Source organism: Chanodichthys erythropterus, chromosome 12 (genome assembly GCF_024489055.1).
Source record: "Chanodichthys erythropterus isolate Z2021 chromosome 12, ASM2448905v1, whole genome shotgun sequence".
NCBI classification, from domain to species: domain Eukaryota; kingdom Metazoa; phylum Chordata; class Actinopteri; order Cypriniformes; family Xenocyprididae; genus Chanodichthys; species Chanodichthys erythropterus.
Window position 1 is genome coordinate 53,678,956 of NC_090232.1, and position 52,474 is coordinate 53,731,429.

At 35.8% G+C, this 52,474-nt stretch overlaps 1 protein-coding gene across 1 annotated transcript; it reads right to left on the reverse strand.

Moving 5' to 3' along the window:
• Positions 1 to 3,052: 3,052 nt before the first annotated feature.
• Positions 3,053 to 24,297, reverse strand: LOC137032471 (deoxynucleoside triphosphate triphosphohydrolase SAMHD1-like). The gene is made up of 15 exons (XM_067404234.1): positions 24,210 to 24,297; positions 18,709 to 18,803; positions 18,128 to 18,288; positions 17,839 to 17,954; positions 17,587 to 17,658; positions 17,357 to 17,388; positions 10,881 to 11,030; positions 10,689 to 10,789; positions 10,360 to 10,468; positions 10,071 to 10,162; positions 5,175 to 5,287; positions 4,743 to 4,879; positions 4,524 to 4,616; positions 3,436 to 3,540; positions 3,053 to 3,223 (listed from the first exon to the last, which is right to left on the reverse strand). The coding sequence occupies exons 1-15, from the start codon at positions 24,295 to 24,297 to the stop codon at positions 3,053 to 3,055; spliced, it is 1,635 nt and encodes a 544-aa protein (XP_067260335.1).
• Positions 24,298 to 52,474: the final 28,177 nt, after the last annotated feature.

Genomic DNA, 52,474 nt, shown 5'->3' on the forward strand with positions numbered 1-52,474 from the left:
TCTACTATATTAGTACAAGCCTGTTGTACCGTCCGAATGATGGCCAAACTATACAGATGAGATTTATGACGTTTATTGTACTTCACACAGAAGATGAAACGTCTGTTTTCACTCTAGAAAATCACTGTAAGAGCTTAATAAAACACTGCAAGTGTGCATTAAAATATTATCCATAAACTCTCTCTTATCCTTGTATTATCACCAACAAACATAGCGAATAACACAGAAACACTCGTCGTTACAACTAACAGTAAACGAATATATAAAGACCTTATGCCTTTCGGGTGGTGCTTAATAAACTTTATACCCGTAAATAAACTCCGATGAACTGTAATAAAGTGCTCTCACTTTCATTACTGCCGTATTTAGTGTCACTCTGGAGTCTTTAAACTAGATCACGAACAGTTTTTACTTGTATATCCTTGAGTAACACATTTTTAACACAGTTTCTGTTTTGTATTGTCCCTTTGTATTGATATTCATTCTCAAAGCAATCCGGTGTGAAATGATTCGCACAGACATACACGAATATCGGCAGAACTGAGGGAGCATTTTCCTGGAAAACCAAGTTAATCCACCTCGTTTTCAGCGGCTCAGATTTAGGGAGTAAATGAAGAGAGTTATGTGGATTAATCCATCCTGTATGGAGTCAAATTAATGCCTTAAAGTTTTGCACAAAAATAAAGTTTTGCAAAACACAAAAAAGAATTGAGCAATAAAAAAATGTTTTGCAAACAAAAATAAAGAATTGCAAAGGAAAATTCAAGTATTGAGCGGAAAAAAAATAAGTTTTGCAAACAAAAGTAATAAATTCCAAAATAAAATAAAGTAGTGCAAAAATAAAAATATAATCAATTACAAAAATCAATGGCAGCTGTAATCCTATTTTATCTTTGCCACATATTTTTCATGCTCAAACCTACTAAATCATTTGCAACGCTCATTTTATTCTGCGTTTCAGTCAAGCGTGCGCTCACGATACCGGTTTTCCTTTGCGCTGCACTTTTCTGTGCGGTTCTCTTTATGGCACTGGTTTGACGTGGGGGTGGAGTCAAGAAACGGGGACACGCCCCCGCGAAATGCATTGGAGGGGAACGTAATCGGCGACAGGTGAAATAATTCTTTGACATGGTTAAAAATAATGAATGGTTTGTTTTTGTTGGTTTGTTTAGCATATGTTGTCGCCGATTACGACCCCCTCCAATGCTTTTCTTATAGTAATATGACCCGTTGCGCTCTGTCTCACTACCTGAATCCACTTTTGTGTCCTTAAACATTTGTTTTTTGGGGTCGACAGCTTATAAAAACTTATTTCTGGGTTTTTTAGCTTGTTAGCTGTACACCTTGTCACACAGCAGCTTTTAGGCATTGTTCTGTTTATTGTAATGAGTCAGAAAAGACAAGGAGGCAGCCTCACGCAATACAAAGTCAATGGAGACGGTTGGATTGTTTTTCCCCCCGGTGGGCGTGGTTTTCAGATTATAATAAATGCGCTCTGTCTCTATGCTTGATCTGTTCTGTTGCGATCTGCGTCTCCTGCCAATGACGTGTTCGCGGGGGCGTGCCCCCGTTTCTTGACTCCACCCCCACGTCAAACCAGTGCCATAAAGAGATCCGCACAGAACAGTGCAGCGCAAAGGAAAACCGGTATCGTGAGCGCACGCTTGACTGAAACGCAGAATAAAATGAGCGTTGCAAATGATTTAGTAGGTTTGAGCATGAAAAATATGTGGCAAAGATAAAATAGGATTACAGCTGTCATTGGTTTTTGTAATTGCTTATATTTTTATTTTTGCACTACGTTATTTTATTTTGCAATTTATTATTTTTGCTTGCAAAAATGTTTTTCTGCTCAATACTTTATTTTTCCTTTGCAATTCTTTATTTTTGTTTGCAAAACATTTTTTTATTGCTCAATTCTTTTTTTTGTTTTGCAAAACTTTATTTTTGTGCAAAACTTTAAGGCATTAATTTGACTCCATAATCCAGCTACAGAACACCCAAAACGCTTGAGAGACATTCTCGTCAGTGCAGCAATGGCGGACTCGCTGTGAACGCGCTCAGGGCGGTTCTATGTTCAAACCACTTCAGTGTCAGTTAACACTGTGGGCGGGGCCTGTGGCTTTTGTGATGTCACACTGCCAGGGATCTGGAAACAGCTTGTTCTGAGACACTGCTTATGATTTATGGGGATTAAAAAAAAGGAGTGGGTGGATTTTTATCACTACCCAGACAGCAACATAATGTGGCCCAGATCCAGCCCACATCTGATACATGTTGATTACACACAGACCAGATATGGGCCAGATCTGGGCCCACTTTATGTTGCTGTCAGGGTATAGGGTGGTTGTGTACACACACTGCCAACACACATTTATGTCCAAACACCAGGCAAAAGTAAATTTTGCATAATAGGTCCCCTTTAAAAATAATTATAAGTAATGAATAAACTTAGTTTGGTTAATATGCAGATTAATTGTTCACATTGTCACTTAATGAGACTTTTTGTCTTTGTTTCCCAGATTATTCTTGAGAAAAAAATAACAATGACAAATGTTGTTTCTGCATCCAAAAGTGTGTTAAACACTTATTTTTGCTTTTAATTCACCGGGCTAAATATATTTTTGGTTGCTTTTTTTTTTTTTTTAAACAAGTTTCTACATCAGAAAAACCAACAAGATAAAAGAATTACATTCATTAAATAATTTTTCAACTCTTGCTATGGATTGATTTGTGTTGAAACACTGAAACCAGCCTAAATAAGAAATTGAAAAGCACATTTGTTTTCATAATTCACACTCATTTCCCTAATATTACCCACAATTACCAGATATGGCCTTTATTAAACTGGCCCTATATTTTTATAAAAGCAGTGATCTGCTCTGCTGAATTACAATGAAAAGTTCTTCTACTGACTGAATTAAAACACAATTCACATTCTATAATTAACACTCTGTGATTTTAAAATCTTTTCCTCTATATTTTCATAATCCGTATGTTTCTTCAGTAGCACAGACATGATTGATCAGTCATATACTTTGGATATTATAAATCATTCACTCAGTGGTTGTAAAATATCTTCACGCCATCTCTGAAAGCACTTCTCTGCCTCTTCCACCTTCTTCTTCTCCTCCTCCTTATCTTCAGCTGTCTGATCATCAGTTCTTCTGTAATAAACTCTGACAAGCTCTTCATTGAACCTCTTCGGCAGGAAACTGGACAGCTGTCAATTCAAGACAAAAATCACACCATGAGTTTTCTAAAGATGCTTGATCATGAAGTAAATGAACTACAATATAAACTTCACTGAGCCCAACGAGACAAAGCTCAAGCTCCAGTCCAATGGGATTACTAAAGGTACCATTGTTAAGGAATGAATGTCTCCCATTTGTAAAAATTCTTCAGTGAATAAAACAGTTTGAGTGTCATGATTGCCTGATAATCTTTAATGGTAGAAGCTTCATTGGGTTTCCTCTTGCTGTAGAAATAGACAGAATCAATGGGGTTTTTGTCCTTCATGCCGTGATCCAGATCAACCACCTGAATAAGAGATGAAATAGTTTGTGAAGATGTGAAGGCAGAGGTGAAGGGATGGATTCACTTAACAGTTGTATGTTTTATTTCAAAGCAAAAACTGCATCTTAATCACTTTCAATCTAGTTTAAGCACTGAATCACTATTAAAAATTTAGTGTGAAATTACAGTATATTCCAGCTTAATAATTGCATTAGTTTCACAGTAATTTCACAGTAGGACTTCCCTTGTATCTAATGCTCTTGGACATTTCTTGTAAATTCTACAGTACTTTACTGCCAATTTCAGTCAAGCCTGGCTTTACTGTGAGTTTACAATATTGGAGAACTAAACAAAGAAATAAATAAAATTACTGTAAACAAACAGCATCATACTGTATTTCTACAGTGCTAAGAAGGTACCCAGCATGCATTGCGGCATGAATGATGCTGTGGAGTTTCTTGATTCTTGTCGGTTTTATCTGTGCTGCTCAATTTATATTTGTTTCACTTTTAGTAGTTTCTGTTGTTTGTTTATTTCGTAATGTGCGGAATTTCAAAGATAAATCTCAGCAGCTGCTTCATTGTTGTGAAATATCCATCTACAAACAATTATGAATTTGAAATAAGACACTGGTAAATCTTTAAGCTGAAATAATGTTAATAATATGCAGTCTGACTAACTTAAAATCAGCTTATTTTATATTCTAGCTTATTGTTTTAAATGACCCCAGCATGCCTTAATTAAATGCCTTGTTTCTTAAATGTGTTTTAATGTATGTTTCTATTTTTTATTTCAATGTTTTTTTTTTGTTTTTTTTTGTATGTTCTTGTAAAGCACTTTGAGACGCAACTTCTAAAGGCGCTATATAAAATAAAGTGTATTATTAATTTATTATTACTAATTTCACTGTAAATTGCTGACTACAGTATTTTTTTCTAAAATAATACTCTTTAATCCTGTAAATTCCTGACTTTTTTTTTTTTTTTTTTACAGTGTACATAACTTACATAAACTGGTAAATCTTCAGCATTCAGAGAAACAGTTGGGTCAGTAGGATTGTAATTCTTCACTGCGGCTTCCCATGTCTTCTTCAGCTCTTCCTGAATTTTCAGATTTGAAAGTATTTGTCAGGTATACTGTACAGTAAATACTGTCTTAATAAAGTCATGTGTCTATTAAATATGGCCATTATCAGTCATTAAACCAATGCATTTTTTGTTTCTAACCTTTTCCATTTCTTTCTCAGTCAGTCGAGCTTCTCCCACAAACTTTGGCAGTTTTCTTCTGACGATCTTCTTCAGGATGTCTCTGGATTTCTTTAGATTATCAGCAGTGGAGGATGAGATCTGTTCAAAGATCTCATCTGACAGAAGGTTCAACATTTTAGTTAAATAGTATAAATTATTAACATATGATTTTCTTTAGACCATTACATTATTATATTATTTACAACAGATAAAAATGGAGAATGATGGAAAAATTATGGCTCATTTATTTGAAGTGCAGCCTTATTTATCTGAAATGATTTGTCCTTTTGAGTATACATTCCCAAAACCAGACGTGTCACTCACTTTTTAGCAGACTCGTTCAGAGAAAGGTGGGTACATTTTTAAGGTTTTTTTTGTTGTTTTTTTTGTTTTTTTCTGCTTTCAGCTGACCTGTGAGTTTGCTGTATTCCTCTGCCGTCTTTATGGCTTCAGAAATCTTCAGCATATCTTCAGGTTTTCCTTCATGAAGGTCACGATCAGCTAGCACGAGTGCTTCAGCAAACCTGACACATAGAAAAACAAATGAGTTAGTGTGTTGTACCATGTATGCTGTGGAAACTTAAGTGTAGAGCCCCATGATTTCCATGATGCAGAACACGCAGACAGACTTGCAATGTTTTCAACGTCTGCCGTCTCACTGTATTATGACATGAACACATGAACTTAATCTCCAGAGCTGCTCTGAGAATTAAATCATGAGCATTTTATGGTTTCATATGAGAAAATTTTAGAAAAAGGAAAACAAACGCACTACCAGGTGCCAGTCAGGAGAGATGAATTCAAATGTGTATAAAAAATATATGATCGCACACTCAACTTGTGAATAGTTTATTAACCAACGTTTCGGCAAAAGCCTTTGTCAAGGTATGAGAAAATGTCTCGGGTTACGACTGTAACCCTTGTTCCCTGAGAAAGGGAACGAGACACTGTGTCGGTAACGACACTTTGGGGATTCCCCCCCAACATAGCACGTCTGAAGTATGAATGAAACTATTCCAATCCTGATTGTTGTTGCGTCATGACGTAACATGTGACGGCATACACGGAAGCTACAAAGGGACACCGGCACACAACAGAGTTAGCTTTGCGATGAAGCAAGCCACTCCCAGGCATAAGAGGTGTGGCAAAGAGACGCAGTGTCTCATTCCCTTTCTCAGGGAACAAGGGTTACAGACGTAACCCGAGACGTTCCCTTTCGAGGGAACTCGCACTACGCTGGTAACGACACTTTGGGGAACGGATACCCACTATGCCACACCGAAACATGCCTGTCCTAGTGTGAAGCTGAACCAGGCACAACTTAGGACGAGAGCACTTGTGCACCCGGTGTGGAGGGAACATGCAGGATATAAAACCTGAAGAAAGTATGCGGGGTGGACCACCCAGCGCACCTGATATTCCGAGGCAATAGCCTGAATAATCCAATTACTAATCGTCTCCTTGGAAGCAGGAAGTCCATTCTTGGGTGATCCAAAGCACACCAACAACTGTTCTGACCTCCTCCAGTGAGAGGACTTTTCAATAAAAATGTTCAACTCGGATGAAGCCTCTCCTCTTCCGCCGACACATGAGGTGGAGGATGAAAGGCCTGAAGAACCACTGGCCATGCCACATTAGATGGCACCTTGGGCACATAGCCAGGCCAAGGGTGTAAAATGGCCTTAACTCTCCCAGGGGCAAACTCCAGGCAAGTCGGCAAGATAGACAAGGCCTGGAGATCCCCCACTCTCTTGAGCGAAGTAAAAAGGAGAAAGGAGGAGAATGGTCTTTCTCGCTAGGAGAAAGACCATCTTCAATGTCAGGTTCTTTGCCGTAGCCGACTCAAGAGGTTCGAAGGGGGTAAGAGACAGCCCTTCAAGAACTACTGCCAGATCCCAAGTTGGGACACTGGAACGAGTTGCAGGCCTCATAATTAAAGTACCACGGAGGAAACGTACGACCAGCTGGTGCCCCCCCAGAGGCCCATCACTTAAAGGAGCGTGGAAAGCCTCAATAGCAGCCACGTACACCTTTAGTGTGGACTGGGTAAGACCAGCAGAGAAGCGATCTTGGAGGAACTCCAGTACTGAAGCCACCGGGTAGTTAACTGGGTCCAATCGATGCTCTCTACACCAAGTGGAAAACACATTCCACTTTAGGCTATAGAATTTCCTCGTAGAAGGAGCCCTGGAACTTAGTATGGTCTCGACCACTCCAGCCGACAGGCCAGCCTCTAGGTACTGAGCCCCCTCAGGGGCCAGACTCACAGTTTCCACAGCTCTGGCCGAGGGTGAAATATCGTGCCCCCTGCCTGAGACAGCAGATCCCTCCTCAGAGGAATCTGCCACGGCTGGCCTGCCAGGAGTGACATGATGTCTGAGAACCAGACCAGACCAGAATGGGGCTACCAGCAATAGACTGACCCCTTCTATGCCTGAAAAGCGTACAGGCGTAGCCTCGGCCATGTCTGTGCCATGGCATCCAACCCCAAGGGAGTGGACAGTGGGTCGTCTCTCGAGACGCAAACAAATCCACCTCCATTGGGCCGTACCTCTCGCATATCGACTTCACCACCTCGGGGTGAAGTCTCCATTCCCCGGGCCTCAACCCCTGCCTCGACAGGATGTCTGCTCCCTGGTTCTGGTCCCCGGGGAAATACATTGCTCTGAGAGATGACAGTTTCCCCTGGGACCACAGGAGGATCTAATGCGCCAGTCTGCACAGAGGGCGCAACCTCAGACCCCCCTGATGGTTCAAATACGAGACCACCAACATATTGTCTGCTAGTATCAGGACATGGTGACCGCTGAGATCTGGGAGAAAGCTCCTCAGAGCCTCGTAGACCACCAGCAATTCCAGGCAATTTATGTGCCATCTGGAATGCTGGGCCTGCCACAGACCTCTCGCAAAGCGGCCGTCCATGACCGCGCCCCAACCTGTAAGGGATGCGTCTGTTGAAACGACTTTTCGGCGACATGACACTCCCAATACTGGGCCTTGGGACAGAAACCAAGGTTTCTTCCATATGGAGAGGGCATGAAGGCAACAGCGCGTGACCCTGATCATACGGAATGGATTCCCTCTCGAGGAAAACCCCTTGGTTCTGTAGGGGTCTCATGTGCAGAAGACCAAAAGGTATTATGTTGGACGCAGCTGCCATGAGCCCCAGCAGTCTTTGGAAATGTTTTACAGTGATAGCGTGGCCTAGCTTTATCCTGAAGACCATTGCCAGGATGGACTCGACACGAGCAGGAGATAATTATGCCCGCATCGTTGTCAAGTCCCATACCACCCCCAGGAACGTGGTCCTCTGGGCGGGTGACAACACGCTCTTTTTCGTGTTGAGTCTCAACCCCAAGCTCTGAATGTGGCCAAGGACGACATCTCGATGCCAAACTGCCATCTCTCGAGACTGGGCCAGAATAAGCCAGTCGTCGATATAATTTAGCACACGGATGCCCTGAAGCCTCAGTGGCGCTAGAGTTGCGTCCATGCACTTGGTGAATGTGCGAGGGGAGAGAGCTAGGCCAAACGGAAGAACCCGATATTGGTACGCTTCGCCCCCGAAAGCGAACCTCAGGAACTTCCTGTGACATGGAAGGATGGAAACATGGAAGTATGCGTCCTTCAGATCTATCGTGACAAACCAGTCCTCGGACTGGATCTGACTCACGATGGCTGGAATTGTGAGCATCTTGAACCTGAATCTCCTCAGAGAACGATTCAAGTGCCTGAGATCTAAAATTGGACGCAACCCCCCATCCTTCTTGGGAACTATGAAGTACCGGCTGTAGAACCCGGACTCCCTGTCTGGCAGAGGAACACGTTCTATGGCCTCCTTTGCCAACAGGGAGTGAACTTCCTGTTCCATCACCTTACCCTGCTCTGAGTCCACCACTGTCCAGACCACCCCACTGAACTTTGAGGGGCGGCAACCGAACTGCAGTCTGTACCCCTTTACTACTGTACGCAGGACCCATGGAGATACATTCGGAAGGCATTGCCATGCCCCGATATAATCTACTAAGGGAATCAGCCTCTCGAGGCTGACCTCGGGTGTTCTTCAAGTGTCATTCATGATCCCCTGAAGAGGAATACCGGCAGGAAAAGATCGAAAACGATTTTCTGTGTGCGGACGCTGTCGCTGCCAGGCCACAAGCCTTTGGGGTGGACACTGCAGCATCCGTTCACCAGAAATCGATGTGGTCGAAGCTTACTGGACGGCGGGAATCCAACATCGATTTCCTGAGGGTTCCGAGGTGGAAATGACCTCGATCGTTCCACCCCGGGGGGGACAACCCTCAGAGGCCCTGCAACGACTAGGACCTTTTTCCTGAAGTCTTTTCCGCCTGAAGGACATTTCTCAAATCGACCTGAGGGAGATACTCATTGTGTAAGTCAGGAAAAAATGGTAAACCCTGACGTTGTGACTGAGATCTGTGTTGCAGGAAGCGCTCATCTAATTTACTTTTGACTTGCACTTCCTGGCTTTCTTGTGGCCAGTCAACATTAAGATGGCCACAGCACGTGTTAACACATCAACAAGCTCCTCACATGCAGGTGAATGTAGTGGCGAGCTCTCTACCATTTCACCTGCCTCGATGCCAAGCACATCTAATTCCTCAGAATCAGAAGGCTCAAACATTGGGTTCTCCTCCCATGCAGAAGAAGCCGCCAGGGGGCAGGCTTCCGCACGGCGAGCGGGAACATCGGAACTATCAGACGAGGGCTGAGAAGGTGCCGCAGCAGTCTCACGCCCTCCTGCCAGTTCCATCTGCGAGCCCCACGATCTAAGCCAGGACCCGAACCGTGGGGCTCGCGAGCCTGGCCGGCCTCATCAAACACAGCCAAGCGGGAGCGCAGCACTCTAATCGGCAGAGCTTCACAGTGCGCACAAGCAGCTCCCTTGAGAGCTACCCGGGCGTGCTGCACTCCCAATGACAGCACTCCATGCACTCCATGTTTTCATTACTAAACCTCTGTTGTGCAGCACTATGTTTGCTAAAAGAATAAAAGGGTTTGTTTAATTTCCATTTGATTACAAGATGAATATATGTTTTATGCCTTCATTTGATTATCAAAAAAATAAAAACACAACACAGATTTTCTGATGAAAAAAAAATCATGATTTCAGTTAATTAGATATAATTTAATTTAAAATTTAATTTAACCAGAAAAATTTGGGGGAATTTGTGCAGTCAATGGTCTAATGCAGAATTTGTGTAAGGTCATGTAAAGAATAATAAGCAATGAGCAAAGGATGTTAAAGTGTGTACAGTGGGACGTTCACTGCAAACAGAGACTCACATTTCTTCAATGATGTTGCAGATCTTGTGCTGGTAGGCCTGGCGATGGAGAGTGTATCGGGTGCGAAACATGTCATAAACATTATCTGCCTCCTGTTAGACACACAAACACCAGTGTCACAGATCCCATGATACAATGACAAATTCATCAACTTGAAATCTGTTAATTTTGTCGCTTTTTTAGATTTAAAAAAAATAAATAATAATAAACAAGATAGCTGAACAAAAGGAAAAAAAATGATATTATGAAATTTGTATAAATCATGTAATGTCAGTTTTGTATCAGGCACCTTGTCCCTGAAGCAGATGTGATTTCTCCCGTTCACTTCACAGACTCGAGCAAACTTCAACAACCGCTGGTGGTCGAAACTGTTATGAATGCCGAGGTGATGACAGTCTCTGAGAAATGAGTATCAAATACAAAAATAAAATACAATGCATAGATAATATATAAATATCAGCTTGGCTCTGTTTGCATTAGTTCACAGGTAACTTTATTTTAAACGGACCTACAAGAGATTAAAACAAGGCTGAATTCAAGCTGTGAATATGGTCTTATATTTGCTACTATGTGTTCTTGTGTTGTCATCAGCCAATCAAAATGTCTAATAATGATTACCGTGCAAAATAGTCCCATTTGTCCACATCAATGCCGTTCTGTTTGTTTGCCACAATCTCATACAGGAAGGATTTGTCTTCATCTCTGCCCTTGTATGTCCACTGAAATGAAAAGCATGTCTGTTTCACTTCAACATTTTCCACTAAAGGTATCATTCAGTTTTATTAACACATCTGGAGTATCAGTATGAACCTCAGCAGCTGAAGCTTTTGCCCCTTCGATTAACTCTTTAATGAAGATGACGTCTCTATCATCCAGTCCGTGCTCTTTCAACACATCTTCATTCTCAGCCTTCAGACTCTTCACAATGTCATCAAACATCTGCACTGACATCTGCTCATGCTGCAGTAAAGACACAAAGACAGATGAGATCTTAAATACATCAAATACAGAGTCCACACAGCAAAAACTCCAGTGTTAAATGAACTCTCCTGGGAGTATATGAGTCCATACTCAAGAGTGTTAAATGAACACTGCAGTAGGGTTAAAATTAATGAGATAATTAAGTAATTAATTGAGTGATGATTGACCATTACTGGAGATACCTGATGTTAACCAGTTAAAAAGTCAAGGGTCAAGAGCTCAACTAAAACACACACTGATCTCAATTATGGTGACTTTAGTGTGATTTTCTCCTTTGGTGATTCTGCTTGTTAACATCAGTATCTTCAATAATGGTCAATCATCACTCGGTTAATCATTTAATTATCTCATTAACTTTAACACTGCCTCAGTTAATTTAACACTCTTATTCAAACACTTTAACACTCTTGAGTGTGGACACACATATACTCCCAGGAGAGTTTATTTAACACTGGAGTTGTTGCTGTGCAATTGCATCCCAGCTAACAGAATTGTGTTATAAGAACGTTCTCTAAATATTCAGTGTTGGTTGTGGGAACATTAAAAACATCCAATTTTCTTGATGTTACAGGAACGTTTTTATAAGGTATAACGTTCCTCAAACGTTCTTTCAACTTAATTTTGATCTAAAATTCAACATTGTAGGAACGTTGATTTGTAACATTCCAAGAAAATGAAAATGTCCAGTTTCCTTAATGTTAGTAGAATGTTATTTAAAGGTTAGTATGATGTTCCTGAAACATTCTTTCAATCATTCAAACACCTGCTGTGAACAAACACTGAAAGAAAGAGAAATAAGAACACAAACTACAACTTTCTTCAGCCACAGCCTTAGATGAACTGAAGATAAAAGACATTAAATCTCTGAAGATCTGATTCAACAACTCCACAAACAGCATTACCAGCTTCACTTATTACTAACCAGACTGACTTTATTTCTGTCACACATCTACAGAAGATCTTACTGAGAACTAACAGAGGTTTAACACACACAGTTTCTGCCAATCTCATGTTAAGCTTGAGTACATATAGAGTAACAATGCATCCTTCATATCTCAGAAAAGTCTTTAGTTTTATCATATTTATAAAATATAGATACGCTTAACATAGCGACATCATTATAAATAAAAAGGGAACAAAAACGTTTGTGTTGTTTACATTATATGCACTTGCGCTGACTGCCAACAAAACACAGACATCTGAAGCAGCTTTACTCAATGCCACTGATCTGCAAATCCAGCTCTGAACTGGGACTTGTTTACAAAGTATTCATCACAGAATTGCCAGGAACAAACAAACATACGTGCACAACTCCATTGCTGCCCCAGAAAAACAAACTTCATCCACTGTTCCCTTAACACTGGGTTCTTTGGGAAGCTGAAAAAGGTCATCTTTCCCTCACAACCAAAAACATTCTCCTTCGGTGACAGGAGCTGCGTCACATTTCGGAGGCTGTGTCCTCCGGAGATCGCATTTGAAGGCTGAATACTTCATCAAGGATGTCATATTTAAGAAAAGTAACTGTAATAAAATTGACTGATATTCACTGTGAAGTGTAAAATACTGTAATGTCTTTCTTACTTTGCAATCTAACGGTTATTTTTCTTAAATGAGACCGATGATGCAGCCTTCAAAGGGCCATACTCGAGAAAATTCGGCAAAATGTCCACAAGTGGAAGTTGTATATTTGGCACAGAAATACTCTGTCATATGTCCAACTCATGTTTTGAAACTTTGGCCATGTTTATCATGACGATCTGATGTCTAAGTGTGTCTTATTCAACTTTCAAATAGTTTTGGATGATCTAACCCAGCGGGCACCTTGATGTCAAATAGATATCAAATTGAAGTCAAACAGTCATCAAAGAATTGGTCAAAAATGCAAATCAAATTGATGTCAAAACTTGACATTCATTTGATTTGCATTTTTTTTAAACATTTTTTAACACATTGATGTCCTATTCTAGACCACAAGAATAATGACAAAACAGTATTAAATGCAAGACATGTTTTATTAAATCCACTGGTTTATATCAGAATTTTATATATAAATTTTAATCTGATATAAATCATAATAATGTTGCGTTTTGTCTAATCGCATCGGAAAAGAGATTCAAACGTTAGGGCATTTTTATTAGTAAGAACAAAAATTGTAAAACTAACAGTACTCGTGACATTTCAAAATAGACATTTAAAAAAAAACAATAGTTACCTGCGTAATGGATCTAACTCTGTTAAATTACGTTACCTCAGAATCCTTCACTGTAACAAATGGCGGGAAATTTCAATTCACCAAAAAGAACAAAATACTCATTGCAACGTCAAATATTTAATCAAAACACAATCTTCTAAGTTTTCAAAGTTACCCAATTATTTAATGAGATGTTTATTACTCACCTGATAAAAGCACCAACCTTGTCGAGCTGCTTCGACCTGACGTCTTCACCGCACAGCGCGCACTGCCACTAGCCTCTATGTTGTACGCAAGACGTGATGACGTGCATTTCAACGGTCATCAACGTCGTAAATCCTCCAAATAATTTTTCTTTTCTTTTTTTTCCCGTGTATACATGTATAACATTGTCATATAGGTTTGCATTAAATTACACACAAAAATACATTTATTAATTGTAGTCCATTCTTCAGCTGCAAAACAACCCGAGAATGTGAAAAAGGCGCCATCTATAGGTGGTATTAGGAATAGAGAATATGAATGGGCATTGTAGGCCCTACATTTTTCAGAATAAAAAAGAAAATAGAATTTCTGAAAAATAAATATGATTTTTTTAAGAACCCTAGCATTGCATCTATCAGTTGAAGACAAGAAAATCGAAATAATTTTAAAATATGTAGCCTGTTCACTATGAAAAATGTAATGAAAAATGTAAATTTTACTGTACACTCTCAGAAAAAAAAGTACAAAATTGTACCTTTAGGAGTACAATGGTACAAAGGTACAAATTTGTACCCTTGTGATTTGTACTTTAACAGACCAGTTTTGTACCTTTGGTGACAATTTTGTACCTTTATTTAAAAGTACAAAAATTGACCCTTCAAAAAGGGTACATTTGGTTTTGACAGCGTACAATCATTGACAATATAATGAGATATATATATATATTTTACACACACACATGCTGAATTAAAATCAGAATTTATTAAAACCTTTTCATTTTCACATTTTACAACATTTCATTTTAAACACATTTTTAAACATTCCATATGAGTCCATCTTGCCGGGTGTTAAAAAGTAACACTGAAGCAGTGTTAAAGTTAATGAGATAATTGATTGATGATTGAGTGATGATTGACAATTAGTGGAGACACCTGATGTTAATAAGCAGAATCACTGAAGGAAAGAGAGAAAAAAGGTGTTAATTAATGTTTTATGAATGTTTCATTTCAAGTCACCATGAAAGAGGTCAGCGTTTGCTTTAGTTGGGCTCTTGACTCTTTACCTTTTATTATTAATTTTACTCTGGCTGCTCCAACTTTGTGTCTGTAAAGCACATTTGTTATGGTCAGAGAAAAAATGATCTGGTCAAAATATAATTTGTTGATGATTTTATCATCATGCAGTGGCCTGATGTCGTTTAGAGTCTAAATCTCTGACCGTTTGCTTGATGTGTAGCTTTAGTATTAATGATTGTAGTCCTGTGAATTTACAGCTTGAGATCCAACAATAGTATGAATTTTTTTTCTTTTAAGAATAATACATTACCCACTGAAGCTTCAGTGTTTAAACACACACAGACATCAAGAATCAGCATCTGATTCTCAAGAACGGTGACAATAAATAAATACAAAATACTGACAAACAGATCAACTCTGAACATCACAAAACAAGCTACTGTCACAACAAAACAACAGAAAAATAAAGCAAACATGAACAATCTACGAAAATTACAGGACAATTCAGCTGCATCATTTATTCATGCAGCAATGCATGATGGGAGCCATGGATGAGTTTTGATTGGTGGCTCCCATCATGCACTGCAACATGAAGCACTTTGTTTGATTGTCACCATTGTTGAGGGTCATATGCTGATTCTTGATGTCTGTGTGTTTAAAAAAAAAAAAAACCCTTCAGATTATAAAAGCTCTGCTGGATCTCAAGCGGTAACAGAGATTTACTATAAAGAAATAATATAACATCTATATCACCAGTTAATACTGGATGTCACCAATGAATCTGACCATTTCACAATGAGAAAACACAACCATTATAACTGTGCTTCCCAAAGCATTGTAAACCTAAATTGATCAACTTTGGCTCACAGCACTTTTGGGAAACACAGCTCAGGTCTTAATTTCTCTAGCCATGACAAATGTACTCTACAAACACAAAGTTGGAGCAGCCAGAGATAAATTAATGTAAATAAATAGAGTCAAGAGCCCAACTAAAGGAAATGCTTTTCACCATCATGGTGACTCCAAACTAAACTTTAATTCAAACATTAACATCTAAACATCTGTTCATTCTCAATAAGAACTTTTGTTGATGTGTGACAGAAATCAAATCAAACTGGTTAATAATAAGTGTAATAATGTTTAATGGCTGGAAGTCAGTTGTAGTTGTTGTGTCTCTCTCTTTTTCTCTTGTTGTTTCTTCAGTGATTCTGCTTATTAACATCAGGTGTCTCCACTAATTGTCAATCATCACTCAATCATCAATCAATTATCTCATTAACTTTAACACTGCTTCAGTGTTACTTTTTAACACCTGGCAAGATGGACTCATATGGAATGTTTAAAAATGTGTTTAAAATGAAATGTTGTAAAATGTGAAAATGAAAAGGTTTTAATAAATTCTGATTTTAATTCAGCATGTGTGTGTGTAATATATATATATATATGTCATTATAGTCAACGATTGTACGCTGTCAAAGCCAATTTTGTACCCTTTTTGAAGGGTCATTTTTTGTACTTTTAAATAAAGGTACAAAATTGTCACCAAAGGTACAAAACTGGTCTCTTAAGGTACAAATCCCAATTTTGTACTTTTTTTCTGAGAGTGTACAGTAAAATGTACATTTTTCATTCAATTTTTCATAGTGAACAGGCTACATATTTTAAAATTATTTCGATTTTCTTGTCTTCAATTGATAGATGCAATGCTAGGGTTCTTAAAAAAATCATATTTATTTTTCAGAAATTCTATTTTCTTTTTTATTCTGAAAAATGTAGGGCCTACAATGCCCATTCATATTCTCTATTCCTAATACCACCTATAGATGGCGCCTTTTTCAAATTCTCGGGTTGTTTTGCAGCTGAAGAATGGACTACAATTAATACATTTATTTTTGTGTGTAATTTAATGCAAACCTATATGACAATGTTATACATGTATACACGGAAAAAAATAATTTGAAAAAATTATTTGGAGGATTTACGACGTTGATGACCGTTGAAATGCACGTCATCACGTCTTGCGTACAACATAGAGGCTAGTGGCAGTGCGCGCTGTGCGGTGAAGACGTCGAGTCGAAGCAGCTCGACAAGGTTGGTGCTTTTATCAGGTGAGTAATAAACATCTCATTAAATAATTGGGTAACTTTGAAAACTTAGAAGATTGTGTTTTGATTAAATATTTGACGTTGCAATGAGTATTTTGTTCTTTTTGGTGAATTGAAATTTCCCGCCATTTGTTACAGTGAAGGATTCTGAGGTAACGTAATTTAACAGAGTTAGATCCATTACGCAGGTAACTATTGTTTTTTTTTAAATGTCTATTTTGAAATGTCACGAGTACTGTTAGTTTTACAATTTTTGTTCTTACTAATAAAAATGCCCTAACGTTTGAATCTCTTTTCCGATGCGATTAGACAAAACGCAACATTATTATGATTTATATCAGATTAAAATTTATATATAAAATTCTGATATAAACCAGTGGATTTAATAAAACATGTCTTGCATTTAATACTGTTTTGTCATTATTCTTGTGGTCTAGAATAGGACATCAATGTGTTAAAAAATGTTTAAAAAAAATGCAAATCAAATGAATGTCAAGTTTTGACATCAATTTGATTTGCATTTTTGACCAATTCTTTGATGACCGTTTGACTTCAATTTGATGTCTATTTGACATCAATTGCCCGCTGGGAACACAAATGACTCAAACATTGTTTGAGTTTATTACTTTCTTTTCATAAAACCTCTAATGTCAAGAAAACTGGATCGGAAATGGTCAAGAATTTTTTTTTTTTTACATTCCCAAAATCAACACTGCATATTTGGAGAATGTTCTTATAACAAAATACTGTTAGCTGAGTTGGCTGCATGAGCAATGTGTTCATTCTCACCTTCCACTTCTCAGGGATTTCATCAGGCAAGCCTAAGAATAAGAAGCAGGTCTCAGATGATTTGTAAGTCATATTTTTCACATTACTGAACACTTTCAGGTTCACTTATTAGACATGCACACACAAATTAGACATTTCTTTTTTTCTTTTTCCAAACATAACAATGACATGACAAGAAATTTGCATGTCCACAGATCCTTCTGATTAGAATTAATTTCACACTGACACACCTCTTATTTGTTTAATCTTTTTGGCTTTAGGAATAACCAGACCATCAAATACATGGGAAAATGGACCATGACCTAAAAATAGATAGATAGATAGATAGATAGATAGATAGATAGATAGATAGATAGATAGATAGATAGATAGATAGATACTTTAGTACAGTACTTTAAAAACAAAAACTCAAACATCCGTTGATGATTTTAGTAATAAAGTTGCAGAAGTTTTATATATCCATAAGCATCAGTGTTACTCACCCAAGTCATGACACAATCCAGCGATCTGAACACTCAGGAAATCCTGTTTGGTGATTTTGAGCTCCGGCTGATTGTCATGAAGAATCTTGACCAGACAACCTGCTAAATACGCCACACTAACACACACAAACAACACCACTTCATGACCAAAAACTCTAAATTACTTAGCACTAAATAACACTTAACCTAATTCACCCTACAATGAAAATTTATTATATATATTCATTGTAGGGTGCATTATTATTTTAAATGACCCAAAATTTCAGCTGTGAATATAATAATATCTCACCCAAGAGAGTGTTCGAAGCGATTGTGAGAAGCTCCTGGATACACCAGATATGTTCCTCCAAGCTGTTTAATGTGACGGAGTCTCTGAAACTGAGGTGTATCTGTGATCTTCACCAGCAGGGGGTGCAGCTCAATGTGACCATGAATGGGGTCGTTGAAAATCTACAGTACGCAAAACACACCAGATTATCACACTAACATACAAGAGATTTTTCAACTCAGCATGTAGGCCATTGACCAAAATGATTTTTATGCTCCACAAAACTCCTTTTGTGGAAGACCACTTCACATGAAAAATGCATCCTGACCAACAGGGCAACACTTGAGTAATTGATTCATTTACACAACTGATCTGAGTTAGTTTTGTCACAAGAATAAATAAGTAAAGCACAGATTTTAGCAATTTCTTTCCATGAAAGGTGCTTTCTGTTATCCACAAAATATAAAGTACATTCATGCTTATGTCATGCTTATTTTAAACACATACATCATGTGCGATGTTAAATTTCAATTTGATGGTAGAGAATTACAATCCACATTTAATACATATCGGCTGTGAAAAAAGAAATAATATTTACATACCTTCATTTGTTTTTTTGAGAAGAATAAGGAGTATTTCTTCAAGATGTCTTGCAATTCATCATTAATGATCTCCCATAACTGTTGTTTCTCAGGCTCTGGAAAAAATGTGACATTTTATATCCTCATTGTATATTTTCAATAGTTTTGTTTCCTTAGCTTGTCAATGAAAGAAAACATTTCAGCAATGCAGTTACACATTCCACATATTATGTGTAGCACTCTATTTTACACATTTTGTATCACTATTAATAAAACTGTGTTGGAAGAACTAATTTATTTTACACATAGTTATGTATAGTTTCAACACAACTTGTTAATCTCAGAGGTGTAGCGAAGACCAGTCCTCCAAGACCAAAATTATTCAAGACCAGAGGTGTGGTCAAGACCTGAACCTCAAAGACCAAAAAAGACCATTCAAGAATGAAGTTAATGAGATAATTAATTAATCAATCGAGTGATGATTGCGCATTAGTGATGAACACCTGCTGTTAACAAGCAGAATCACTGAAGGAAAGAGAAAAAACAAGAACAGAAAAAAAGAGAAGAGACAATGCAGCAGAAAAACAAGACCTACAACTGACTTCCAGCCACAGCCTTAGATGAAATCAACAAGATAAAACACATCAAGTATGGAATGCCAAACCTGACAAAATTACAAATAAATAAAATAAATAGATACATATGCAAAGAAATGTGTTAAAAAAAAGTAAAGCATAAAAATAAATAAATATATAAATAAAGATACAAAAAAATATATATATATATTAAAAAAATCTTTATTTATTTTTTATTTATACCATTTTTTAAAGGACCGAGTACTCGTACTGACTGACACATATCCTGTTTTCACCCAAATGTTCACTTAAGCCATGACCGACTGTGTTTACATGAGATAATCCACACGATGGACATTTTGACAACTATGTGTACATTTGACCATTCAGGCGCAAGGAGAACTGATCGCGCGCTGTCTGAGAGAACTGGGATTGCGCGCAAGAAAGAGAGAGAGAGCGCGTGCGAGAGAGAGAGGCTTCTGGTCTGTGTCATTCAGCGCGATTCCACCTATCCCACCTTCACTAATCGATAACGAATTGTGATTGAAAGCATGCAGTTTGCAATGTGTGGGTTTTCATCATTAATTTTGAAGTAGTTCCATACCTCTGAGGCTGACATTGTTTCTGCTGCTGCCGTCGGTGTATCTGTGCAAGGAAAATTCTGTCAGTTACGTCACGTGAATGAATTGTCTTAGTAATTTCCTTTATTCTCACTATTTTATTTTTTGTTGTTATGTGACTTTTTAGTAGCTTGCTTTCTAATTCCGCCTACTGAAGCTGTGTTAAAGTTAATGAGATATTTAAGCAATTAATTGAGTGATGATTGACCATTATTGAAGACACCTGATGATAACAAGCAGAATCACCAAAGGAGAAAATCACAATTTTTAAGCCACCATCATGGAGATGAGTGTTTGCTTTAGTTGAGCTCTTGACCCTTGACTTTTTAATGTTTGATTTTGCTTGGTTGCTGTAACCAAGTTATAACAGTCAGACAAGCAAAGAGCAAAGAGAAAAGATGATCAGGTGGTGTTGGTTATGTTTTCACATAATCATTATTTGATCTAAATCACTGAACTCATTTAATCTTTGAGTTAGATTTACATTATCGAATGTGATTCTACAGCAAATGATTTTCAATATAATCTAAACGATTTCTTAAAAGTTGTTCTAAAAAATATCTCATTTAGACACAGGCATCAAGAATCAGCCTGTGAATCTCAACAGTGGTGACCATCAAAAAGCATGTTGCAGTGCATTCTGGGAGCCACCAATCAAAATTCATCCATGGCTCCCATCATGCATTGCTGCATGAATAAATTATGAGCTGACTTCTCTTAGTAATTTCCTTTATTCTCACTATTTTTATTTTTCTGTTGTTATGTGACTTTTTAGCAGCTTGTTTTCTAATGTTCAGAGTTGATCTGTTGATCAGAATATGTTGCTTGTCACCGTCATTGAGATTCACAGGCTGATTCTTGATGTCTGTGTGTGCCTAAAAAGATTTAAACGTCAGGACAACTATAATCCTTTGGTTTATATTGAAAAAGCTTTTACTGTAAAGCTGTTGTAGATTCACATAGTTGCTGTAATGAGCAATGTAAAAGTAACTCAGAGATCAACTAAAGCAAACACTGATCTCCTCAGTGGTGACATCAAACCAAACATTTTCAATTAAACATCAACATCTTCTTAGTTATCAATAAGATCATTAACTTCTGTTAGTTCTCAATAAGATATTCTGTAGGAATAAAGTTAAACTGATAAGAGTAATAATGTATAATGTGTAAGTTCCTGTGTTTTTGCTTTTTTTCTTGTTCTTGTTTCTTGTTTCTCTTTTCAGTGGTTCTGCTTGTTAACAGCAGGTGTTCATCATTAATGCTCAATCATCACTTAAATATTCATTTAGTTATCTCACTGCAACACAGCATCAATGTTACTTTTACTCTTTGTAGTGTGGACACTAGATGATGTTCTTGTGGGGTTGAAAGGGTTAAAGGTGTAAGATAAAAAGGCACACCCACAAAATATATTTTATCAGTAACGAACTGTAAGTTTAAAAAAAAAAAAAAAAAGTCATATTCCGGCAACACTGTTGCCAGTAGTTTACCGTAAATGTGAGTTTTGTGGGTCACCATTGTGCTGAAGAGTAGAGCTTGTGCTTAAGTTCAGGAGAAGATCAAGAGACACTGATGATATTTTGCATGTTGTTTTATTTAACAGATGGTGGTTGTGTAGTTGCTTATGCAGTGAAAATCTCTTTTTATATCCACAAAAAAATTTAGTGGACAGTAATATATAAGTTATGTCCAACTGTAAATAAGATCACAGTAATATGTGCTCACATTATTAGCATATTATAAATATTAGTTTATGTCAGAAATTAGTTGACTCGAGATTTAATTGAGTGCATGGTATTTTTACAGCAACATACTGTAACATACTGTAGATTATGGTAAAGAACTGTAAAATTAACAGTAAATTATTGGCAACTTTTTTTGCCAGTAATTTACTGTAAATTCACAGGATTTTTTTTTTTTTTTTATGTATGAATGAATAATTATTTATTTATTTATTTTTGCTTTATTTTTTATTTTTTTTATTTTTTTTAACGTTTCTTTGTATATTTATTTATGTATTTATTTATTTTTAATTTTGGCAGGTTTGGCATTCCATAATCAAGGGTCAGATTTAATAACAGCTTGCGCCAGCACAAACCCTGTTTTGGCATTACAAAACTACTGTCAGGATTTACAGCAGTGAGAAATTGGTTCACAGTTGTTTTTTGTGGCTGAGATTATTGCATATCCATTTTGAAGGAGTTTCACATTCAGACTGAAATTTTTTGGGAGGAGAGTATTTAAATTAATCACTCAAAGTGATTTACTAAGGTTTACACTAGTCAATTTACTGGTATTTGTCTCAATATTTACTGCCCCAAAAAAGCATGTCTTAAACCAGACACTAATTTGATTTTAGTAGATTGTGTTTGTCATTATTGAAATGATGTCTGTGTTCTTTCATTTAAGCATCGTCAGTAGATCGGAGGATTAAACAACTCCACAAAAAGCATTACTAATAAGTTTGACTTTATTTCTGTCAGACATTTTCACAAATTCTTATTGAAAATTAACAGTGTCTTAGATATTGATGTTTAATTGAAATTGTTTGGTTTATATCAGCGTTTGTTTAAGTTGGGCTCCTGGAATCCTTGGTTTTTTTTTACTATTGGTGTTTTTACCACTTACTGTTTGTCGAACATGTTTGTTATGTTGTTTACCTGTTGATTGTGTCATTAATTATCATGTCTGATTAACTGTTCTCACCCAGTATTTAATGAGTAATTCTATAGATTGTGTTTTATTAATTTTGCATTATTCATTATAGTACATTCTACAGCTTGAGATCTAGTAGTGTTGTGATCATCTAGATGACTTCAAAAACACATTGTACAGAGATCATTTAGAACTATAGAGATTTAATGTCTTTTATCTTCACTTGATTTCATCGAAGGCTGTGGCTGGAAGTCTGTTGAAGTTCTTGTTTTTTCTGTTTTGTTGTTCATCTTTCCTTCAGTGATTCTGCTTTTTAACAACAGGTGTTTTCTTCAGTAATGCTCAATCATCACTTCATTATTCATTAATGAGTAATCAAATCTCATTAACTTCCCTCTTGAATGGTCTTTGTCTCAGTCTTGGAGGGTTTGGTCTTGACTACACCTCTGGTTAACCTTCCTGACAAAATTGACACAAAAAGTGTTGTCCCAAAACTCACACAATGATGTGTAAGAATTTAACCCAATTTGAGTCAGTTTTAACACATTCTTTCTCAGAGTGTATAGTGGATGTGAATGGGGCAAGACTTTACAGAAATGTGCAGCTTAATTAATTTATTTATGTTAATTTTAACATTAGTATAAATGTTTCCATACCAAACATGTACTGTTAAGTTTTCTAATTTAATATTTTAGCAGTGGGACTAGTTTTAGGAAGTAGTTCAAGCGGATAAAGTTCTGGTTATCCCTGATAGCATCAATGATTGAAATAATGTTAAATCAATGTTAATGTGTCAGCGTTAACCGCATTGAATCAAAATCACTTTTGCACCCACAATTAATGTTGAAAAAATGTTGAAATTTCAAAAAAAAAAAAAAAAAAAAAACAATGGAAATGTCATGTCATTTTTGAGAAAATAGCAGACATGTTGGTTCATCATTCTTGCACTCTCAGAAAATGAAACACAACTACAACTGACTTAAAGCCACACAGCCTGAAATCAACTGAAGATAAAAGAAGACAATAAATCTCTCAAGATCTCAGCAGAAGTTCTTTTGAGAAATAACAGGTTTAGATGTTGATGTTTTATTGAAAATGTTTGGTCACCATTTTGGTGGTCAGTGTTTCCTTTAGTTGGGCAGTTTGACTCTTAGCTTTTCATTAAAATTATTATTGTTGAAATTTGAACCTTTTTTCAACGTTAATTGCGGGTGCAAAAGTAATATTGATTCAGTGCGGTTAAGGTTGATACATTAACATTGATTTAACATTATTTCAATCATTGTTTGCTATCTGGGTATGCCCTTCTGACGTAATTCCTGTGGGCGTTTCTTTTGTAAACAGCTTCCTTTCTATCTTTGTCAAATCTATTGCAGTCGCTGGATTTTGTGTCATCTCAAGTCAAGTTGTGGTCCAATGAAACAAATAACTTTATTTGTATGTATTAACTAACTGCCTTAGACATGAACAATAATCTTGTGATTGACTTTTTTTCTTGGTTTGTAAATCACAAGTAACAGATGGATATTACTCTAAACACAAATAAGGAAGTAGGAGATAGATGTATCACATGACCTTCAGTTTATTTTATATCTATATACACATTACCATATGAAAATGGGTTGTGTCATGAACTCCAAATTTAAATCAAATCACATATGTCGTCCCTTACCTTTACTTTCTTCATAGGACTTTTTTAGATGCTGAAGACTTTTCCTGTGATCAGAGAGCGTTTTTTTGGTTTGTTCAGAATGAAGCATCTTCTCTTTTGTCTTCTTTTGGTGGATTGTTAAAAACTCAGATGAGGAGGCAATAAAGATCTGTACAACTGTGTACAGATTTCATATATTCAGCAACTCAACTCACTGGATTACATGATAAGGAAAGTCTTGTCATGAAACTATGAGGGTGTGTCTCAGACAAACGTTGAGCTTTAGTGACGGGGAATGAGTCGAGTCAGAGTGACTGCTGCTGGAAACACATTCAGCAGGTGCCGATCACACAATATTTACTGTATAGTTCTTGTGTATGTGTTTGTCTTACATCTGTCTTTGGTAGGGCAGCCTGTTTTGCAAATATATGCAAATGTAATGCAAATATTGCATAATAAAATATGAAAGTTAAAGGGATAGTTCATGCAAAAAATAACATTCAGTCATCCTTTACATGTCGTTCCACATCTGTATCAACTGATTTCTTCTGTGGAAAAGATATTTTGAGAAATGTCTTTTTTTTCTCTTTCTTTTTTTTTTTTTAATGGGGTCCAGTTTTGCTCTTACACCAACATTACTCAAAATATCTTCTTCTGAGCCAAAAGAAAAGACATGACAGCAGTGATATAACTGATAACTGTACATGTGTGTAACAAGTTTGCTGGGTTGGTAGATTATTTTTTTCTTTTTTCACATTTAAAATCTTTTGCCATCTTGTTCCTCATTCATGTTATGCCTTTGCATGATTTTCTTAGGTTTGTTAATAGATGTGACAGGTAATGATATGAAAAACAGACACACCAACACCCTTCTGAAACACACACCGAAGCATGTTCAAACTGTAAGGTGTGGAAAGTTTTGTGTGAATGATCACATAAATAAAAACATTCTGTGGTTGACTTTAATGAAGTGTCTGTAGTGGAACAGGTTCTGTTTGAAGAACAGGTGGAGCAGCTCTAGTAGATGAACAGCTGGTCTTTGTGTTGCATTGTGTACACATTTACTAATAGATGTAAAATAATTTCAAAATGAAGAAAGCTTCTGTGTCATGACATTCTAAAAGCAATCACATCTCCGGCCTCGCTCCGTTCCCACGGCTCTCGGCTTCACCCTGCTTACCAAATGACTTTTCTTTCTCTTGAAATTCTTGAATAATTTTATCATTCATGCATTCATTTATATTGAAACAAATACAATGTGATTGATTTATCTTTGTGGAGAATCCACTCAAAACAACAACCATTTCTTTCATTCAGATGCCTGAACTTTGGCATTAATGTGGTGAACAGTTGAGGTGGAGTTTAACTGCTCCCAACCGAGTCTCTTTCTTCAATGGAAGAATAGTCTGACAGATTTTTTTTTTTTTTTTTGTATGCAGTGACTGTCAATGGAAACTGAACCTAAAAGTGCTAAAAACATATCCTGAGTGTATTTTTATCATCTAACTTTAAATATTAAAAAGTAGGCATTTTAACATGACAAAAATGGAGCAAGGGTGTATAAGTACACAAAAGGAAGGAAAAAGCTAGCAGTTTATCAGAAATTTAAAATAATACACCAATGAGCCAAAACATTATGACCACCTGCCAAATATACTCTTGGTCGTCTGTGTGCTGACTAAAGAGCACAGACACATCGATGAATGGAATCTACCTGAAGGTCCTGTAGGATCTGGCACTAAGACATAAGCAGATCCTTCAAGTTCTGTAGGAAGTGCTTCAAATGTTTAAGATCCTTAGGATGATTTGCTGCAGTTTGTATTTGTCCAGATTAAATGCTTATTAAGTTACTGCTGCTGGAGCACAATCTATAACTTCTACTTTGACTGTATTTCAATAACAGTTGTGTTAACCCTCTGGAGTCTGAGGCTGTTTTGCAGTTCTGGAGAAGTTTTGACATGCCCCTGTATTCAGCACAAACTAGGCTACCATAATAGGTGAAGAACATGTATGTACATCTTTGTATTTTTGAAGGAATAATGTTTATGCGTGGTTATTAAAAAAAAAAAAAAAAAAACTTAAGTCACTGAAATACGGCCAACATCCCGCATAATGATCCATGATCTTGACAGAAAACATGATTTTTGTGATCATGTATAATTGCACTTCATGTGAAGAAAATTTTGTATAGGCCTAAATTACAGTACCAGTACCAGTCAAAAGATTAGATGCATTATTATTATAATGTTTTTAAAAGAAGTCTCATGCTCATCTTGCTGTATATCAAAAATACAGAAAAACAGAAATACTTTGAAATATTATTAATATTTTAAAATAATGGTTTTCTGTTTCAATATAATATAATGCATTTCTGTGATGCAATGCGTCTGAACATTCATGTTACCTCTATGGCATTTTATATAGCTTAAAAGCATGCACATTTGGATAAATATTGATGGATTCTCATATATGTATGTCAATTTTTGTATGTATGTGTTTTCAATTCATACTTGCACCTGGAGGGCGCTCTATACACCTTCAGGCCACAAATTCATATAAAGAAGAACAGGCACACCATGTGACATTCCAGGAATTAACAGAGGCTTCCAGAGATCGTTAACCATGGTAATAACATGCAGAAAAAACACGTTTGAAGATAATAAATACACGATTGAGATGATGTATACATGTATTGCCTCAGAATTTGTTTCTGAATAGCGCTCGCTCTGTAAGCGTGGCCGCATTAGCGGATAATGAGCTGAATCACGGGCGTCTGACATCTGTCTCTTTTCATTCAGATTACATAAACAGAGATTTTTTGTTTTCGATTTGACTTACACACTTTAAAGCCTGACATTTCAATGTTTCTTTAGACATAAGTATCATTTTTTGTGTCATTAGTAGGGGTGTGACGAGATCTCGTGTCACGAGATCTCGCGAGACTAAAGTGTGATGAGATTTCTCGTCGAGGCGAAAAGTAGTCTCGTGATGTTGCCATGACAGAGTGTTAGGATGATTAGGAAAGAATATGCCACCGCTACGTTTACATTACGCCTCCACTGTCCTTTTGCTTTGTGTTTAAATAAAAAACATTTAATTCAGTTGGATAACGGTAGCCGCCGCTCCATATTTAAAGAGTACGCGCGATCGCTGAAAGTGAAAGTAAACGCGCGCGCGCATTCAAACGTGATTTCAATACTCCGCATTTTGAAAGCGGCTCCCTGATGAATACAGATATCTCTCAATATGAAAGCTATTTTAGGCTGGGCAGTGTAGTTGTAACCATCTCTTAGCTCTGTATCAAAGAAAAATTTGGTCTTATTTGCACTTTGAATATTGAGAGAGTACGATTATGGTTGCACTTATTGTAAAGTGTTACTATAAAAATTAATAACCGTTTCTCTTAATCTTATTCAGCACAAACAGTAAGGTTTCATTTGTTAACATTAGTTAATGCACTGTGAACTATCATGAACTAACAATGAATGACTATTTTTATTAACTAACATAAACAAAGATTAATAAATACTGTAGCAAATATATTGCTCATTGTTAGTTGATGTTGGAGTAATATGTAATATGTTGATGTATGTGTAATATGTTAATGTTAATAAATGAGACCTTATGAGACTTATTGTAAAGTGTTACCATTTTTATTTATACTGTTTTATTTCTATGATCAGTTTGTGGAAAGGAGTTCAGTTAGGAGGTCTAAAGTTGTAGAAGCTCATAAATCATGTACAGTAAGGCCTGAAGGGACTGAAATCATACAGAAGAGAAGTCAGTCAGTTGAGTTAGTGGCAAAACCTTTTACAGTACTTGAGTATTGTTGTCTTTTACTGCATATGATAATTCAGAACTGAAATGACATTCATTATAAGATGATTAGTTAAAACATTTCAAATACACCTGCAGAATATTTTTTCTAGTCATGTATTTCGCCATTGAGGATTTCTTAAAAATAGTGTGTAAAAATCTTGTCTCGTCTCGTGAACTCAATCTCGAGTCTCGTTTCGTCTCGTGAGATACCCGTCTCGTCACACCCCTAGTCATTAGTATTCATAAGTTACAGTTCATTTTCTGAGAACTATCAGATTGGACTTCGTTCAGAGGGAGACGAGAGATCATGCATCATGTTAGTTTTCTTTATTTTACAAAAAGCACAACATTTTGTTTTTACTCTGAGTGTACACAAATAAAAGAAGACATTCTATAGTTTCAATTTTTATATTACTTATGTCTTTATGACAAAAAATTACGAAGTAGTTTAAGTCTGTTTTGCTGCAATGTGAAAAAAAATCCTGCAAAACGCACCAGGGCGTTTCCCGACTCCAGAGGGTTAAACTCTCTGAGACGGTTGGCTATCAAATGCAGCACAGAATAGTTTGTTCTGTCATCATTTACTCACTGTCCTGGCAATCATGTATGACTATCTTTCTTTCTTCTGTGAAACTCAAAAAAAAAAAAAAAACATTCGGAAAAAAAATCTTCAATTGCTTTATTCTGTGAAAATCAATGGAATCTTTAACTTTCACGCTCCAGAAAGGATTTTTTTAATACATCTCAACTTGTATATTCTTCTGAAGTCCAAAAACAGAGCAATATTGAAGCCATTATTTGTTCTAAAATCAAATCAAAACATTGATCAACACACGCATATGCTACATCCAATACAGTGACACAAACCTCAAACGTAAATTAAAAGATACCGCCTGAATAATAAAAGCAACCACCCTGTAAACAAGCCTGGTAGCCCTAAGGGGGCCCATAAATGTTGGCCCCTTTGCACTGGCCCTGCATGGGCCTTCAAACTTGAAAATAAACAAGTTTGAAGTCAGCGTTATAGTAGTCTCAGCCTCAGTTCTACAACAAGTCGGGAGACGTGTGTCGCGTTCTGTAATGGTCCACCAGGAAACTAATGCTGTGAAGCAAAACCCCCTCATGGAAGAAGAACACTGTCATGTTTACAGCTGTGATAATGAGCGCTTACCAGGATCAACTAAACACTGGATTTTAAAAACTATGTGAAGTTTACGGCTCCATTGTTGCAGTAAACTTGAACAACATTCTTGAATGAATAATTTATTAGATGCATGCCGGTCTGAAATTGTAGAGACATCATCTTTTCATTTTCATGCCCCTAAACATGATGTGGAACAAATAAAAAGCTGCGATAAAAAGAGTACAGTACAAATTATGATATCTCAATGGGATCCTCACTCTAAGAGGAAATGTGTAGAAAAATGACATATTATGTGTAACACGCTAGTTTACACATTTTGTGTCAATATTGCATAAAAATGTGTTGGAAGAATTCAGTTGTTTTACACATATTATGTGTAGTTTTAAAATGAACACAACCTGTGTATTTGTTCACAGCATGAACATAATCTGTGCAGCCAAGAACACCTAGCCTGACTTCGTCATACTCATATTCTGGGCAGAATGTGAGTCTGATACTGCTCCATTGCACTTGAATTATGGGGCGTGTCTTAACCGAACAAGTAAAAAAAAAAACTCTGCACTCAATTGGATAGACCTACAACCAATCAGAGCAACGCAGTAAGTGACGTATGCCGAATCCCGTTGGAAGGACGGCAAACACATCTTTCCCATCGACAAATGCCTTGATTGCGGTTCTTTGTTCGTCTTTTAAAATGAATGCGCTGTCGATTTCTTTTATTACAGATGTGATAGCGGAATCTAAACATCTTACTTCTCCAGCTGCAGTCATCGTTGGTGAAAACCAATTCAACCCAAGCGCTCTTTGATGACGTGGGTGGTTACGTAACCGCAGATAGCCTGTCCATCATCGATTAAAGCCCGCCCTGGCAATTTGATTGGCTCAGCCTTCTGGGAGCCGAGCATAATTACTCCACAATGGATCGAGTCCAGACCGAACTTCCCGTCCAAAAAATGTTGTGGGCGGGGTTCGGGCTGGCACCCAGGCTAAAGATCACCTGTAATGTGTTAATATTACACATTTACACAACTTTGTGTTCATTTCAAAGGTGAAGATCAGACCTCCAAAACCAAGACCATTCAAGACCAGAGGTGTGGACGAGACCAGACCTTCCAGACCAAAACAAGACCATTCAATCAAGATAATTCATTAATCGTGTGACTATTGAACATTAGTGATGAACACCCGATGTTAACAAGCAGAATCACTGGAAGAACAGAAAAAAGATGAGCAGAAACCCAAGAACTACAACTGAATTCAGCCACAGTCTTAAATGAAATGAACTGAAGATAAAATACATTAAAATCTCTCAAGATCCGATTAAACTCCACAAGCAGATGTGTAAAGTTAACGTTAAGAAAATTAAGTGATTAATTGAGTGATGATTGATCATTATTGAATATGCCTGATGTTATCAAGTAGAATAACCGAATGAGAAAATCCTTAAAATTTTAAACTCACCATCATGGAGATCAAGGGTTGCTTTAGAGCAAACCCAGATCTTTCCTTAAAATTGTGATTTTCTCCTTTGATTCTGCTTGTTAACAGCAGTTCACCTTCCTGACACATTTACTGTGTTAAAATCATTGACTCAGTGAATGTGTCAGAATTAACACACAAGTGTCGTCCCTAAACTCACCCATTGATGTGTAAGAATTGAACACATTTTGAGTCAGTTTTAACACCTTTCTAAGAGTGTGTATTGCATTCATTTTAACTGGTCAAAAATAGCACATCTATGACACAAATTGTGTGATTTATGACACATTAGTGTGTTAAATATTTTAACACATTGACCGTGTTAAGAAGAATAACACTCTGGTTGAGTTAAAAGTAACACAAAATGTGTTGTCCTTTAATAGACACATGGGTGTGTTAATATATAACACACCCATGTGTCTAGTTAAGGACAACACATTTTGCTATAGCACAGGTGTTTTGTTTGTTGTTGTTGTTGTTGTTGTTTTCCTCTTTCCTTCAATGATTCTGCTTGTTAACAGCAGGTGTTCATGACTACTGTTTGATTAATGACTTAATTATCTCATTAACTTCCCTCTTGAATGGTCTTGGTCTCGGTCTTGGAGGGTCTGGTCTTGGCCTCTGGTTAACCTTCCTGACACATTTACTGTGTTAAAATCATTGACTCAATGAATGTGTCAGAATTAACACATCAAGCGTCGTCCCTAAACTCACACACTGATGTGTAAGAATTTAACACATTTTGAGTCAGTTTTAACACATCCTTTCTAAGAGTGTTCCTGGTTAAATAAAGGATAAACAGACAAACAAATAAATAAATAAATAAATATGTGAAGATAATGTCCTAAAAAAAAAAAAAACAAAAGAAAAAAACAAAAGGACACACCAACACAAAATACGCCCTGAGCAGGTTCAAACTGTAAGGAATGTTTTGTGTAAATGATCACATAAACAAAATACTGTGTTTGTGTTTGAATTTAATGTAGTATCTGTAGTGAAACAGGTTCTGTGTAAAGAACAGGTGAAGCAGCTTTACATGAACAGCTGATCTTTGTTTGTTTCCACTGTGAACTTTCACTGTTTTACATGTCACTTTCAATAGTCTTTGCAAAAAAACAAACAAACAAAAAACAATTAAATTAATATTTCTGTCTTTAAATAAACAGAGCTACATATATAGCAAACATGCAGTAAGGAAGTAAGGATTTACAGTATAAAAAGTACAGAAAGGAAAGAAAAGGCTGTTGTTATATTCTTTTTATTAGTTTGATCCAATTACAACGTCCTACAAGAGGACAAGCTTTACCACCATATAATATTTATTTATTTATTCATTGAATCTGGTGATAAAACTGGCTTTTATTTAATAAAATCAATCAATGAAATGTAATAACTCACTTTTTTTAACTAACTGAACATATTTAATAATTTCTAGGGCCAAAATATATAGTTCTGTTTTTGATTATAATACATATAATAAATTTAATACATGATACAGATTAAATGTCATATAAAACAACATTAAACGAATCACATAAAGCTCAGATTAAATTATATTTATTTAGATTAACCAAAAATGTTGTGTTTTATTTCAATGGCACAAACACTATAGCCTCATACAGAGTTTATGTGTGCACACTGTTAGATCCTGCCAGGCTTTTTTACAGTATAATACTGACAACACTGTTACCTCATTTCATTTGCAGAAACCAACTGCCTCAAATTGTCAGAGTGCCATTTAAACTTACAAACTAATTTGTATTATATGCTAATAATATGAGCATATTATTACTATGAACTAATTTCTTTAGAGTTCTCTAAAAACATTTTAAATAAAGAGATTTCCACTGTATCAGCAACTACACAGTCACCATCTGTTAAATAAAACAACATGCAGCATATCACCAACATCTCTTGATCTTCTCCTGAACTTAAGCACAGGCTCTACTCTTCAGCATGATGGTGACCCACAAAACTCAATTTACAGTAAACTACTGGCAACAGTGTTGCCAGTATATAACTGTTTTTTTAACTTACAGTTTGTAACTGTTAAAATACATTTTGTGGGTGTGTCTTTTTATCTTACACCTTTAACCCTTTTAACCCCACAGGAGCATCCTCTAGTGTCCACACTACAGAGAAAAAGTAACATTGACGCTGTTGCAGTGAGATAATTAAGTTAATATTTAAGTGATGATTGAGCATTAATGATGAACACCTGCTGTTAACAAGCAGAACCACTGAAAAGATGAACAAGAACAGAATAAATACGAGCAGAAACTACAACTGTCTTCCAGCCATTACACATTATTACACTTATTACTGACCAGATTAACTTTATTTCTACAGAAGATCTTATTGAGAATTAACAAAAGTTTAGATGTTGTTTTATTAAAAATGTTTGGTTTGATGTTACCATTGAGGAGATCAGTGTTTGCTTTAGTTGAGCTCTTTTCACATGACTTGTTTTTGTTTTTCCTCTGGCTGCTTAAACTACTTTTGCAAGCCACATTTATTATGGCAGAAACAAATGTGGAGAAAAAAAATCATTGAGTGCTGATAGTTATGTGTTGGTGTAGACCTAACCATCACATAATCTCTTAAATCACTGAATTCATACCATGTTTTATCCATTGTGTCATTATTAACAGACTAATATTTTACATTATTTCCACTGTGAAACTACAGCAAGAGTTCCAACAACAATCAGCTAAAAAGAGTTTATTTTATAAACACCATGAACAAACAGCAGCATTATTTAGACACACACAGATATCAAAAATCAGCACATCAATCTCAACAATGGTGGCAATAAAGCTGCATAATTTATTCATGCTGCAGTGCATGCTGAGAGTTTTGTACAATGCTGACACCCAGCATGCATTGCAACATTAAACTTTTGGATGTCACCATTGTTGAGATTCATATTCTGATTGTTGATGTCTGTGCTGTCCGAGTTATGCAGAAGCTCAAAATATTTTATGCATTATAAGACTTATATATTCTCCTAAGTAACTGAAGTGTTGCTGGTTCTTAGCTGTTGAATCACAGATATAGTATAATCAATAAAGATAAAATACCCATTAAATCACAGATTAAACACAGATAGAGATCTGTGAAATAGACAAGAGTAAGATGATTACAGGATTATCACAACAGCCAAAAAAAAACTGATCAGCTTTATGTTGGCTTTTTCCTGCCATATCATGAACGAAATAATGTCAAACTGGTTTGTGAACTGGTTTGACACTCAGTGTGGCTGAAGTCAGTTGTAGTTCTTGTGTTTCTGCTCGTCTCTTCTCTTTTTTCTGGTCTTGTTTCTCTGTCCTTCAGTGATTCTGTTATCAGGTGTTCATCAGTGTCTGAATTCACTCTCTTCTTTTCATTCACTCTGTCAAGTGGACTATATTAGTGAACTAATGTAGGGAATAGTGAATGAGGGTATAGGGTGTGATTTAGAACACAACCTCTGAGTGTCGACTTTGAGCAATGTTAACTCACAGTATATTCCTGTAGGCTATTTTCTCAAAAATGACAAATATTACCCAGAATGCATTGTTTTCTACAGTATATTACTGTTTTAATGGAAAATGGTTTGTTAGTGTCAGAATTTGGCCGTTTTTCTACAGCAAGGTTTAACAGTGCAATTAAAAGTCATTACTGATTAAAGGCATTCAGATTCATCTGAGGCAGATTAAACAGGTCTAAGCAGGTTTCTTATGTGTAAGTTTTCACAGGAACAATGAAACACATTCCTCCAGTTTCACAGACTAGGCTTAAGCAAGTCCTAGACTAAAATGCATGTTTGAGCTGTTTTAACTGAAAGAAACTTGCACTGATATATCTTAAAGTATGTCAGTGTCATTGATGTTGTCTCAAGATACACACCAGTAATGTTTTTTTTTTTTTTTCCCCTAGTGAACATTTATAAAAGCTACTTAAATATCCTAATTGAACTAAGATCTAATCCTGGCTTATAGGCTAAGCCCTCTCTGTGAAACGTGTTTCAATCCAAGTGAATCTAATTCATTTTGTTCTTTTCAAAGAGATGAAGACATTTCTTTTTTTTAAACAAGTAAATGTTTTTGTCTCTTTTATTTCATGAATAGTAAATTGTTCTTTGGGTTTTATTAAACAAGCTATTGCTAACATTGAATTGGACATATCTGCATTACATCTAATCACTGAAATATCACATGCCTTTATATAATATATTTGAAAGAAAGCAACTAAATATCACATTATTTCCAATTCAGATGTACACTGTAAAAAATTGCCAGGAATTTACAGGATTAAAGAGTACTATTTTACAACAAATTACAGAAAATTTACAGTGCAATAAATGCATTGCTGGGTCATTTTCTCATGATTTACTGCTAATCTTCTAATCAACATCAGAATTATACTGACATCACTGCTCTTGTTTTACTGTGAGTGCAATAAATTATATTGTTTATTACTGTAATTGTTTTAGAGTCACCACAATGGTGATCAGTGTTCATTATCTTGGGGTCTTGGACCTTCTAATTTCATGTTCAAATTTCTGATCCAGTCAGAAGTGTGACAAATGAATACATTTGTTAATACAATGACAAGCTAGAAAATAAATAAACTAATTGGTTGATTTTAAATCAGTGAAACTATCTCATGATAGTAAAGCAGATGCTGAGATTTGAAAGGTGTGACATCATCTTACAACATTTATTTAGATTTATTTCTACCATCACATAACAGACATCAATACTTGACATACAAAACACAATGATGACACTTGATGAATGACAATAATAAAGCAGATCAATTCTGAACATTACAAAATAAACTACACAAACTTCTAAAAGTGAACCAAAAGTAAGTTGAGCAGCACAGATAAAACCAACAAGAATCAAGAAACTCCACAGATTCATATCTTCATGCCACACTGCATGCTGGGTATCTTCATATTACATATGAACTGTAGAAAACAATATTGTTTGTTTACAGCATTTTTTTCAATACTGTAAGCTCACTTTTACAGTACAATATTAAAAACTTGACTGAAATTGGCAGTAAAGTACTGTAATTTTTTTTACAAGAAATGTCCAAGAGCACAGTTAGATACAAGAGAAGTCCTACTGTGAAATTACTGTGAATGTAATGCAATTGTTAACTTGGAGTATACTGTAATTTCACACTAAATGTTCATTGATTGCTTTTCAAAGCCTTTGTGTTCAGAACTGAAAGTGAGAGAAAGAACAAGAGGAGAGATGGAGATAAACATCCACACATCAGGACAAATGTGCATGAATTCAAATATATCTTTTCCTTGGGGCAGTTTCCTCACAGGATCTTTGTATCTGATCTAAACCTAATGTCCAGTGTTTGCATGTGATTTCCTCACACAGTAATACAGTTCCATACATTGACCTGCTGAGCAGCCACAACTTTGACAGTCAAACTTCTGAGAGCATGCAATGCAAATATTTAATTTATTAATCAAATGTTAATTCTCCTGAGGATGAATGACTGCTGTTTGAATTGGTGTGTGTTAAAGGAAATGCATGTTTATACATGTAAATATAAAAATGAGCTGCTGGACACATCTGACCTCCATAATTCTCTCATGTCACGCATCTGCTCCAGTCTCTGCTCTGAAACAATCCAGTGATGGCCTTAGAAACATGTCTTACATGTTGTTTCACATTATTATTATTATTATTATTATTAATAATAATAATAATTATTATTAGATATACTTTATAGCTCAATTTGTGATACAATTTGCATAAAAATTGTGCACTTTCTTCTTTAAAAAAAAACATTTTATATGGATTTCCTGGAGCCAAAGATTCCACAAGACCTCTAAATGTGTGTGCCTGTGGTTTAGAGGAGCATGTGTGAATATTTTATATGCTGTTTGTGTCTGCTGAGAAACATTTGTAATGTGGAAGATAAAATGACTATCTTTGTGGAAAGTGAGTATCTTTAAAGAAGCTGAATGATGCAGGTTTTTCCTCTTGAACTTGTGCTACAGAGACCTCAGGTTCACACAGCTCAACTCTTTATGGATAACTAGCGCTTTATGTTGCTGAGATAAATCATTACATCAATCATAATTTCAGTAGAGGCTAATTTTACACAGAAGAACCAGTTTCTTTCCAGATTTGAATGTATTTGTCATGCATGTGTGTGGACTCGGCTGCTGTGTAACTTTCTTCATTTTCACGAAACATCACATATTATTTTATTTATTTTTTCATACCATATTTACAGGATATACAGCTCAATCTGCATTTGAATATGTCATTCACATACATGGAAATTAAATTTATAAAGTGATGATCAATCATAATATTTAAAATAATCGTTTAAAAACACACATTTAAAACACCAATATGTGCGGGCATCAGTGAAATTTGAGATGTATTTAGGGACAAATAGGGCAAATAGATTGTATTTTTACTCTTTTTAACTTTGGCTGCATTTTTTTACTCTATTAAATCATAAGTAAGCACTGGAATAAAATCATGGGTTTGCAGTAATGCAGAGAAGATCACACATATGCACACAAGTTAAAATTAAAATATAAAAGACAAATTACTCATTCACTTGGTTTGTAATAAAACGAAGTGGAAAGTAAGCATGTTGACACTAATATTGCAACATAAATTATACTGTACATGACAAGTGTTAATTTAACACTGTACAGTAGAACAGTTGTGTGGCCTAATGGATAGAGAGTCGGATTTGTAACCCAAAGGTCATGGGTTTGAGTCTCAGGTCCGGCAGGGATTGTCGGTGAGGGGAGTGAATGTCCAGCGCTCTTTCCACCCTCAATACCACGACTGAGGTGAGACCCTTGAGCAAGGCACCGTACCCCCAACTTCCCATTGCTCCGGGTGTGTGTTCACTGCTGTGTGTGTGCACTTGGATGGGTTAAAGGCATAAATGCAGAGCACAAATTCCATGTATGGGTCACCATACTTGGCCACATATTACTTCACATGAATATATTAAACATTTATGCTAAAGGATTAATTATTGAAGCCCATTTCTGCCACATCAACGCATGCAAAACCCTGCTTTGGTAAAGCATAATAAGGATATAACAAATCATACATTTAATGAGATAAAAGTCAAAATTATGATATAAAATGAAAATATATATGGTTAGTGCTAGCCCTCCCAGAACCCATAGAGATTGCATTGCAGTGCCTGCAGTTTGAAAAAAAGATCTTTGAAGGGAAGTCTATGAGAACTCTCTGAGCGATTCTCGGCCAGACTGAAATAGCCTAAAAAGAGGCGGTACTCCATAGAACATGACTCAACGCTGATTGGAATATATACAGTAGACTGAGAAAGTAAAAACAGTCTAGGGGGCCATTTACATTTCGCGTCTTTTGCACACTCAAATTCGTTATTTCAAATGCTCATAAAATAAGCGCTCATCGTGGAACTGAGGCAGTCGTGATGCGCATGCGGTACATTTTCCAGGAGCATTGAGATGAAAAATTCAACTTTTCTAAATGCTGCAAGCACACCGCAGGTCATGTGACAAGAACCAAGCGATCAGCTTTGGCCTTTCCATAGCAAAACATCGAAAGCTCAGCCAAACAGCTGATCATAGCTGTTCAGGGTCGGTTTTTATTTCTCATCTTCATAAATATGTCTAGTAGTAAAGCTAATAATGCAAGGGATAGAAATGAATTTATACTCTGCTGAAACATCCTCGTTATCATGGAGAGCACAGGTCATGGTTGCATGGCAATGACAGATGCCCACGGGAGCGCAAGTGCTTTGGAAAGAGTATGAGGTCTCTGTGGAACAAAAGTGGGTGTTTCTGTATTTGTGGGTGTTTTCAAACTGGTGGGTGTTTATATATCATGCAATGAAAATGATCCCCTTCCCCCAACCCTGAGATGACCCGCTTGAGCTGAGGTGCTACAGCGATCTGTCACGACACTTTAAAGAGCCACAAAACGGTATTTATTGTTTACATCTCTTTAAAAATTACAATTTGAAATTTGAGAGTTGTTTCATATCGAAAGTAGCCTTCTCTGTCTTGTCTGTTGACGTGTTGTGAGTGTCCATTGCTCCGCATGTGTGGCGTGAGAGCGGCATGGCTTGTCGGACATAGCAACAGTAACTAAAGGGTTTTGTTGAATATTGTTGAATCACATTTTACTTGGTGAGTCAGCATAATACAATCAATGGTAAAAAGAATGTATAAAAACCTCATAATAAAATGAAAAATGGTCACTTAGTTGCATTAAACTGCATTTATTCCTTTTTTCATGTGTTTCGATCTAAGTAGTTATAAATGTCATAGTGAATCATGTGATTATTCCTTATTGCAGTTCATTGACGCCATTGTTGGTCACACACCTGTGTAAGAGAAAAAAATTGATACAGAGGTAAATGAGTGTAATGTATAATTTCTTGTAAAAATTGTGTTTAATTGTTTAATTTGATTGTTTTTATCTTTGATGTGAAATTATTCTTGAATGCACTAAATAAATGTTCTGGTCTCTGATCAGACCAGTTTTTTTTTTTTTTTCTTCTTTCTTTCTTGACTCTATGGATTGTAATAGTTTTACATGTAATACTTACAGTGATCTTTTGGGACATCCTGTGAAACTCATTTGATGGCGAGCCAACCAAATCTGCTACAGAGGAAAAAGGATGACACATCATAAAGAAGAGGACAATATCCTTTAATCATCAGTCTTTAATCATCAAACAATCATCACTTAATAGATAGAGATGAATAGAGAGCGTTTTTTTCGGGCTACATTAAAATTATTTCATGTTTTGTTCTATATATTGTGATGACCTCTGCTGGCTGGAGCTCAGTTTATTAATTCTACCTGGATTCACCTGTGAGACGATGATGAAGGTTTAAAAATCCAATGCATTAGGTCTTTCTGCCTGATCCAGAATTGCTATCTCTAGCCCTAACTAAATCAATGTCATCTGAAAAAAATAAAAGCACTCATTCTGCTTTCAGATCGGTCACATAGGCTTTATGGAATTTTTATGATTGTTTTTTTCTCTCCTTTTTGACACAATTTGTATTGTGTTGTTCAAACTGAAATGCAACAGCAGATATGGACACACACACACACACACACACACACACACACACACACACACACACACACACACACACACACACACACACACACACCTGCTGACACACAATATCTTCTTTTAAATCAGAAGAAAAGACATTAAAATGACAGCAGTGATATAACTGATGGCAGTGTCTTCATCGTGAAACTGACACGTCACAATAAGCATTTATTGATCCAAATACTTGTGATAAAACACTGTGTGTGCTGGAACAGGTTTGGTGGATTCATAATTGTGGTGTTTTTCATGTTTAATATCTGTCCTTTTAAACTTTTGTTCTCAGCCCATGTCAGGTGTGTCCTGTTAATTAATGTAACAGGTAATGTCCTGAAAAACATCAGAAACACCCCAGTGAAATACGCACCTGAGCAGGTTCAAACTGTAAGGTGTGGAAAGCTTTGTGTAAATGATCACATCCATGAAATAATTCTGTGGTTTACATTGTTTGGTTCTGTGTGAAGAACAGGTGGAGCAGCTTCAGATGAACAGCTGATCTTTGTTTGTTTCCATTGTGAACTTTCACTTTCTTTGAACATCACTTTTAGCTGCAACAGACTTTATTAATGAAGAATGACATTAAAGCTTCTGTCATGTCAGAATTGTAGTTAAAAAGGGTTAGGCTTATCTTTAAATAATAGATAGACACACAAATATGACAACAATGCAATAAGGCAGCGGGGTATGTGAAGTAAACATGAACAAAATGCTGAATGTTGCCGTTCATTAATCCTTCCCCACCTTAAAATAACATTAAAACTGACCATATATTTTCTAACAGGCACAATGTCGTAAATACATGACTACATGAATACATAAATAAATCTAATCAAAATATCTTTTGTGGTCAAATCTGACAGCGTCCATTTCCACATAAGCAGTGTGCATACGGGTGTATATAGGTCTGCTGCCGATTTAAGATTCAAACTCCTGATACAAAACAAAGCTTTTTTTTATAAGCAAGAATGCAAATCTGAATATACACGCAATTGCAAATGTATATTGATTTTATATTGAGCAGTGTTCTGTGAACGAATCTGTGGCTTTGAACGAATTGTTCGTGATTCAATGATTCATACATAAATTCAGCCACTTGCTTCGTTGAATGAACGACTCGATGATTCATGCATTAAGACAGTGACTTATCGCCATCTACTGGTGGTTTAATATTTAAAATCACTTTTCAAGTCACTTTTCAAGTTTTATCATTGCATATTTCTCTATTGAACATTTTTAAATTTAAAACATTATTGATGTTGTAAAGGTATTTATAAAGAAAAAAAAAAAGAAAAGAAAATGTAAAGAAAGTCAATTTAGGGGGCAAATATTGTCACTTAATGGAAAAGGTGCAGTCTAAGTGGAAGAGAGAATGATGGTAAATGCCTCACTCTAAATAGATTGTGAACCACTGCAATAAGGATTTATAAAAAGTGAAGAAAGAAAGAAAAAGGCTTTTTCTTCAGTTCTCTTCTCTTGATAACAAAGTTGATCCAATCACAACATTCTCCTCGAAACAAGAGGAAACTCTTCACCGCAACATAATTAATACTGCATTATCTGGTGTTCTTCAATAAAACCACCTACATATATTACACCTCAATGATGCAAAACATTAATTTAATACAACATATTACTTTTCTTTTTGGCTAAATGGAAATATCTAATAGTCAAAATAAGATGCTCTGTTTGTAATTCTAATACATGTAATACATTTTTGTCAAGTTGACTTCCTATTGAGCTCAAAACACATTTAAATCTCGTATAAAACAGCATTAAATTAATTAATAGAGCTTAGGACACATACTTTCAGATTAAGCAAAAATGATGCATGTTTATTTCTATTCATAATTTACACTTGCATTAAAAAGTGTAATGGCCTTGTAACACAGATGGGCTCAAATGACACATGCAGCTTATAAACTCAGTTATGTGTGCAGTTAAAGAAGTCAGATTAAACAGGTCAAACAAAGGTGTGTGTTTGTGTGCATGTGTGTGTGCATGTGTGTGTGTGTGCCAATTCACAAGAACAATGAAAACATTCATGTGTTTTAATGCAAGTTAATCCAGTGAATCTGGTTTTTCGGCTTAATGCAGGAACAGATGTGCCAAATCTGTGCTTGCTTCTATATTGAAACAAAGTTGTAAAGTTGAGGGGTCAGAACATAAAAGTCCTGCCATATGTTAATTTCACCCACACAGCAAAAACTCCAGTGTTAAATAAACTCTCCTAGGAATAAATGTTAGACCACAGTCAAGAGTGTTAAAGTTAATGAGATAATGAAATGATTAATTGAGTGATGATTGACCATTATTGAAGATACCTGATGATAACAAGCAGAATCACCAAAGGAGAAAATCAAATTTTTAAGTCACCATTGTGGAGATCAGGGTTTGCTTTAGTTGAGCTCTTGACCCTTGATTTTTTTTTTAATATTAGATCTTGTTTGGTTGTTGCAACTGAGCTGTAACAACCAGACAAGCAAAGAGAAAAGATGGTCAGGTGATGTTGGTAATGTTTTCACGTTTTTTAATATTCTAATGTGAGGTGCTGATCTTCAATTACTTAAACCACATTAATGCTGTGAATAAATGAAAAAAATATAAATGTTGATCTGCCTTATAAGTGCAGACATGTTTTCTGTAAACAGCTGCAATTGCTGATAAAGAAGCAAATTTACAGTAATCAGGGCTCAAGAGCTCTACTAAAGCAAACACTGATCTACATGGCGGTGACCTCAAACGAAACATCTAAACTTCTGTTAATTCTCAGTAAGAGCTTCTGTAGACGTGTGACAGAAATAAAGTCAGTCTGGTTAGTAATAAGTGAAGCTGGTAATGCTATTTGTGGAGTTGTTGAATCAGATCTTCAGAGATTTAATGTCTTTTATCTTCAGTTCATCTAAGGCTGTGGCTGAAGAAAGTTGTAGTTTGTGTTCTTATTTCTCTTTCTTTCAGTGTTTGTTCACAGCAGGTGTTTTAATGATTGAAATAATGTTTCAGGAACATCATACTAACCTTTAAATAACATTCTACTAACATTAAGAAAACTGAACATTTTCATGTTCTTGGAATGTTACAAATCAACGTTCCTACAATGTTGAATTTTAAATCAAAATTAAGTTGAAAGAACGTTTGAGGAACATTATACCTTATAAAAACGTTCCTCTAACGTCAAGAAAACTGGACGTTTTTACATTCCCCGAACCAACACTGAATATTCAGAGAACGTTCTGTTAGCTGGGTCTGAAGGAAAGACATTCTGGCTCAGCTGAGACTCGAACCAGAGACTTTCTTGTTGTGTGGAGACAGTGTTTCCCACTGAGACACTTGTGCTGCCCTTAAACACAAATGTAAAATACACATACTTGTAGAATAATTAGTAATAAGCACAAGAAAAGGTCCCTGTTTAGGTTCAGCTCTTCTACATCTGAATGCCGGCTCAGTATTGGCCAAATCTGTTCCCGAGAGCAGAATTACTGATCAACACACACATATGCAGAATACATCAAATATAGTGACGCAAACCTTGACTAATTAAACTGAATCAATGTCATTTCAAAAATAAAAGCAATCATTCTGCTTCGTGATCGTTCACTAGGCTTTGTGGAATTTTTATGATTGTTTTTTTTTCTCTCCTTTTTGACGCAATTTGTGTTGTGTTGTTCAAATCGAAATGCAAAAGCAGACATGGACACACACACACACACACACACACACACACACACACACACACACACACACACACTAATAATCATTGCTGTTTCAATCAACATTCCTAACAATATCTTCTTTTGAGTCAGAAGAAAGACTAAAATGACAGCAGTGATATAACTGATGGCAGTGTCTTCATCATGAAACTGACACGTCACAATAAACATTTATAGATCCAAATACTTGTGATAAATAACTGTGTGTGCTGGAACAGGTTTGGTGGATTCATAGTTGTTGTGTTTTTCATGTTTAATATCTGTCCTTTTAAACTTTTGTTCTCAGCCCATGTCAGGTGTGTCCTGTTAATTAATATAACAGGTAATGTCCTAAAAACATCAGAAACACCCCTGTGAAATACGCACCTGAGCAGGTTCAAACTGTAAGCTGTGGAAAGCTTTGTGTAAATGATCACATCCATGAAATAATTCTGTGGTTTACTTTGTTTGGTTCTGTGTGAAGAACAGGTGGAGCAGCTTCAGATGAACAGATGATCTTTGTTTGTTTCCATTGTGAACTTTCACTTTCTTTGAACATCACTGTTAGCTGCAACAGACTTTATGAAGAATGACATTACAACTTCTGTCTTGTCAGAATTGTAGTTAAAATGGTTCAAAGGGTTTATCGTTTAACTTTAAATAAAATATAGTCATGCAAATATGACAACAATGCAATAATGATTTATGAAAAAAAAAGTGCAGGAAAAAATGGGCTTTTTCTTCAGTTCTCTGATCTTGATTACAAGGTCGATCAAATCACAACATCCTCCTCGAAACAAGAGGACAATCTTCATTGCTGGGCATTAATTAATTGCCTATTTTGGGGCATAATTATAAATGTGCCTATGCAAATATTGGGGGCGTACATATTAATGATCTTGACTGTTACGTAACAGTCGGTGTTATGTTGAGATTCGCCTGTTCTTCAGGTCTTTTGCACAAATAAAATTTACATAAGAAGGAGGAAACAATGGAGTTTGAGACTCACTGTATGTCATTTCCATGTACTGAACTCTAATTATTTAATTATGTTGGGGTACATTCAATTTTCAATTCTAGGGCACCTTTAATAAATTGATGTTTAAATTGATGTTTAAATAAATTGAGTTTCCTAAAATGTTGTTGTTTGAACTCATGGTGATCAGTGTCCCCCTTTTTGGGTACTTGATCTTCATTTAAATGACTGTAATTCTCTTTCTGTTGATGCAGCAATGCATCAACAACATTTCAAAGGAAGGGAAGTAAGCAATGTATATATATAAGATATATTATATATATATAATCTATATAACCTATATATATTATATATATATATATATATATATATATATATATATATATATATATATATATATATATATAGGTTATAGGTTATTTAAACTGAAATTTTATGTTAGAGCAGTAATTTAATCATCAGCAAAATTTAGAAGATAGGTACTTTTTTGAACATAAAAAAAAACTAGTGTGTTTTCTTTTTGACTTTGTATAGGACTCCTTTTTAGTCGCTATTTTACACACTCAGCTCCAGACATGATGCAAATTCAAAGTGTCTAGTCCAGGCGCATCAACGGCACTCGTGCTCTTAAACTCGTAATAAATCAGAAAATGATGCCGATCGACAGAACAAGTTTATTTTTTAGAGTGCATCACTCCAAAACAGATGATGACAACTCACACCTGGAGCTGTACTTATTTGCATGCCTGTTTAGCATTTTGCTTCGCAACACTCAAAGGATGTGTTCGTTTTGGTGAATAGATCGGACCCACTCTGACATGGCAACTATATCCAATGAACGAAGAGGCTAGTATTTTGCTCTCGTCTAGGCTTAGGGGATGTGGCAGTTATGGAGGCCCCTCCTCAAACCCGAGGCCCAAGGCAATTGCCTGCTCAGCCTATAGGTAGCACAGGCCCTGGTTTTATGTTTAATAATGGTCTTTCAAAATTTTGTTAACACTTATGTCATAAACACCTTGTGATTTTTTTAATTTGGCTGATATAATTCCTCTACATTTGTGACAACATCTTGCACAAATGCTTGAGTCACACACAGACTTCAACATTCAGCATGCAAAACACAACTATGGTAACAATTAAATTTCAATTAAAGTAAATTAAAGGTGCCCTAGATTGTTTTTTTACAAGATGTAATATAAGTCCTAGGTGTCCCCTGAATGTGTCTGTGAAGTTTCAGCTCAAAATACCCCATAGATTTTTTTTAATTAATTTTTTTAACTGCCTATTTTGGGGCATCATTAACTATGCACTGATTTTTTCAGCACGGCCCCTTTAAGAGATGCGATCCCTCTGCCCCACGAGCTGTCGACTATATATACATCAAATAAACAAAGTTCACACAGCTAATATAACCCTCAAATGGATCTTTACAAGATGTTCGTCATGCATGCTGTATGCATGCTTCGAATTATGTGAGTATAGTATTTATTTAGATGGTTACGTTTGATTCTGTGTGAGTTTGAGGCTATGCTCTGTGGCTAAAGCTAACATTACACACTGTTGGAGAGATTTATAAAGAATGAAGTTGTGTTTATGAATTATACAGACTGCAAGTGTTTAAAAATGAAAATAGCGACGGCTCTTGTCTCCGTGAATACAGTAAGAAACGATGGTAACTTTAACCACATTTAACAGTACATTAGCAACATGCTAATGAAACATTTAGAAAGACAATTTACAAATATCACTAAAAATATCATGATATCATGGATCATGTCAGTTATTACTGCTCCATCTGCCATTTTTCGCTGTTGTTCTTGCTTGCTTACCTTGTCTGTGCACAGATCCAGCCGTTAATACTGCCTTTCCTTGTCTAATGCGTCAAATGGGCTGGCATTATGCAAATATTGGGGTCATACATATTAATGATCCCGACTGTTACGTAACAGTTGGTGTTATGTTGAGATCCGAGTGTTTTCCGGAAGTCTTTTAAACAAATGAGATTTACATAAGAAGGAGGAAACAATGGGGTTTGAAACTCAATGTATGTCTTTTCCATGTACTGAACTCTTGTTATTCAACTATGCCGAGGTAAATTCAAATTCTGATTCGAGGGCACCTTTAAAGTTAATGATCAAGTACACTCTACAGTTCTGTTTTAGTTACTAGAACTACTGTGTAAGTGAACTATATTAACTAAGCATTTGTCAGTACAACATACTATTCCTATTTCACTTTACTTTTTTTTTTTTTTGTTTTTTTTTAAGGCAGTCAGTTTCAGATTTCACAGTGCACTAACAGATCTCCCCCTATATTAATATTGAGCAAAACACATGAAATAACATTTCCCTGAAATGTTCTCTTGAACATTATCTCTCCTTTACCCCAGTGTTTCTCAAAGTGTGTATGTGCAATATATGTACACAATAAAGGATCAATCTAATGCTAGTTTATTCCTGGAGTATATTCCCATATATTTGTGTTCTGTAAGGGCTCCTGTCTTTGTGCCTCCATTGTCTTTTCATGGGAGAGGTACGTTTCTAATAAACTTTAAATAATCTAACTTCATTATATTTATAACATTATTTTCCATATATGTTTTATTATTTTCATGTTTTTACTTTAATTAGGGTTATCATTAGTTTTATGCATCATCTGTGAACTTGAAGCATGTGGTAATTGCATTGCACTTGAAATGTACTTTTACAGAAATGTTGAGGGTGAAGGCAAACATCATAAAATACTTTCGTCTCTTTGTCAGGTATGTTTTTTTTTGTCATTTTTGTCAGTCATGTTCTTTATTTTATTGATTTATTCCTCTGTTCATCTTTTACATTGTCTTTGCATGAGAGAGAAATGTTGAGGGCGAAGGCAAACATCATGAAAGACGTTTGTCTCTTTGTCAGAGTAAATGAAGAGTCGACCAGTTACTGTCAGTCTATTTATTCAATCAAAAGAAAACACACAAGCATCGTGCAAAAGTAAATTGCAGCACTTCAAATGGTTTATTCTTCTTTCAGTGAATCACTGTGTTTGTATTTGACCTCAATTATAAGTTACTTTGGTTAACAAATCTGTTAAACGAATAAACAAACACATTTGTTTATATATGTGACCAGTCACGGAAAGTAGGGACACAAGTCGGTAAGTCAAGCTGGGGAATTTTGAGTTATTCACAGATTCTGACAGTGCAGTCTCCAAGCTTTCCAACGATGTGTGACACATGGAAATCTGATAATGTTTGGAGAAGTTGTGGCCATTTGAAGGTAGGCACTCAAGAAAGCTCTATAGGGAGAAAAACGCCTATAAAGTTGCAGTTCTCGCTTGTTCTCACCTGCTGGGAGTGACAATAGGGCTCATTTACATCTCATTTAGATAAGCCATACCCCCTGCAAAGCTGCATGGACCACATACTATTAATAATAAAGGTTAATGTGCATTGTAAATGTCAGTAATTTATCCTTTTTGACTTTTATAAAAATGATTTAGAGGCTGAAATATGTGACTTTTGTCAAAACGTTATTTGAACTTGTGCATTGTAGATAACATGTTGCAAGACACTCCTTTAAAATCTGCCCATCATTTTTAATGTTATTATTTTAATGTTTATGTAAAGAAAAAGTACATATTGATGCTAATTTTATTTTTTATTTGCTGGTTTTCCACATAAAACTTGGTGAATTGACTTTTTGAACAGGATTCTGTGATAACCGTGATCATTTTGGTCACTATAATCATGAAATGAAATGTTCTCACCTGAGAAGCCTGTTAAAGAAGATGACATTTTTCATGGCAGCTAACTTTTTCTGCAGCAGTTTGTTTCTGATATAAAGAAGTGATATCGCCATCTAAGGTCATTGAAGGTACTATATCTTGTTACTCACTCAACATGTCATCAAGGCTACTTTACATGAATGTAAGTGCTGAATCACAGGTGTTTGATTTATGAGATGAGATCATGACAGCAGCTGGTGTTGAGGCTCAAACCAGCACATCCAGTGCAAGTAGACTTTGACTATTTCATTTTACTTAACATTGTTTTATTTATCCGCTATATTGACAAGACCGTTTTGAAGGATATTGATTTACTCATGGCTATTTTGTGCACTTGAGCTCAACTGAGAGTTTGTAGACGTTTAAGAGGTTGTTGTGTCGACCTTGATTTATTGCAGTATTGAGGTGTTCAGTTTCATTTTGATTTTAGAAAATAAACATAATTTCTCATCTTACAAATCAATTGATTATTATTTTCACTGCCATGTCTCTCAGGTGTTGAGGACTAGAGCTTCTTTGATTCTACATTCAGCACGAGTAAAATACTTAAGTACTGTTAAAATCAGATACTCGTTTATTCAAGTCGTATTGGAATTGGTGAATTGTAACTTGTAACTCCACTTAATGGAGTCATTTTCACTGTAAGGTATCTGTACTTTTACTCAAGTATAGTTTTCAGGTAATCTTTACACCTCTGAAGAAAACTGAATAAGGGGGAAAATGAAAACACAAATATTATTCCATACTCCAGTTTTTTCCCATACTTCAAAAACTTAAATGCAATGAAAAGGTGACCATTTACGAACAATTTATAACTGATATTAAAATGCATTTAGAAACTATATCAGAAAAGTAAAAACTTGAAAGCCATACAAACTATACAGCTGTTTAACCTCTTAACTGTCTTTCTGAGCTGATGGATCTGAACTTAAACAGATTTAGTTCATGAATGATTGAAATGCAGATCTAAAGTTGAACACAGGAAACACAGAGGAAACACTTTGAAAAATTAAAGTGTATAAAATTATAGGAGTTTAAGTTAACTGTAATGCAAGAGTACTGAACTAAACATTTTTATTTCATACAGTATATATATTTCACAAAATAATTTAGAATCTGAAATTGCTAGAAAATCAAAGCCATACAGTAATTGAGTTTGAAGCTGATATCACTAAAGGTTTTAAAACACCGTTTTAAATTCAGTGTCCAATTTCAGAATAATTTTGAATGTTTCGGCTTTTGAATGACACCAAATTATATCACATATGAAAATATGTGAGCAGAAACAAGCACACCTGACAGATAATTTTTTTTTTTTTTTTTTTTCCTTATTTCTTTATTTGCCTGACATGTTTGGTTATACTTGTGATTCTCAATAAAAACAATCTTAATGGTGACTCCAAACCAAACTTAAATTTGATCAAATATCAACATTAACTAAAGCTAATATTCTGTTAACAGTATTTTTATACATGTATGGAAGAAATAAACCCAAACTCACATTTATGCTGAGCACAATATATTCAAATAAACACACAAACTCAAAGAGACAGACTGTGTTCAAGGCTCAGTGAAGGGATTTAAAGGATCTATTGTAGCTTCAGCCTTCATTCATCGAGACACAGAACTCCAGTGCCTTAAACCAACAAATGCAAACTGAACTGAAAACTGAAACAATGAATCAGGGAAATGAAAGCACAGAGTAGTGGAGCCCTCTGCTGGTCACTGCAGGAAATCACACAATAATTCATCTGATCATCTGGGGTCATATTCACAAAACATCTAAAGGCTAAAAGTAGCTCCTAACTTGCCGATTTAGGAGAAACTCTTAAAAATAATGGGCGTGTCAGTCCTAATTTTAGGACTCCTAAATGTTTGCTCTAAGAATATTTCACAAAGCATTTTAGCGCTAAAACTAGCTCCTAAATCTGTGAGACGTTAGGAGTAGTCAAGAGGACTCCTGAGTCACTAAGATCAAATCACAAACACTCCTAATGGCCGTTAATGTCAATCTGCCTCAGCAATCCGCCTAAATGCAATACATATTTTGATTTATAGATTTGAATCTACAATAAAGGCAAAATAAATAAAAATAAATCTTAAATTAATAAATATTGTCCGATTACATGTGGAAGTTATTTTCTCTAGTTCACACTTACAAATGATCGAATATAGTATAAATAATAATAATAATAATAATAATTATTATTATTATTATTGGAATTTAGCCAAAAAAGAATTTAGCCCACCCCAAGAACGGGGTGGCGGAGGGATGCAGAAAACTGTCGAGATAGTCGGCTCTTGTCTGTATACCTCCTCTTGAGCTGATTAGATAGACAGTTTAAATGTGCTCGCAAACTTTGTTAATAAAACATCATTTGTCGCCTGAATTCTTCAATCTCTCGAGATGCAGACATGTACATATAGCCCAGCAAACACAAACGTTCCCCTAACGCTCCCATATGGTCCCGTTTGGTTATTTTTTTGGGGAACCAAATAAGATGGGTTCATCTCTTTTTGTTCTTTTTTTGCAACCTAAAGAGAACGTTTCCAGACCGTTCCCTGCAGGTTATTTTTGGGTTTTATTTTTATAACCTAAAGAGAACATTCCTACAACGTTCCCTGCAGGTTATTTTTGGTTCTTTTTTGACAACCTAAAGAGAATGTTCCCAGAACGTTCCCTGCAGGTTCCTTTTTGGTTCTTTTTTTGTAACCTAAAGAGAACTTTTCCAGTTTCATTAGTGACAACCAGTGGCGTAACTTTGTTTTAAAAAGTGGGTGGGACAGGAATGTGTATGTGGGGGGTGTGTTGTATTATTATTACAATAATAATAATAATATGATATTAAAATTAATATGATAGTTTCTTCCTTACATCTGCTATAATACAATATGTCGTTAGTCCCGAGGGCCGAGAGTGTGTAAATAAATACGTGGATCCGCTCTTAATAATAAGATTGTCTTGATGGACCAGTGGCAGTATTTTTGTTTAGCATACAAGAGGTTCTGTGTTCTAATCCAACTATGTATGATTTTTTTTTTTAAACCTCATTAAAACCATAGAAGCGCTCGTCCGTGTGAATCGCAGTGTGCACGAGCGCCGAGAACACTGTTGCGCCTCTGATAGCAGCGACAACGAGCACTCAACTTGATTTCAAAAACAACACATCCCAGCGCCAGATCACCTATTATTAACTCAAATTGATAATCAACTAGAGGTGTTTCTTTTGTATTAGATCCGTGCCGCAAGATGTTTCAAAAAGTGGTGGAGACATGTCCCACCCGTCCCACCTGCAAATTACGCCTATGGTGACAACCTAGCTACATTTTAAAACCTTTATTTTAATATAGCAACATTTTTTTATTTTTAAATCTTTACTTGAATATGACATTTTTATTTTAAAATCTTTATTTGAATATGAAATTTTTATTTTTAAAATCATTATTTGAATATGGCTACATGATACCTCTTTCAACAATATTTCTATGAATGAATCACTGACAGAGACTCCTCCTCCATCCGCCAATCACTGTGGGCATAGTTAGTGAGCTTGTTGAGATCATCCATAGCAACGAGGTCAACCCCGCCATTACTCTTAGCCCTTACTCTTACTCTTCTATATTCCTTAGTAAAAGTTGGTCTCAGCAGCTTTGTGAATATGTTTTAAGAGAAACCTCTTAACCCTCTGGAGTCTGAGGCTGATTTGGGGCCTGGAGAAGTTTTGACATGCCCTGACATTTGTGCTTTTTTCAGTTGTTCATAAACATATTAATGACAAAGGTGTCATTACACTGTATTCAGCACAAACTAGGCTACCATTATATGTGAGGAACATGTATGTACATGTTTGTGTTTTTGAAGGAATAACGTTTATGCGTGGTTATTGAAAAAACAAAAAAATTAAGTCACTGAAATAAGGCCAAAAAAAGTATAGTAAATCTGTGTTTACAAGACTTCTGGGTATTTGAGGTTGTAGGCTAGAGTTTTTGCTTCAGAATGATGTAAAAATTATGCTGCCTACTCGTTCATATAAAACAATATATTGATTTAGTTTTTGTAAGACACTTTTTGTCAAGAAACACAGTATGCGTGGAGGCGTGAATCATCATGAATAATGGGTCATTTACATCTGAGAAGACAAAAGAATTGCATAAAGAACCTCTAATGGTGCTGCATAATAATGAGGCCTTTCAGTCAGGTAGGCTGTGAAAAAAACCTCTGTAATCATGTCTCAGCTCAATTTAAAATAATGGTATTCTATTATATTCTTTAAAATATAATGTATTTCTGTGATGCAAA

Excerpts from the sequence above, each read along its gene's own strand:
- LOC137032471 (XM_067404234.1), bottom strand. The coding sequence starts at position 24,297 with ATGCTTCATTCTGAACAAACCAAAAAAACGCTCTCTGATCACAGGAAA. Across the intron at positions 10,790-10,880 it reads CAAAAGCTTCAGCTGCTGAG|TGGACATACAAGGGCAGAGA; the intron begins GTTCATACTGAT and ends TTTTCATTTCAG. Across the intron at positions 5,288-10,070 it reads TGCAACATCATTGAAGAAAT|GTTTGCTGAAGCACTCGTGC; the intron begins GTGAGTCTCTGT and ends TCTATGTGTCAG.